This window comes from Lepidochelys kempii, chromosome 13 (genome assembly GCF_965140265.1).
Source record: "Lepidochelys kempii isolate rLepKem1 chromosome 13, rLepKem1.hap2, whole genome shotgun sequence".
NCBI lineage: Eukaryota > Metazoa > Chordata > Testudines > Cheloniidae > Lepidochelys > Lepidochelys kempii.
This window is the reverse complement of record NC_133268.1, coordinates 37,054,777-37,126,671: the sequence shown is the minus strand read 5'-3', so window position 1 is coordinate 37,126,671 and position 71,895 is coordinate 37,054,777. Positions and strand designations below refer to the sequence as shown.

At 49.2% G+C, this 71,895-nt stretch overlaps 1 protein-coding gene and 1 pseudogene across 1 annotated transcript; both read right to left on the bottom strand.

Annotated features, from left to right (window-relative positions):
• Positions 1 to 20,509: 20,509 nt before the first annotated feature.
• On the bottom strand, positions 20,510 to 33,590 carry LOC140896777 (mast cell protease 3-like; annotated as a pseudogene).
• A 9,740-nt stretch (positions 33,591 to 43,330) lies between these two features.
• On the bottom strand, positions 43,331 to 49,635 carry LOC140897128 (duodenase-1-like). The gene is made up of 5 exons (XM_073309470.1): positions 49,470 to 49,635; positions 48,154 to 48,298; positions 46,268 to 46,403; positions 45,729 to 45,983; positions 43,331 to 43,477 (listed from the first exon to the last, which is right to left on the bottom strand). Exons 1-5 carry the CDS (start codon positions 49,633 to 49,635, stop codon positions 43,331 to 43,333), a joined length of 849 nt encoding a protein of 282 aa, XP_073165571.1.
• Positions 49,636 to 71,895: the final 22,260 nt, after the last annotated feature.

Sequence of the window (71,895 nt, the reverse complement as noted above, 5' to 3'; positions counted from 1 at the left end):
CATGGATCACTGGTCCCTCGGAAGGACTCCCTAGGCACAGACATCTTCTGCAACGACAATGGAGACTACATCGTCCACTCTGACCTGGGCTGCTACCTGCAGACGGAGCTCCTTGAGAACATCAAGATCCAGAGATTGCATCCCTTGTGCCAGGGAGGGGACCACTACCTGGGCTGTGTAGAGGACCCCAATGTCTACATCATCAAGGGCAGCTCCTACCGGGTGGTGAAGGACCTGAGCATGGATGAGGAAGCCAAGGTCTATGAGCTGCATCCCAGCTGCTGTGGTGGAGACACTACTTGAAGTGTGGTGGGAAGTTCATCATCATCTTCCAGGATTGGGGCATAGTCCGCAGTGTGGAGGATTTGAGCACAGATGAAGGTGGGTTTGACTCCTGCTTGGCCCCCGAATGCTGCGAGGGGCTCTACTACTTCGGGATCCAGGAATTCCTAACCCTGATCAAGGTGGATGAGAAGTGGGGGGGCTCAGTTCTTCCTGGACCAGGACATGAGCTCCGCTGCCAGCCTGATCTCCTTCTATTCCATCTACCCGGATGTGCTCAGCTTCTTCCCCGCGGGGGGCTGACCTTCACCAAAGGAATCGCCTGTGGGGCTGGGAGTGCATCAAGACCCTGCAGAATGACACCGACTCCCCTATCACCTGGTCTGGCATGGTCACCCGCAAGGTGGCTTCGCCCTGCAGTACATGTCCAGCATCGAGCACAATTGGAGTGTTTCTGCTGAGATGTCCTGTGGGCTGGAGAGATCACCAAGCTCACCACCCAGTTCCAGTTCTCTCTCAAGGATAATTATGGCAGGAAAAGCATCTACACATAGCAGGAGGACTGGACTGAAGCCCGAGGAGAAGAGGAGTCAGTCCAGATGAACATGGAGAACAAGCAGAACCTCTACATCTGGCAGTACCACCTTGGCATAGGCCAGGAGACTGTCTTGGTCTGTAGGAACATCCAGTTCACCAAAGAAAACAACCCACCCAACCGCATCCCTCTGTCTCTGGTCGCCTGAGCATCTGTGAGGATGGAGGATGCCAGCACCATGATCATATTCTGGATGTGTGCATGTGAGCTTCTTTGCCCTGGTACTGCCCCTTCAGATCTTTTCCTGAGTTGCCCAAAGTTTCTCCCAAAATCACCAACATTCCTCCTCCTGTTTTTACTCCCGTTCCCAGCTTTACCCAAATCTCGTTTGCAATGTAGACGGTTTCATTAAATGTCCTTTCCTTCCTATTATTATTATTAAAGCTGGCCTGCAAATGAGGTTTGATTTTCCTGTGCAAAATTTGGATTCTCTATTGAAAAACCAAAACAACAACAAAATTGACTAAAAGCTGCTGAAACCTGAAAAATTTGGCAAAAATGTGCCAAGAACTGAAAAAAATATTGGCAAAATGGTTTCAAAACAATATATATATGCATATATTTCATGAAAACTGAAATATGTTTTATTTGCAGCCAAACGTTTTCAGGTTTTCTGACCCAAAAAATGACCCTGTTTTCAAGGGAAGTCAACGCTTGCTGGGAATATTTTTTGTGTGTAAAACAATCCGATTTTCCCTCGTAATCAATATTTCAGCCAGCTTTAATGATGAGGACACACAGCTAGCCCAAACTTCTCCCCACTCCACTTCTGCTTTTTCCATTCTCCTTCATCCACCTCCTTCTCAGTGCCTACCTCCCAGCCTGCACACCCAGCTCATCCACGTCCTAATTCCCAGCTTGTCTCCAAACCACGTTACCAAGGCAGATGACTTCATTGCATTTCCCTGTCTTCTCTCATTATAACCTGCTGCCTGAATTCTGCTTTGGGATCATTTGGGGATCAAATCTGCTGCCAAAATGCAAAATATTTGTCAAGCCTGAATAAAGAATCGATTTTGTAGCATTCACCAAGTTGTTTGCATTGAATTTCTTGGTTTTCTCCTTGGTTTGGGGTCTATAGAAGGGTAAAAAATGGAGGCAAAAGAAGGAAGGCAGGAAGGAGGTGGGATGTGCCTAGGAGTTGGAGTCTCTGTGGAGATGATGGTGGGAAACTAGAAAAGAACCATGAAAACTGGGGGGAAAGTTGATACTGTAAAAAAATGAGAAATGAGCTCTGGGACAGGAACAAATGAAAGAGGCTTTACAAGCCTCTTGGTCTTCAGAGGCCTCCTGGGTCCCATAGGCCTCTCGCTCCTCACAGGCCTTCCAGCGCTGAGGGACCTCAGAGTCTTCCAGTCTCAGCATCCTCTCGGGCCTGCTGGGGTCCACGGGGCCAGCCACACTCAACACCAGGCCTGAGGCCTCACAACCCATGATGAACCATGGCACAAGAGGCGACATCAGGGCAGGGCTCAGAGGCCATATTTCTCCTCCCATGGGCCACACAATCAGCTTACAGCAGTGGGTCCCCCGGAAAGGAGCATTTCTTTGTGGGTGCAGCAGTGAAGGCGGGATCCCAGCCCAGTTCCCTTTGCTCTAGCCCACACTGCCTGCCTTGGCAAGCCAAGGGGGCCCTCCCACCCCCATGAAATCAACTGGCCTCTTTCCCCTGGCTGCACATCAGGCCCGACAGTGACAAGGGCAGTATTATTTTAACCCCCTTCTGGACACGGGGCAGCTGCCTCACCCAAGGGGTGGGTCTGAGCCCACATCCTTCTGCAGCACGTGATGCAACCCACACACCTGGCAGAGGCCGTGGCTGAAGCTTTCTTGCCAGGCTCATATTTGAGTAGTCCACCAATGCTATCCCACAATCCTCTGGGCTTGCATCCCCCAGACCTTCTCTCTCCCATCTTCCCACTCACCTCCCAAGAGCCAGAAATGACCTCCTGGTTCACACACAGCCATTCATTGTTTAGCCCTTTATTTCCATGGGGACTGCTAGACTTCAAACACAGCTCAGCCCAGCGGGCTGGAAAACTAAACCTCTGCCCCTCCCACTCCAGCCACCCGCTGGCCAGGCACATCAGGATTCTGTTCTGCATGTGGGGTAAAATCAGCAAGGTCCATGACTTCGGCAGGAGCACAAATAACCAGCATGTCCATGACAGCTCAGCAACTTGTATTGTTGGGTGGAAAGGGCAGAGCTCAGGGGTGAAGCCAGAGAACATATCCACTTCATCTGCGGTGCAAAAGGAGGTGAGAGGCAGATCCATCCCTTGTCGCCCATTCCCAGCTTCTGGCAAGCAGAGACTAGGGACACCATCCCTGCCCATCCTGGCTAATAGCCATTGATGGATCTATCCTCCATGAATTTATCTAGTTTTTTTTGAACCCTGTTATAGTCTTGGCCTTCACAACGTCCTCTGGGAAAGAGTTTCACAGGTTGACTGTGCGTTGTGTGAAGAAATACTTCCTTTTGTTTGTTTTAAATCATCTGCCTATTAATTTCATTTGGTGACCCCTAGTTCTTGTGTTATGAGAAGGAGTAAATAACACTTCTTTATTCACTTTCTCCGCACCAGTTATGATTTTATAGACCTCTATCATATTCCCCCCTTAGTCGTTTCTTTTCCAAGCTGAAGAGTCCCAATCTTGTTACTCTCTCCTCATACAGAAGCTGTTCCTTACCCCTCATCATTTTTGTTGCCCTTCTCTGAACCTTTTCCAATTCCAGTACATCTTTTCCGAGATGGGGCGAACACATCTGCACACAGGATTCAAGATGTGGGCGTACCATGGATTTAGATAGAGGCAATATGGTATTTTCTGTCTTATCATCTGTCCCTTTCCTAATGCTTCCCAACATTCTGTTTGCTTTTTTGGCTGCCACTGCATATTGAGTGGCTGTTTTCACAATATTCAATATGTTCTTGGAATGTACTGGGGCAACTTTTGGTTTGAGAAAGTGGAGGAAGCACTGAGGAGACAGCCATTTTAGACTTGATTCTGACTTACAGGGAGGAACTGGTTGCGAATCTGAAAGTGGAAAGCAATTTGGGTGAAAGTGACCATGAAATGTTGAGGTTTTGTGAGTCTAAGGAATGGAAGGAGTGAGAGCAACAGAATAAGGAAAGTGGACTTCCACAGAGCAGAGATGAACAAACTCAGAGAACTGGTAGGTGAAGTCTGATGGTAAGAAAGCATACAGTCAAATGTAGCGCAGGAGAGCTGGCAGATTCTCAAGGAGACAATATTAAAGGCATAAAATCATAGAATCATAGAAGATTGGGGTTGGAAGAGGCCTCAGCAGACTCAAAGCAGGACCAACCCCAAATCTTCCCAGCCAGGACTTTGTCATGCTGGGCCTTAAAAACCTCTAAGGATGGTGATTCCACCACCTCCCTTGGTAACCCATCCCAGTGCTTCACCACACTTCTAGTGAAATAGTTTTGCATAACTGCAAAGTAATCCATTGTGAAGGAAAGATAGGAAGAACAGTATAAGGCCAATGTGGCTCCATCTGGAGCTCTTTAATAACCTGAAAGTTAAAAAGGAATCCTGCAAAAGTTATAAATGGGGCCAAATTGCCAAGCAGGAGTAGAAAAGAAGCAGAAACACATGGGGACAAAATCAGAAAGGGTATTGCACAAAACGACACACCTAGCATGGGACAGAAAAGGTAATCAAAAAAGGTTCTTGACATTCATTAGGAGGAAGAGAAAGAAGAAGAAAAGTGTAGGTCCTCTGCTTAGCAAGGAAGGAGAGCTAATAACTAGTCACATCAAGAAAGCTGAGATGTTTAATGATTATTTTGCTTCAATCTTCACTAAAATGGCCAATGGTGACCAACTGCTGAACACAGTTAATATTAACAACCAGGGGGAAGGAACTCAGGCAAAACTAGAGAAAGAAGAGATTAAAGAACATTTAGTTAAGTTAGATGTACTGAAGTCAGCAGGGCCTGATGAAATTTACATAGTACATTTAAAGGGGGGAGGGATAGCTCTGTGGTTTGAGCATTGGCCTGCTAAACCCAGGGTTGTGAGTTCAATCCTCAAGGGGGCCGTGTGGGATCTGGGGCAAAAAAACATTTTATTTGTAGCCAAGTTTTTGAGGAAAGCCGACTCTTGTTATGAATATTTTCCTTTTGCAAAACTATGCAGTTTTCCCTCAAAATCAATATCTCAACCAGGTTTAATGATGAGAAAACATGGCCGGCCCAAGCTTCTCCCTGCACCACTTCTGCTTTTTTCCATTCTCCTTCATTCACCTCCTTCACAGCCTTTCCCAAACCTCCCTCCAAATCTCACCTCTAATGTCAGTGATTGAATGGCTTGTTCTTTCTCCAATTGTTATTGTTAGTTACAGCCTAGAATTTGCTTTGGGCTCCCTCACAGTCAAGAGTTCAGTAGAAACCAGAGGAATCCCTGAAACGTTGTAAGTGAGAACGGGGGTCAATACTATGGATTTGCCAAGGTGCCAGAGTAGATTTGAAAGCTGAAATCTAGCAAACTGGATTTGCAGTCCACGTTTGAATGAAATTTAATGAGGATAACCCCATATTATTGAGTCCAAGGAGCATTAGTGTTCTCATTTTAATGCTAAACTCTTCTCTGGTCTAATTCTACTCTGGACAGTACTTCTACAATTAACAAGGTATATAATCATCAGCTTTACAGATCAAAGATTAGATAAACCAACTATCCTAGGGATGTACCAAACTCAGAAAAATCACAGTCTTGCATTCAATGGCCATAGAGAGGCCAGTGTTAGGGACCAGCATTTATGCCATGGACCAAACAACCAGTCACATTTCTTACTTCGTTTATTTATAGTCATCAGTTCTTCCGTATCTTGGATATATATCCCACCATTGAAGTAGTTCTCTACTGCACTTTGTCTGTAGGCACTCTAGTAATGTGGTCCTTACTGTTTCTAGTGTTTGGTTTATACGGGACTAGTTTAACTAACAAAAGCAATTGCTTAAAGTTCTTGTCGGAGATTCTCTTAGGCCATTGACATGGATGGACAAAGCAGAAACATGCAAATGGCCTTGCTTGGTTAAAATCCAAGATGTGGTTCCTTGGGGTCATGCTAGAAAGTGCAGATGCAGCAGGGGATCTTTCAGACACTGCAATTAAAGAAACACCAAGAGATGCAATCTCTGAAAGGAAGTTTCACCACTTCTTCTCAGCCTGGGAATCCTGAGACAGGAGAGAGCAGGACACGTGGCTTATCTGGTGTCTGGTAGAACTTCTTGGTTCCCTAGCTTCACTGGTGGCTTCAAGAAAACTCTGAAGTTCATCATGCTGATGCTGTTTTTGGAGTCATTGGAGGATGGCAATCCTCTTATTTTCTATTGGACACTTATCAAGACTCACAGATTTCTGGTCTTACTTTCTCTGCTGCTTCCACCACTAGCCAGTAGATGGCAATGGAGCATCATTCTCTGTCATTCTTCATTTATCAGAGGCTCAAATAAATTGGTTAGTCTCTAAGGTGCCACAAGTCCTCCTTTTCTTTTTGCGGATACAGACTAACACGGCCGCTACTCTGAAACCTGTCTTTATAGTTTAGTCATTTCTAACATTGCATTTCTATATTAAACCAGCCTATTAATTGGGTCCCCCCACCCTTTTTAAGCAATTTCTTTTAATGTTTCAAAGTCACACGCACATTTGGTGCCTCTGCCTTTCAATATTCGCTTTTCTTCTTGGGGCAGACAATTCCGATCACTTCCAAGGGGGCAACAATCAGTTTGAGAGAAAACAAACACAACCTTGTATCGTTCCTCTAAATGTAGTGGATGCGAGGCCAGATTGTAAAGGCGTTTAGGTGCCTGAAGGAGTGTGATTCCTAGCTTGGTGCTGCTGTGGTGGGAGCCATGGTTTGACTAAGACTCAGATCAGCTTATGGTGGGACCTCGGCCCCTTGATCCTTCTCAACTGCCCCCTCCCCTGCTGTGTGGCCTGGGGAGAGGGACGTGGGTCATGGTGACCAGATTTCCCCTCCCCCCATCTGTGACAGCACCGCTTCCCACAGACATCCGAATTGAGAGCAGGGGCATAAAGACATATTAGGAAAATATACCAAATGATCATTATAAATAGCTGACAATGCTGGGTTAGATAGACGAGAGCTTTGAAATGCAAACCTGTATCGTTAGAGAATTAGTGGTAAATACTCATTGTGTTTATGTGTTTACCTATATCTTGTTAGAGGTTAACAATATTACCAGAAGGTTCCTGTCCGTTGGTATATTCTATTGAGTCAGAGATCAAAAGGGAATATTAACATTTAGATGAAACTTGGGTGTCAGAATATCATTGTCGATATTTCTCTTTGAAGTTTGTAGTAAACTGTCTATGAACTGCTTAAAGGAGAATTACCTTATGCTGATGTATGCAACTAATTGCGTGTACACTTAGGAAATAGGAGGTTTTACTTCAAAGCCACAATGATCACCTAGTATCACCCAGCTGTCAAGAGGCTGTCTTCATAGCCTTCCAGAGATCTATGAAAAGAACTCTAGGACCTGATTCTCTTATCTCAGACCTTCTCAAGCTTTGTCAGGGGACATTTGAGTTGCAAGACTGAGGTCTCCAGCTCCTGCCTGGATCATCCTGATATTGGACATGAACTGCCTACGTGGACTATAACCTATAACCTATATAATTCTGTTTGCAACTCTAAAGCTCAACATCTCTACTCAGGAACCCAGGAACTTATCCTTGCAACAAAGCCCGTTGCCAATTGTGCCCACATATCTATTCAGGGGACACCATCACAGGGCCTAATAACATCAGCCACACTATCAGAGGCTCGTTCACCTGCACATCCACCAATGTGATATATGCCATCATGTGCCAGCAATGCCCCTCTGCCATGTACATTGGTCAAACTGGACAGTCTCTACGTAAAAGAATAAATGGACACAAATCAGATGTCAAGAATTATAACATTCATAAACCAGTCGGAGAACACTTCAATCTCTCTGGTCACGCGATCACAGACATGAAGGTCGCTATCTTAAAACAAAAAAACTTCAAATCCAGACTCCAGCGAGAAACTGCTGAATTGGAATTCATTTGCAAATTGGATACTATTAATTTAGGCTTAAATAGAGACTTGGAGTGGCTAAGTCATTATGCAAGGTAGCCTGTTTCCTCTTGTTTTTTCCTACCCGCCCCCCCCCCCCAGATGTTCTGGTTTAACTTGGATTTAAACGTGAAGAGTGGTCAGTCTGGATGAGCTATTACCAGCAGGAGAGTGAATTTGTGTGTGTATGGGGGTGGGGGGGATGTGAGAAAACCTGGATTTGTGCAGGAAATAGCCCAACTTGATTGTCATGCACATTGTGTAAAGAGTTGTCACTTTGGATGGGCTATCACCAGCAGGAGAGTGAATTTGTGTGGGGGGGTGGAGGGTGAGAAAACCTGGATTTGTGCTGGAAATGGCCCACCTGATGATCACTTTAGATAAGCTATTACCAGCAGGACAGTGGGGTGGGAGGAGGTATTGGTTCATATTCTCTGTGTATATATAAAGTCTGCAGCAGTTTCCACGATATGCATCTGATGAAGTGAGCCTTAGCTCACGAAAGCTTATGCTCTAATAAATTGGTTAGTCTCTAAGGTGCCACAAGTACTCCTTTTCTTTTTGCGAATACAGACTAACACGGCTGTTACTCTGAAACATCTCTACTATGATATTGACCTAAGGACTCTATTCATATCTATATGAGTAACGATCTTTTAACCAATGCACTCTCTCTTTTCTTTTTTAATAAATGTTAGTGTAGTTAATATGGTAGTGTAAGTGTAGTTAATACGAACTGGATGTAAGCGTGTATATGGGTAAGATCTGAAATATTCATTGATGTGGTGGGATGATGTGTCCAATCCTTTGGGATTGGTAGACCTTTATATCAATCTTTAATGAGGCTATTGAGGATCTTGAGGGATAATGGTAGCATGACAAATGGGAATGAGGATATGGAGGTAGATATTACCATATCTGAGGTAGAAGTGAAACTCGAACAGCTTAATGGGACTAAATCGGGGGGCCCAGATAATCTTCATCCAAGAATATAAAAGGAACTGGCACATGAAATTGCAAGCCCATTAGCAAGGATTTTTAATGAATCTGTAAACTCAGGGGTTGTACCGTATGACTGGAGAATTGCTAACATAGTTCCTATTTTTAAGAAAGGAAAAAAAAGTGATCCGGGTAACTATAGGCCTGTTAGTTTGACATCTGTAGTATGCAAGGTCTTGGAAAAACTTTTGAAGGAGAAAGTAGTTAAGGACATTAAGGTCAATGGTAACTGGGACAAAATGCAACAAGGTTTTACAAAAGGTAGATCGTGCCAAACCAGCCTGATCTCCTTCTTTGAGAAAGTAACAGATTTTTTAGACAAAGGAAACGCAGTGGATCTAATTTACTTCGATTTCAGTAAGGCGTTTGATACCGTGCCACATGGGGAATTATTAGTTAAATTGGAAAAGATGGGGATCAACAGGAAAATTGAAAGGTGGATAAGGAATTGGTTAAAGGGGAGACTACAGCAGGTCCTACTGAAAGGTGAACTGTCAGGCTGGAGGGAGGTTACCAGTGGAGTTCCTCAGGGATCGGTTTTGCGACCAATCTTATTTAATCTTTTTATTACTGATCTTGGCACAAAAAGTGGGAGTGTGCTAATAAAGTTTGCGGATGACAGAAAGCTGGGAGGTATTGCCAATTTAGAGAAGGACAGGGATATCCTACAGGAGGATCTGGATGACCTTGTAAACTGGAGTAATAGTAATAGGATGAAATTTAATAATGAGAAGTGTAAGGTCATGCATTTAGGGATTAATAACAAGAATTTTAGTTGTAAGCTGGGTATGCATCAATTAGAAGTAACAGAGGAGGAGAAGGATCTTGGAGTATTGGTTGATCACAGGATGACTATGAGCCGCCAATGTGATATGGCTGTGAAATGCGGTCTTGGGATGCATCAGGCGAGGTATTTCCGGTGGAGATAAGGAGGTGTTAGTACCGTTATATAAGGCACTGGTGAGACCTCACCTGGAATACTGTGTGCAGTTCTGGTCTCCCATGTTCAAGAAGGATGAATTCAAACTGGAACAGGTACAGAGAAGGGCTACTAGGATGATCCGAGGAATGGAAAACCTGTCTTATGAAAGGAGACTCAAGGAGCTTGGCTTGTTTAGCCTAACCAAAAGAAGGCTGAGGGGAGATATGATTGCTCTCTATAAATATATCAGCGGGATAAATACCAGGGAGGGAGAGGAATTATACCTGACAGGTTACGTGCAGTTCGAGTCTAGGCTGAGGTACATGAACAAAGTCCACAACTGCAGAGTTCCCAAAGATATTAAATTTATTACGCTAGAGCGTGGTGCCCCCCTGCTAGTCAGAAGGGGACCCCGAATGCAGGCTATCCAAAGGTTATATACCTTTTAGCAAAGCATGTTGCCCTCGTGCATTGGAAACCTTAGCCAATAGATAAACACTTCCCTTATCTACCACCTATCCTTGCTAGGTACATTCCCCGTGCTAAACTATTACTTCAACTACACAGCATGGCCCTAAAGCAATGCATCAATAGCCTTTCTTATCAGGATGGAAGGCTCACATCAAGGCCAGGAAGAAAGGAGTTAGGAACAGACAAAGAACAGAAACCGGGAGTCGAGGCAGGCTGGAGACAAGGGTGGGGTGGTTTCACAGGAATGCAGTATCTAAGGAACACTCCTCCTGGTGCATGATGTGCTTGCTCTTAGACAATGGTGGGCCCCAAACCAAAATGGAGTCACATATGCTAACTTTTCCTTAACAGTCCCCCCTTTTCTTTCCTACGTCAGTCAGCTATATCGGGGCTGAGTAACGCGATGCAGGGTTAGCAGTTGCCGACAGCATAGACTATAACATTGTAGGCATACAAACAATAACACAAAAGCAATAACAGCCAAAAGGATGAAATACAAAATACGCCGTCCCCAAGCCCCCACATCCGGTAGCCATGAGGTGAGCCAGTTACAGGCCTCCTGGAACCCAGCGCTGGTATTGTCGAGGCTGGCGTGGTGGAATAGGGCTGCCTGCTGCATGAGGATGTGGATGTCAGTTTCCACCCTGTGGTGCTGATTTACAAATACACACCAGCTTGAGTTAACCAGAGCACAAACCCCGCCCTGGTTTGCAAGGAGATAGTCCAGGGCTAGGTGGTTTTGCAGTGTAGTTTGGGATAGCTGGGTGACTTCAATTTGAAGGGCAGCTAAGGTGTCTGCAGTGGCATTTGCCATTAATTCCAAAGCAGCTGGAATGTTAACGATGGCTTTTTCTAGCTCGCTTACTCCTAACCATGGCAGAAACCATCGCACAAAGGAGTGAAAGCCTGTGGGCCGTTGAGAAAGAGGGTTTAAAGGAATACTTCGTCTGTCCCTCCATACTAGATTGCGGATCTCTCCCCGGGTCAGGGTCTGGTGTACTGTCACGGCGGGTACTATAGCCCCGAAGGTACATGGACCACACCATCCTGCTGGGAGAACCTTATAGGCTGTGTGATTGCATAACCAATACCAGCCAGACCCCTCGGGGACCGGCCACGGGGCCCCAGAGTAGGTGGAGGGGCCTGCCACACCAGAGCTCATCTGGATGGTGTTCTTGCACCCCACAAAATTCCCCACAAAAACTGTATTTTCCCTGCCCTTACGTCGTGACACACATAAAGCATAATTACCTTGGGCCACCATATCAATCGACCATCTTTGGATTGTAACATTCCAGTTAAATGTAGTGTTTGCCCATAGCTTAGCTTGGAGTGTTCGATTAAGAGGGATAGGTACCCCTACCAACGGGACCCCCTGACCCAAATCTGTGGGGGTATGAATACAAATCCAACACTGCGTTCGATTTACACCCTGTTTTATGGCCCGGGTTAAATTCAAAAAGCTATTGCCCTCTTATTCTTGTCCTGGACTTGGGAATAGGGAGAGGACCCCCCAGGCAAGCCATACCAATGTCGGCATCTTCCTCTATGCCATACAAAAAACAACACCGCGAAAGTAAGTCCAATAAACAGGAACAGAAGAAGTCTTGGTGGGTTGTAAAGGTCTCAATAGCTGGAAAGCTCAGTCCCTGGGTTGGTCGTGGCGTTCATTTGTGAAGTGGCTCGTCCGATGGCTTGTCAGGGTCAGGTGGGGGTCCCAGCGCCAACTTAACGTAGCTATGATGGATCCAGGAACCTTTACCTGCAAAGGAGTGGTGGCAGATGGTGGGAGTAATGTTCTTGGCTGTAAGGTGTTTTTGGTATTTATCATCCGGAAGACAATTAGGGAGGACAGTGCATTCTGATGGTACTTGCCCACAAGCACAGATTCCAGCCCTTGGAATAAACTCACCCCACTACTTTACTCCACATTTTTAAGAATACATCTCGCAGCTCCCTCCCTGCCAATGTACAATGCTCCGTCTTCGCCACTAAGGCCAAGTCTCAGTGTCTTTTGCAGTCAGGAATCCTTGGATCTTGGTGGTTTCAGCAGAGCAGGCGTTCCTTCTTCTCTCTTGGAACAGGCATGGTTTTGCATTATAAAGGGGAGAGGTTACTAGCACATCACCCTGTAGTGCTTTGGTTTCTTTAGCAAATACTGAATGCAGGTTAGCTCTGTCAGTGGACAAGGGAGAGGTTACTAGCACTTCACCTTGTCCTTTCCCCTGCTGACCAAAAGGAGGAAAAAAAAACCTAGAAGGGGGGACAGGCTGATCAGTAGTCGAAATGAAGTCATCTCGAGGCGGAGGGGTCTTTTTGCAGTAAGAAGCATGGGTCCAGGCTGTCAGTCCTTGGCACTTCACAGCAGTGTTGGTAGTTAGCAGGACTTAATAAGGGCTTTTCCAGCGTGGGGCCAGAGCAGTCTTTCGCTGATGGACCTTTATGTAGACTGGGTTTTACCGAGTGGCAGGGTTGTTCAGGATCTTTGGGTAGTGCTTTTTTTACCAGTGTGTAAACAGACTTAACATATTTTATTAGCGCCTGACAGTGTTTTGCAGCTTTTACGGCTGCTTGGGCACATTCAAGCCCCCTCTCTTTCTTGGCTGTTAGCCAAGTCTTAGCTGGGAGCAGTGTCCTTGGGCGGGCAAGTGTCTTGTCTTTGGACCAAGCCTGCCAGCTACAGCATTGAGTTAACTCGTCCTCTATTTTTTCCCCCCCTTTTTGGCTTCTGTTAACTTACAAAGGAACCTTTTACTTTTTACTCACACATTTTTGTTTAAAAACGAACACATATACATTGCCCATTATACAGCACTTTAGTCTTATTGTTCAATGTATGCCACATACACCCTTCTAGGAAAATGACTTTATTACAGAGCTTTGGAGCAACAAGCTGGGACAAGCACACCCCCTTTTGAGGAGTCCACTTGGTACAACCTCTGGTGTCCAATAGCTTTCCTCCCTCCCCAGCCCTCTGGTGAGAAATCTGAGGTAGCCAGAAGGATCCCATGTGTAATATGGGGAGTGGGTTAACCTTTCATGTCCTTGCTTCCCAAGACTGTTGGTGTGCGAATTTTAACAACAATTTTTTTTAATTAAAAGATCTGGCCAATGAAATTTCTTCTTCTTACTTAAGCAAATGTATTCAACTTTAGTTTATCACATTTTCCTGATATTATCCAAACACTTTGTATTCTGAGTTGAATAAAACAAGTATCTGCATTTTGATTTAACTTTTCTATTTAGTTTTAAACTAAACTGTCTTATGAAAAATTAAACACAGCAATTTTGGCCACAAGACAAACGCTACAAGACAGGACATAGAACACAGAACAGAATTTCTATTGTGCCAGTAAATTCATGATATGTTGAATTGCTTTTCAGCTGGCATCAGTTTTCTCTGATTTTTTGAAAGACAAAAAGAACATAGATCTACCCCTTCTGGGCAGTCAGTCATTGCTTAAAATATTTTCTTTTTATACAAATACCCTTGTTAATTTGCAGGCAAAACAGAGGAATTACACAATTTTTTCTGTATTTGTTTCATAGGCAGCCCAGGTTTCAGTGGCTTCTACTTTATCAGTTAGGTAATTTACATTAAAACAGATGCTTTCCGGCTTGCTTTTGGATCCAAAGCTATCCACAGCTTAAAGATTTTTACTTTAAAAAGGGCACAATAAACGTTACCAGACTTTTGATTGCCTTTTACTTTTAACTTTTGCTGTCAAACACACAGTGACCTGAAAAGGAAGACACCACCTATTGTAGCCCCTTGGAGCCTAATAAGATATTAATTAAGTAGCACTGTATAATTGCATTCCTTTGGAAAAGGGCCCATTTTTCTTCAAAATGGCTGCAAAGAAACCAAGAATTCTTTTTCTTTCTAGTATTTCACAAAGTTCAACTGCTTAATTCCCTTCAGCAACTACAGAGTTAACTTCTCACTTTCCTTTCTTAAATCACTTGCTTATTTCCCAAAACGACACCCAATCAACTCAGATTTTATCATTCCAAGTATTATTCCGGGATTTACATTTCCCCATTCCTGTAATTATTTACTCCTCTTTTTTCACTACGCCCTCCAAGTTTCCAACCTGTTTTCCAATCTCTCTATCTGTTGCCTGCCCGCTTGGGCCCGATCCTGTTTTTCTCTCTGAACTGTCCCTTCCATGAGCACCAGCTTTGTCCCACTACCAATTTAACAAGGAGGGTGGCCTTCTTAACTAGCCCCCAGCCCTCCTGGTCTCTTCTTTTAAATATCCTCACTCACAAGGGCTACCCGAGTCCTCCCCCGTGAGGCTTGTCACCTTTAATTATGCAATTCTTAACATGTAATACCAACTGTGCCAAACAAAGCAAATGTAAAATATTAAGGGCAAAAGAGATAGATTGTGTGCATCCTGCAGGGTTCTCCCCATCTTCACTTTTCTATTAATACTGTGACAGATTTTCATTACCAATTGGCCTGTGCCTCAGTTGATCAGGCTAAGACCACAGGATCGTAGCGCGGAGATGAAGAGAACACACCATGTGACTGAATTTAAAGCATTAATTAATAAAATAATAAAATAACAGCACTCAAGGGGAAAAAAACGTTAATGCTGTTGCCAAGTGACTAAATCATTTGGGCCAAAGGGACGGTGGACACGGGGGAAAACAATTTGTTCATTGCCAGCCGCATCATGACTGACAAGAGCTTGCTGGACGAGGGGAGCTTGCAAAGCAACCGGCGGGTCAATAGTGGGCCTGTACGGGTCGGGGGGTGGCAAGCAAGGAGGTGACGGGCATTAGTCAGAAAGCCGAGGATAAGCCGGAGGAGGGGCAGAAGCAGGCATAGCACAGAGTGGGGCTGGAGACCTCTGAGATGAATAAGAAAAGGAGGAGGAAAGAGGACGTCCTTTCGCACGCGCCGAAGCCCAGTTGTCCCATACATACCAATAATTCATCTGGGCTGGAGCTTTGTCCTCCAGCCTTTTCCTAAGTGCTGTTAATTTTTCCCCAGTAAAGGACCCATCCGGTGGCCATTCGAAAGGTGTTTGAGTTGTTAGTGCTGGCCACTCAACCTTGCACAAGATTACAGCTTTCTTTTTACCTTACCCATGGGTACCAGAAATATTCCTCCAGTTCTCGAGAATTTCAGCCAAAGGGGTCCCCTTACTTACACTCTGCCCAGAACCCATAATGGGCTACCAAAAAGGACACCAAATGTGCCACCTTATCGCCTAAGCGACGGCTCACACTCCAGCTCCTCGGAGTTCTCAAAGGTGAACTCACTCTGTGCCGGCTGGCGCTGTCCGAGAGGAGGAGTGCGGTCTCGCTCGTCGGGGCGAGCCTAGAGTCCCATCTGGGTCACCAAGAACTGTTGCGAATTATACCTGATAGGTCACGCGCAGTTGGAGTCTAGGCTGAGGCACACAAACAAAGTCCACAACTGCAGAGTTCCCAAAGACATTAAATTTATTACGCTTGAGCATGGTGCTCCCCTGCTAATCAGAAGGGGACCCCGAATGCAGGTTATATAAAGATTATATATCTTTTAGCAAAGCATGTTGCCCTCGTGCATCGGAAACCTTAGCCAATAGACAAACCCTCTCCTTATCTACCACCTATCCTTGCTAGGTACTTTCCTCATGCTAAACCATTACTTCAGCTACACAACGTGGCCCTAAAGCAATGCATCAGTAACTTTGCTTATCAGGATGGGAGGCCCACATCAAGGCCAGGAGGCAGGGAGTTAGGAACAGACAAAGAACAGAAACCAGGAGTCGAGACAGGCTGGAAAAAGGGGGGTAGGTTTCACAGTATCTAAGGAACACTCCTCCTGGTGCATGATGTGCTTGCTCTTAGACAATGGTGGGCCCCAAACCAAAATGGAGTCATATATGCTAACTTTTCCTTAACAGGAGGGAGAGGAATTATTTAAACTCAGTATTTAAGTTCAGGGGGAGGGATAGCTCAGTGGTTTGAGCATTGGCCTGCTAAACCCAGGGTTGTGAGTTCAATCCTTGAGGGGGCCATTTAGGGATCTGGGGCAAAAATTGGGCTGCTTTGAGCAGGGGGTTGGACTAGATGATCTCCTGAGGTCCCTTCCAACCCTGACATTCTATGACTTTACCAATGTGGACACAAGAACAAATGGATATAAACTGGCCATCGGGAAGTTTAGACTTGAAACTAGATGAAGGTTTCTAACCATCAGAGGAGTGAAGTTCTGGAACAGCCTTCCAAGGGAAGCAGTGGGGGCAAAAGACCTATCTGGCTTCAAGATTAAACTCGATAAGTTTATGGAGGAGATGGTATGATGGGATAACATGATTTTGGCAATTAATTGATCTTTAACTCTTCATGGTAAATAGGCCCAATGGCCTGTGATGGGATGTTGGATGGGGTGGGATCTGAGTTTCTACAGAGAATTCTTTCCTGGGTATCTGGCTGGTGAGTCTTGCGCACATGCTCAGGGTTCAGCTGATCGCCATATTTGGGGTCAGGAAGGAATTTTCCTCCAGGGCAGATTGGAAGAGGCCCTGGGTTTTTTTCGCCTTCCTCTGCAGTATGGGGCACGGGTCACTTGCTGGAGGATTCTCTGCACCTTCAAGTCTTTAAACCATGGTTTGAGGACTTCGATAGCTCAGACATAGGTGAGAGGTTTATCACAGGAGTGGGTGGGTGAGATTGTGTAGCCTGCATTGTGCAGGAGGTTCAGTCTAGATGATCATAATGGTCCCTTCTGACCTTAATATCTACGATTAACAAGATTTTTAATAATCTTCATCATATCTGACGTGGCTGGTTGGCTGGGAGCCCAGGGATGGGGTGCTTTAAGGGAGCTGTGTTTGGCTTCTGGGTAACCTTAGCTCAGTGGTTTGAGCATTGGCCTGCTAAACCCAGGGTTGTGAGTTCAATCCTTGAGGGGGCCATTTAGGGATCTGGGGCAAAAATTGGGGATTGGTCCTGCTTCAAGCAGGGGGTTGGACTAGATGACCTCCTGAGGTTCCTTCCAACCCTAACCTTCTATGATTCTAAGCTGTTTTGTTGCAGGCTGGATGAATCTAAGTATTAGAATAACCACCAGTTTTGGGGATCGTCTGCCCCATTCTTTGCAGTTTGTTCCAATGGAGAAATCTCAGTATGCCCTACCCCCTAGGCACTACCATCAGAGTATAAAAGAGGGGTCACAGAGGGGGTGTCTTTGGCTGAGGGGGGAGTCCCCCCCACTGAGCTGAGCCCATTGTCACGGGCATACATGCGTTCATGTACCGGTAGCATGTATAGGGCACTAATACTGTGCTTTGTGGGCAATAAACCTGGCCGAGTGCCTTCACCACTGAACCGGGTCTGGGGTCTTCTTGGGTAGTTCGATTGAAGTCTGCTGTATTGGATACCTGGCCAGAACGAGTGCAGCAGACAAAGAGAACACACATGCAGCCAACAACAGACAACACTGGTGACCCCGACTGCTGATCTGGTAAGTAGGTGAATTGTCCCCTGCAGGAATCATGATCTAATATGGTAGAAAGCTTTATCGCCTCCCTGAAAATCCCCATGGAGTTTGATGAGATATGGATGCAATGGGTTGCCAGCAAAGGACATCCATATGAATTTAAGAAAGATAGTGGGGAAGAAACATAGAATTGAATCTGTATAGCTAGGGCAGAGATAGTAGCCTTGGAAAATAAGAGTAAATTCTGATTGGAGGAAATGTCATGGCAGACTCGACTCGTCATTTGTTCATTTCTCTCGCACGTCAGTAGCTTTCTGTCCGTCTTTCCTCTGCTATATCCAGCTGTCTCTCTTCTAAACTTCCACATCCATCCATCAATCCCTCCATCCATCCTGTATCAACATCTATCCATCATCAATCCTGTGATGTTGCACTCTATATAATTTTAGGAAAATATGCTAATGAGTGTGAATATAATGTAACTGGAACATGCTTCATGCAGAAGGTCTCCTGTAAGGTATCATTACAAAGCTTATAATCTGCTGAGTGTGGTCATCCTATTTGTATGTATGTATCATTCTTGTATCTGAAACTAGAAATATGAAATATAATTCTGATGGCCTATTGTAGTTATGCAAAGTGTGGGCCATTAATGGTGGTTTGGAATCTTGCTGGATCCCATCAACCAGGACAATTGACTGTGGATGGCTCTGTTTGCAGGCAGGCCTTCTTGTGAGTCTGGCTGGGAGGAAGGAAGGCTGGGGGGTCTCACAGGACATGTGACCATGTCACCTGGTACTGAAATCCATCTTAAACATGCTGCTTTTCCATTTCCGGGCGGTGGGAGGGACCCAGAGAGGCAAAAGATTTCCGCCTTGTGCCAAACCCATATAAGGGGGTGGAACAGAACGAAATGGGCTGCAATCATGAGAAATCCCCTAGCTACCACCTGAGCTGGAACAAGGGCTGTGCTGGGGAAAGGATTGGGCCCAGACTAGGAAGGTGTCCAGTCTGCGATAGAAGCTTATTGAAACATCTGAGGGTGAGGTTTTATCTGTATTCAGTTTTCTCACTGTACTAGGCTTAGACTTGCGGGTTTTGTTTTATTTTGCTGGGTAATTCACTTTTTTCTGTCTGTTACTACTTGGAACCACTTCAATCCTACTTTTTGTATTTAATAAAATTGCTTTTTACTTATTAATTCACCCAGAGTATGTATTAATACCTGGGGGGCAAACAGCTGTGCATACCTCTCTATCAGTGTTATAGAGGGCGAACAATTTATGAGTTTACCCTGTATAAGTTTATACAGGGTAAAACGAATTTATTTGGGGTTTAGACCTCATTGGGAGTTGAGCATCTGAGTGTTAGAGATAAGAACACTTCTTAAGCCGTTTTCAGTTAAGCCTGCAGCTTTTGGGGGATGGTTCAGACCTGGGTCTGAGTTTGCAGCAGGCAAGCGTGTCTGGCTCAAACCAGGTGAGGCACTGAAGTCCCAAGCTGCCAGGGGAAACAGACTTAGAAGTAGTCTCAGCACATCAGTTGGCAGTTCCCAAGGGGGTTTCTGTGAGCCAACCTGTCACAAATCCATCCATCCTTCTGCAATATCAGTCCCTCCATACATCCTTCTTCAATATCCATCTAACTGTCTTCTCATCTAGTATGTCCATCCATTCATTGTTCTCCAGTATCTATTCATGATCATCCATCATTCTTCAATATCAGTCTGTCTATCCTCTTGCAATATACATCCATCTGTCTATCCATTCTTCTGCATTATCCATCCATCTATCCATCCTGCTATCTTCTTATCTGCCATGTCCATCCGTTCATTGTTCCGTAGTATCTATCCATCATCTCTCCGTCCATCCTTCTGCAATATCTGTAAGTCTTCTCATCTACCTTTTCTATCCATCCATTCACAATATCCATCCATCCAGCTCTCCATCCACCGTTCGGAAATAGCCATCCATCTGTTGCCTTTCATTTGATTTAAAGTGAATTTTGTAGTGGGGTATTACAACACTGTGGGTTTGGCTCTAGTGGCTACAGTTTCAAGCTCACAGAGTGAAAGTCACCTCTGCTACTTGCATCAGATTTAGAGTCTCTATGAACACCTAAGGACCAAGGGTCATGACCACACATTGACAAGGACAAGATTCAGTCTATTTTAAACGTTTGATTAAAGTTGCAGTTAAAATTATCATTACCCAAGCATACAGAGATCCTATAAAACCTATGCAGAAGCTTCAAATATAGATATACTCACATCCTTAAGGATATTCTCACCCATGGGTACATCTTTCCCCATAATCTTGTGGGATAGGGTCATTCTTTGGTCGCTTACTCATGCCAAGCATTTCTTAAGGTTATGGCCTAGTATGGCTAAGCTAAAATTTTACAGGCTATAGACCTTGCTTTTGAGCCCTCTTTACTTAGACACCTAATACCTAATTATACCCCCTATCTACTGATCAATCTTATACTTCTATAAACCTACACCTTCACTCTATTCATCATACAGAGATTATATATGACATAACGTTAATTAATAATAACACCACACAATAAATGAGTAATAAACTAAAATCATTGGCTACACATCCATCCATCCACCCATATGCAATAGCCAGCCAGCCATGCCTCTGCAATACCCATCTATATCTCCAGTCAGGCTGGAGGAGATGGATGCTCCTCTCTAAGGCTTCATCTTTTGCAGAGTTTTCTTGATCCAGCACATGTATTTGGAGAGCCTGGTAAAGACACTAGGAGTTAACCAGTCACCACTGCCATGGGATATTATGCCATGGGCCTTCCCATCACAGCCCAGGGGACCCCCAGAGTCACCCTGAGAAGCAAACATCAGGTGCAGGGTTACTGATGTCCAAGCAAAGGCAGGCTGCATTCTGTATTCACTGTCCTGAAATCCAGCTCTGTACCCCACTTCCTTGGGACTCACGGTCAAGTCACTCCCAGGACGTGCCCAGGGCTCCCACTCCACGGTCCAGGGATGCAGCAGACCCCTGTCCCTGATTTCTCGGACTTTCCAAGTTCCAGTTTCTGATTTCTAGCATCCATTCCCAATTTCTTTAAGCTGCTCGGTTCCCATCCCTGATTCTGAATCCTGATTTCTAGCATCTGGTTGACTCCTGCCCTCAGTTACTAGAAACTCCTGTTGATTTCTCAGATCCACCCCTGGGTTCTTCATTCACTAATTCACATAATCTCTCTCCTAGGATCCAGCTGATTCCCAAACCTGATTTCTAGGATCTGTCCCTCACTATTAAGATCCTTCCCTGATTTAAGGGATGTGGCTGACTTTTGTCCTTGATTTCTAGAACATTTCAAGCATCCAGCCGATTTCTGTCCCTGATTTCTATGATCTAGCCAGTTCCTGTCCCAAATTATTCAGATCCATTCCTCGTTTGAAAGATCTGACTGGTTCCTGTCCCTGATTTCCAGATTCCATTCCTGATTCCTAGGATCTGGCCAGTTCCTGTTCCTGATTGCCAGGATCTGCCTGGCTCACCATGGAGCCTGACTCTCCCCATTCTGCCCAGCCCTGTCAGTCTCCTGTTCTAGCAGCACCTTGCCCCAGGTGCCGCGTGCCCCTGTCCCAAACTTACCAGGAATGGCGACTTCCTCTCCTGGGGGTCCCCCATGCACAGCATCCTGGACGGTTCATAGTGCAGATAGGGCCGAGAAAGACACATTTTTTGCCCACGACCATCAGTGCTACCTCCTGCAGGGCCAGGGAGGGCTTGTCGTTTGTTTTGACACTAGTCTGGCCCCAGCCAGCTACGCTGCACACTTCCCCCTTCTTCACCTTCTTCTGGGACAGGGAGATGGTGCCCACAGTCTGGGTCAGCTCGGCCTTGTCCCTCAGCTGTGATGGGAGAGAGAGAGAAGCAAAATCAAACTCCTCTTGGGGGCTGCATCCTGTAATAGCAGTGGTCAGTTCTAAAGGCCCTGGAAGGAATTAAACACTGAAGAAGGCTGAATGTCACAACACTCCACTGATGCTGGCAGCTAGAGGACAGGGAGTGAAAGTAACAAGCAAACATGGCAGAGGTGACATACTACAGCAATGGGTAACACTGTCAGTTGTTGCAGGGGGTGGTGGGGAGGGAGGGAGGGATGGAGACTTGCATATGCACAGGGAGAGAGGGAGCGATGGATGGCAGGATGGAGAGATCGAACGGTGTGGATGGACATGGAGGATGTAGGAGAAAGAGATCCTGAGACATGAGGCCTGCTATAAGGGGCCTGGTGTAAAATCTAAGGCCTGAACTAAAGTCAGGCCCTGCTGAGATAAAGTAAAATTTGCAAGATTCAGGCAACAAGCAAAAGTGAAGCCCTGTAACTAAGCAGATGCCTGCTTGCAGGTTCACTATCCGATACATGAACTTGCCAAGGACAGGGCTGGGGTGGCAAAATCACAAGCACTCCTAGGCACTAAGTATTCATGTAAACACATTTCAGAAAGATCGTGCCAGAACACCCCTCGTAAAAGTTAAACACACTGCCTGCGAGCTAGGGAGACACTGACCCCTGCTAAAGATAAGGTCAAGATGACAGCATGCTGGATAGAGGTGTTTTGATCGAACCAACAGGTACATGGTAAAGCCACGTCAGAGGGGCAATACATACCTTGTTTGTGTCAGTGTATAAAAGTGGGGGGTCACAGAGGGAGTGTCCTTGTCTGGCTGAGGGAGGAGCGACCCTCACTGAGCTGAGTCCATTGTCACGGGAGTACATGTATTCGTGTACCTGTTGCCTGTATACGGCACTAATACCATGCTTTGTCGGCAATAAACCTGGCTGAGTATGTGAAGTGTGGGGCAAATCTGCTCATGTTTGTTATCCACTTTCCCATGATGAAGTGGTGAACCAATTCATAAATCTGCATTGCTCGTCTTGAGCTGTGCAAGACAGTATGTTCCTGGGGTACAGTGCTGGGAGCTGGGGGGATCTGGCTCTGGTGCCTTTCTCTGTGTGATTCATGAATGGCTCTGGGAGCGCTCATGCCGTCTAGCTGGGGGTGGGGCTCCACATGCGGTTGTGCTGAGTGATCACAGTGCCTGGAGGGGATTGCTGCTGGTCACTAGCAAAGCACTGTGAGAGACAGCCCAGGCTGGAGAGAGTTAAGGGGGCACAGCGGTCCCAGAGTCCCAGGCTGCACCTTGGGGATTGCGTCACACCCACCACAGGGGCTGGGTGGGGCGGGGAGATCAAGGTTGGCTGGGTCACACCCCCCTGTAGCCTTCATACAAGGTTCAGGCACTCGGCAACATTCAGGGCACACCCGGAGTGTTGTGTAGGAGCTGTGCACACACTGCTCCTCTCAAGGGCATGAACCTTGGAATCTCGCCCAGATGACATGAACCGTGGGAAGCCTCCCAGGACTGGGCTCAAGGCCCGAGAGCAAGGAATGCAGTAGCTAGAAATTGGTAAATAAGAATGTTAAACAAAGCCAGTGTATTCCTTTTATCTGTTGGAGAATGTAATGCGCGGGGGGAGAGAAAGAATAAAGGAGAGGGTGGGAAGCTGACAGGAGCAGTCCGTTGGCAGACCAGCCTGTTTGCTTGCTTAAAGCTTTGTGCTGTCTTGTATTTGAACTGCAACACCCCCCCCCACTGCCGAGCCCCTGGAGCCCTGTCCAGCTGGAGGCTGCCTGTTCTGGTCCCAGGCTAAGCTGGGACCACACCTATCTGGGACCCACCTTGTGCCCCTGGCAGCCATGCACTGCTGGACACCATGCACATCTGCAGCACAGCTGCGGGAGGTTGCTCAGCAGCTAACAGAGTCTGAGCTCTCACCCTGGCTTGGTGTTACTGTGGTGGGAGCCATGGTTTGACCAAGATTCAGCTCAGCTTTTGGTGGGAATCTGGCCCCTTGATCCTTCTCAATGCTTCCGCCACCCCCGCAGCGTGGGTGTGAGATGGGGTAAGGGACTTGGGTCAGGGAGACTAGACCCCCCCCCCTTTCTGTGACAGCAGTGCTTCCCACAGACACCCAGACTGGGGACAGGGGCAGAAACAGTGAATCTGATTCTCAAACCCTCTGAGCCAGCCAGCCTTGGATGGGTGTTGGCGCCCCTTAGAGGGGAAAGCCCCCCTGACCCATTTCCCACCACCCTGGAGCCAGCCATTCCTCGTCCTGGGGCTTTATTGGAGCTGATGCCCCCTAGAGGGGAAAGGCCCCATATCCATTTCCCACCCATCCTCACATGAAGTGTAGCTGTGTAGCAAGAGGCTGGATCCCATGGGGAACTGTTCCCATTGCACTGGGTTGGGGGCTGAGTGGACTTCAGTATGTACGTGCTCCTGGCCATATGTTTTTTGGGAGGCCATTGCATGTTTGACTCTTATGAAAATCTCCCCATATTCCCCAGTTGGGAGGTGCTGGGTGCTGAGCTTCCATGGGACTGAGCCCAGCACTTGACAGGATGGGCTGCAGTTGTAAAGGGATGTCAGGGTGTTAGGATCCTACTGAATATCAATGGGATTTTGATAACTCACTCCTGCAGGAGGCTTTGAACATCCCAGCCGGGCTGTCTGCGATAGCGGCGACCAGTTCTAAAGGCCCTGAAAGGAATTATATACCCATGGAGACTGAACATCACTAGGCTCCAGCAGCTGGAGGACTGGGAGTGAAATTAACAAGAAAAGCCAGTGAAGGTGAAGGTGCCAGAAGAGCTGAGCAATGATTAACCCATTCAGGGAGTGGGTGGGTGGTGCGCGTGTGGGGGAGGGAGGGAGAGCTAGATAGAAAGGGTGGGTGGATATGGAGGGTGCAGTTAAAAGACAGATCCTGAGATATGAGGCCTGCTAGAAGGGCTGATGTTGCAGCAACACAAGAACTCCTAGGCACTAAGCATTCATGTAAACACATTCCAGAAGGACAGTGCCAGAACATCCTAATACAAGTGAAACACACTCCCTGAAGGTGACACAAAGACACACCGACCCCATCTAAAGATGCGGTCAGGATGACAGGGTGACGGATAGAGATGTTTTGAGTGAACCAACATGTACAAGGTAAAGGGTGGTAACTGACCACGTCAGAGGGGCAATTTGTTTTTATCAGTGTATAAAAGGCGGGATCACAGAAGGGGTGTCCCCCCCTCAGTGAGCTGAGCCCATTGTCAGCAATAAATCTGGCCGAGCGTCTTCGCCACTGAACCGAGTCTGTGGCCTTCTTGGGGACTTGGATTGAAGTCTGCTGTACGGGCTATCTGGCCAGAGCCAGCAAAGCACACACAGAAAACACACATGCAGCCAACAACTGACAACACTGGTGACCCCGACTGCTGATCTGGTAAGTAGGTGATCTGTCCTCTGTAGGAATCACGTTATAATATAACAGAAAGCTACAAACTAGAAACCACCTTATCCCCTCCCTGCGAATCCGCACAGAGTTTGATGAGATATGGATGCACTGGGTTGCCAGCAAAGAAAGTCCATATTAATTTTAAAAAGATAGTAGGGAAGAAACATAGAATGGAATCTGTACGGCTAGGGCAGAGACTGTAGCGCTGGAAAATAATAAGAGTAAGTTCTGCCTGGAGGGAGATCTCACAGCAGGCTCGACTGGTTGTTCATTTCTCTGTCCATCTTTCCTTTGCAATATCCAGCTGTTCGTCTTCTTATCTCCCACATCCATCCCTCCCTCCATCCTGCTTCAACATCTATCCATCATTCATTCATCCCTCCTCTTACAATATCTATCCATCATCCATCCTTCTGCAATATCCATCTGTCTGCCTTCTCGTCTGCCATCCATCCATGCTTCCGCAGTATCTATCCATCATCTGTTCACCCATCCTTCCGCAATATCCAGCAGTCTTCTCATCTACTACCATTTTTATCCATCCATCCCCAATATCCATCCATCCAGCTCTCCATCTACCCTTTGGAAATAGTCATCCATCTGTAGCCTTTTTATTTTATTTCAAGTGAATTTTGTACTGTAGTGTAACATCACCGTTAGTTTGGCTCTAGTGGCTACAGTTTCAAGCTCACAGAGTGAAAGTCACCTCTGCTACTTGCTTCAGATTTAGAGTCTCTAGGATCACATAAAGACCAATGGTAGTGACCACACACATTTCACAAGGGCAAGGTCTAGTCTGTTTTACAAGTTTGATAAAGTTACAGTTAAAGTTATGATTACCCAAGCATGTAGAAATTCTATAGAGACCTAGGCACACATTACATATATAGTTACACTCCGATTCTTAATGATATTCTTAAGGTCTGATGGCTGGCCGGCCAAACGGTCATCAGTAGAGGGATGGCTCATGCTGGGGTTTCCCACAGGGAACTCAATTTTCCTAATCTGAGCTCCCTCTTCTTATAATGTGATTCTGACTTCCTCATTAGCATTTAGGCACGTACTGCAGCCTGTGGTTAGGGCGTGTGTTAGAAAAATATCACTACCAGGAATCTTGCAAGTAAAAAAATACTTTTAATGTTAATTTTTCGCAATATCACCCCTGGGTACATCCTTTCCTTTAATCTTGTGGCATAAGGTCATTCTTTCGTCAGTTACTTATGTCAAGCATTTCTTAAGCCTATGGCCTAGTGTGACTAAGCTACTATCTTACAGGCCTCAGCCTGTAGGCCTTGCATTTCAGCCCCACTTATTTAGATACCTAATACCAAATTATCACTTCTAACTACTGATCAATCTTATATTTCTATAATCCTACAGTTTAATTCTATTCAGCATAGAAAGATTATGTACGGCATAACGTGTTAGTTAATCATAACATCACAGAATAAATGAGCAATCAACTAAAATCATTGGCTACACATCCATCCATCTGTCCATCCATCCATCCATCTGCAATAGCCAGCTATCTCTCCAGTCACACTAGAGATGGATGCTCCCCTCTAAGGATTCAGATTGCACACAGTTTTCTTGACCCAGCACATGTATTTGTAGAGCCTGTTATGGAAGTAGTTCAATGACGCAGAAACTTCTGACAACGATGGTGCTAAATATCACTGAGGCTGGAAAGGTATTGCAGTGGGATCTGGCTTGTTCAGAAATTCAGGATTTCCTGAATGACCAGCTCACGGCCATTTGGAGCGATCTGGAGCATCAGGCTTGGCCCACTGCCCTTAGAGATACTTCAGGAGTATCATCTAATCTGTGGCCATGGAGACGTACTTGGAGATTTTCTGGGTGGAAGTGCAGACATTCGCAGTGCTCCTTCCACGTATACGGATCAATTGAAGAGATGTGGGGCCCCCACATACCAAATCCTGCCGGGTCCGTGGGAAGGATGCATGTGGGATTGAATAATTCACTGAGACATTTGGGAAATTAAACTACCTGGTATGACCAACCGATTTATAGTCCGTGCTCCTGAAATAATACTCAATATTTGGGTAGGGAGTCAATGGGCACTCTGGCCTTTAGAACCCCCACAGCTTCAGTGTGTACAAAAGCTGAAGCCAGGGGAAGTTGTCATTGTTCATGACAACGTCTGCTGGGAAGATATGGGACAAGGAACTACCCTGACAGGACACCTGCTCTTCCAAGCTAATAACAGTTGTGTGTATGGTAAGGCCACCACTTTGCAAGACATACATTTTAATCTCACCACGGCTGCAGGCAATCATATCATGGATTGGCCTGTGGATAGAACCCTACAATCAGCCCTTAGGTTTCAGATTCCCTTTAATTGGACTGCCTTAGTACCTGACCGGTTCCAAAATTTGCTTTCATTCCTACCAGAGGCCTGGGAAATCTCTGAATTACAAGGTCAAATTCATATGCTTCAAAATATATATCAGATTGAAAAATATGCCTTTCATACAGCCTATAAAGTTTCTACGTTATGTACTAATTATGAGGCATTGTGCTATGTAACTAAGGCTGTAAAAGAACCCCATCATATTATTACAATGGAAATGTTAATGCTTTTATTGCTGTTGTTTATCTTAGGATTATGTTATTGTTGTAAAGGACGTAATAATAATCACACCTTCCATGTTCATACTAACCAGGCGTTGTCATTGCATCCAACCGAAGCCCCTGGGGCTGAGTCATTTGATCTAGAACCAGAAATACAAGTTTTGATAAAAAGGGAGGTTTGAGACTGAGAGTCGTGCTAGAAGCACAAACGAGGGGCGCGTGGAAGTAAAAAAGGGATAAAGGAGATTTGGAGGCAGACATCTTAGTTTTCTTAGGAATAGAGCAAGAGTCAGGCTAGCTCTAACTCTAATAACACGAGACTTTAAGGCAGGGCCTGGGCGAGTGGGAAGCGAGTGGGAAACCTGTAAGAGGTGCTGTTTTGACCTTGTGTTAGATAAGAATGGAACTTAGACCGTCGCAGGAACTGCTGAGAAAAAGTAAGATCTCAGGAAGGAACATGTATAAACAAGACGCAGCAGTTGATCATTATTGTATGTAACAAAAGGTATAAATGCTTGCCCTAATTGTTTATCAGGCGGAGACCTGCCTAGAAAGGGGGAATCCCTGTCCGTGCGCTCTCTCCCCCTTGCAATTGCTTGAGAATAAATTGTCTCTGACTTGTTGCAAACAACCTAAGAGTGAAGATTGCGTTTTTCTTCCACACTGGTAAACACACTAGAAGTTGTCCAGTCACTACTGCCATGGGAGACGATGTCTGTGGCCTTCCCATCACAGACCAGGGGCCCTCCGGAATCACCCTGAGACTCAAAAAGGAGGCGCGGGGTTACTGATGTCCAAGCAAAGGGCAGGCTGCATTCTGTATTCACGGTCCTAAATCCGGCTCTGTACCTCGCTTTCTGAGGACTCACAATCAAGTCACTCCCAGGATGTGCCCAGGACTCCCACCCCATGATCCAGGGACCCAGATGATCCCCATTCCTGATTCCTAGGATCTGCCCAGTTCCGGTGTCTGATTTCTAGTATCCTTCCCCAATTTCTTTAACCTGCTCAGTTCCCATCCCTGATTCCAAATCCTGATTTCCAGCATTTGGCTGACTCGTGCCCTTGATTTCTAGGATCTCATGCTGATTTCTCCTGGGTTTCTACTGATCCACCCTGGGTTTTTGATTCTGCAATACCCCTCTCTGACTCCTAGGATCCGTCTGATTCCCAACCATGATTTCTAGGATCTCTCCCTGACTGTTAAATTCCATCCCTGATTTCCAGGATGTGGCTAATTCTTCTCTCTGATTTCTAGAGATTGTTGAATATCCAGCCAATTTCTGTCCTTGATTTCTGTGATCTAGCCAGTTCCTGTCCCAAATTATTAGGATCCATTCCTCATTTGAAAGAACTGCCTGGTTCTTGTCCCCGATTCCTAGCCTCTAATCCTTATTCCTAGGATCTGGCCAATTCTTATTCCTGGTTCCCAGGATCTGCCTGGCTCACCATGGATCCTGACTCTCCCCATTCTGCCCAGCCCTGTCGGTCTCCTGTTCTAGCAACACATTGTCTGGGGCACTGCGTGCCCCTGTCTCACGCTTACCAGGAATGGTGCCTTCCTCTCCTGGGGATCCCCCACGCACAGCATCCTGGATGGGATATAATGGAGGTAGGGCTGAGACAGATACATGCGCCTGGCCGTGATCATCAGTTCCACCTCCTGCAGGGTTGGGGAGGGCTGGGTTTTTGTCTTGATACTGATCTGGCCCCAGCCAGCCACACTGCATACATCCCCCTTCTTCACCTTCTTCTGGGACAGAAGGATGGTGCCCACAGTCTGGGTCAGCTCGGCCTTGTCCCTGCACGGTGATGGGAGAGAGAGAGAAGGGAAAGCAAACTCCTTTTGGGGGATTGATCAGTCATGGAGGGATGGGGCTAGATGGCACCAGGTGGGGCATCCCCATGAAAACTGTGCAAATCTGTGATGTCATATGCCCACTGGGGGCTTGGTGATGGGATGGAGTGATACCTGCAGTATGTGTGAGGTCACTGAGGGTGGGGTGAGGGGATGGGTGTGGTACCTGCCACAGTGTGAGGTCACTGTGGGTGGGGTGATGGGATGGGGTGGTACCTGCCACAGTGTGTGGTAACTTGGGGTGGGCGGATGGAATGAAAGTGGTACCTGAAGGAGTTTGAGGTCGCTGGAGTCAGAGTGATGGGATGGCGACAGTATCTGCCACAGTGTGAGGTCAAGGGGGTGGGATGATGAGATGAGGGCCATACCTGAAGCAGTGTGAATTCACTGGGGCGGGGATGGCATTACGCCACATATTCTTCATAGTAATATTATGATACGAGTATGGCATAATTATGATATCTTTTGTGCAAGATAAGGCATGTGAGATAACATTGGAAAGATTATGATTTACGAAACATGATTATCATATTTGGATAGTGAGAGGTGTTAGCAGGAAGGATGAGTATGCATGTATCAGTTTTGGATCTGAAGTTAGGATTATTATCTATGCACCTATTACAAATGTGTTTACACCTGGGGAACACCCACTAGACAGAATGCAGTCAGTCTAGATTGCTGGCAGGCAAGGGGAATTAGGAAGAATACTATATCTTAGAAGATGCTAATCTCTTCCTAGGCAAGCCTTCCTGGGGATGCTGCAAACAGCCTTTATGTTATGCCTGCAAGGTCATGTGATCAAGCCACCTGGTCATGGATTCCATGATAATATTAGTATTTTTCCACTGACCAGGGGTGGGAATCACACTGGAAGACAAAGGATTCCCACCATATGTAAAACCTATTTAAGGCAGGTGAAATAGACATGGTTCGTTCTTCACTGAATCCCCCCCCTCAAGATGACTGCTGTAAACATCTAAGAAACAAAGACTGAATGTGGGGGAGGGGAGGGGAGCAGGGGGGAGCAGGATTGAGTCCAGGCAAGAAGTTGGCTAGCCTGTGAATGAAATATCTGAAGGTTTAAGCTGTAGGCAAGTGCAACTGGCCTTCAAGAATCTCATCAATCTGCCTAAAACAACATTTAGGATGGGAATTTGCTACTTGTAACCAGTTTCTTTAGTATATTAAGCTTAGATTGCATATTTGTCTTATTTGCTAGGTAATCTGCTTTGATCTGTTTGCTATCCCTTATAATCACTTCAAATCTATATTTTGTAGTTAATAAACTTGTTTTGTCTAAAACCAGTGTGTGTGTGTGGAAATTACAATTTATAAATTATAAAGCTGTGCAATCTGTCTCCACATTGAGGGAGGGGGCGAATTTCATGAGCTTATGCTGGGCAGCGCAAGACGGTACAGTCTTGGGTTTAGCGTCTAGAGGAGGGTGTGCACTTGAGTACTGGGTAATTCCTTAGCTGAGCCGTCCCATGCAGGGCTGCAGCTGGGTGTGTCCCTTCCTGTATGTATGCTGGAGGGGGCTTGGGAGCCTATCACAGCAGTACAGTATAAAGGGGGCCCAGACTGGTGGGTCAGGCTGGTTCAGTGGTACCCCAGTTCGAAGCGGCACCCCAGGGGGAAGCCGTCACAGTGGGGTAATGGAATGAGGGTGGTCCCTGCAGCAAGATGAGGTCACTGGGGGCAGGATGATGCAAATGGGGCTGTACCTGCAGCAGCATGAGGTCATTGTATTCTGGATGGGGGATCTGGCGACATACCCAATCTTCTGCCTCCCTGGTTCATCTGTTGCAATGAGTTGGGCCCCCAGCAGCATGGAGGAAACCAGGGGAGACAAGTAGTGGAGACAGGCCAATACTGTAGATACGGTCTTCAGTCAGTAACCTCGCTAAAGTGGGTGTGTGTAGATGCTGCCTTGTACTCAGGCTCAATGTTCAGAAGTCAGCACTCCAGGGGTGCCGGCTTTGACCTGGTCCCTGGGAAGGGGGCTGGCTGGCTCAGGGGCAGGGGCTCTTGCATTCCTTACCCAAAGTTTCAGTTGCAATGAGCCGCCGTCACCACCACGTCCTCCCCGATGAGGAACCCTCCACACGTTTCCTCCCTTTGCTTCTCTCTCTATTTTCACAAAGGCCATGTAGGGTCTGGCGTGAGGCCGGGCTTCCCATCCCCGATGATCTCCCCTGGCAGAGACGCCAAGAGAAGGAGTTAGTTCAGGCCCCCAATCCAGCCAGCTGGTGAACCCCTCCCCTGATCGAGATCAGGGCCTCATTGTCCTCGGCGCGACACAGACCCTGACGAGACCAGGGCCCCTGTTGTGCCGAGTGCTGTGCGGACACCACCTAGGATCAGGCCCCCATCGTGCCAGACACAGGATGGATCCTCATCCCCATTTCACACACTGGGAAATCCAGGCACAGTGGGAAAGTGACTCACTCCAGATCACGGGTGCAGAGTGGGGTAGAATTAGAAAATGAACCCAGGAGTCCTGATGCTCGACTCCCGCACAGCCACCCACTCTAACCACTAGAACCCACTCCCCTTCCAGATCCGGACACTGAACCCAGGAGTCCTGGCTCCCAGCCCCCTGCTCTAACCACACAGGCTGCACCGCTCTGCATTTCCTGTCTAGGAGTTGGCCGTTCACATCAGCCCTTACTGAGTTTCTCTTTGTCACCTCCCTCTTAGGCAATTTATTATGGTAGCATCAAGCCCCGCCTCTCCCCCTCCCCCTTTAGCTCCCTGCCCACCTGCCCCCAGACTCCACAGCTCCCCAGCTGGATCCTGGGCACACACCAATGCCCCCAGACCCCATGGCTCTGGGGCACCTCAGCTTTGTCCTGGGCACACACACACTGACAACTGCCCCGGGCCCTGAGGCTCGCCAGTTCTGCAAACGCTGTTAGCCCTGGGCCCAATGGCACTCCAGCTGGGTGCTGGGGACAGACCACTGGCCCTGGTGGAAGCGTCTGACTCTGGGGAGGAGCCCAGGTTTGCAGACAGGTCCGATAGTGCCAGGCTCCGTTCCCTGTGAGGCCGGCGTTGCCTAGCCTCTCCTGTACTCGCCAGCCTGAGCCCCAGGGGGGCAGGGGAAAGATCATGGGGAGCAGAAGCAGCATCCTCAGAGGGAGTTGGGGGAAGTTGACGATGCATCTGCCTCTGGGGTCAGTTATAGGACTGGCCGGGGAAAAAGAAAGGGAGGGGCTGGGCCCCCCCCAGGCGACTCTTGGCTCAGGGTAAACCACAGTATCTGGATCCTGCCGGGAAGGAGTTCACACATAGGATAAGGCACTCACCAGCCACCCTGCAGAGCTAGCAGAAAGCAAACTCTTGGGATATGCATATCTGGGCCCCTGCTCCCCTGGGACAGTGCACATCTGGGGCCCTAGAGCCTCTGGGGATGTGCACATATGAAGCCCTGTACCCCTGGAGGCTCTGGGGTCCTGAAAACCCTGGAGACTGAGCAGATATGGGGCCCTGAACCCCTGCGGGGCTGTGCACATGTGGGTCCTCTTACCCTCAGGGCTATGCATATCTGGGACCCTACACCCCAGGAGGCTGTGCACTTTGGGTGGCCCTGCACACCCTGGGGTTATGTACTTCTTGGGCTCTGCATCCCTGGGCCTGTGCACATTGGGTGCTGTTGTCAGGGGCCATGCATATCTGGGGTCCTGAACTCCCAGGGGGCTGTGCACAATGGGGCCACTATGCCCCTCCCCCCCAATCACCAGCCTGAGCCCTGGGGAGCAGGTGTATGAGAGGCATTGTCATGGCCCAGCTGGGGAGGGGGCATCTGCCTGGGTGGCGAGTTACAGGCCTGGCTGGGCACCGGGGATGCAAGGAAGGAAACCTCAGGTCATATGCTATGGGGTGTGGGTGGGGGACCTGCTGTCTCAGCACTTGGACCCTCCTCTCACCACATCAGCTGGTTGGGAGGGTGGTAAAGGGGAGCTGCCATCTGGGGCCCCTCAGCCCCTGAGTCCATTCTGGTGGGGCCATGGGCATCGCAGGGCTGCGCTCACCTAGGCAGTGCCCTGCTGTGTGCGGGGAAGTGGCTCAGCTGCTAAGAGGAAGGGTCCAGTCTGAGACCTTTGCTGGGGTTAACTCAGCCTCATCTCAACGTCTCTCTGCACGGGGAGGGCTCCTGTGTCTGGCTGGGGCCTTCACCAGTCACAGGCTCACAGACTTGCTTGCCCGCTCTCCTGCAAAGCAACGCAACCCCCCTCCCTCCTTGCTTACCAGTGAAGGAGCTGGAGGAAGGTTCCTCTGAGGTCTGGAGGCTTCCTAAGCTGAGGATGTGACACACCCTAGCACTGGCCCAGCCTGGAGCGGTTGCACATCTGAGGCAGAGCTGAGCCCTGAAGCAGCTTGCATTGATACACCCCACCCCCTGGTCTGTTCACATGCCTGTTGGGGCATGTGGCTACGATGAGACATCCGCTGAACCGGCTTTGTTGGCCTCTTCCTCCAGGCACCTGGGCTGGAGCAGAGATGGGGGTGTGGGGGACACCTCAGTGTGATGTTTCCACCCACCAAATGGTCTTCGGCCATCTCTGTTCCCGGAAATGCCTGGTGCAAGATAAAAGATCTGGCCCAACTGGGTGACACCCCCCACAGCTGAGCCACCGGAGCCCTGCCCAGCTGGGGGTTGCCCATTCTGGGGCCAGGCACAGCTGGGGACACACCTAGATGGGACCCCCATTGTGCCCCTGGCACCTGTGTACTGCTGGGTACCGTGCACATCTGGAATGAAGCTGGGGGAAGTGGTTCAGAAGCTAACAACAGAGTCTGAGCTCTCGCCCCGCTTTGGTGGGAGCTGTGGTTTGACCAACAGTCAGCTCAGCTTCTGGTGGGAACCTGGCCCCTTGATCCTTACCAATTGCCCCTCCCCTGCAGTGCGGATGTGAGCTGGATGGAGGGACGTGGGTCAGGGACACCAGATACCCCCTTCTGTGACACCACTGCTTCCCACAGATACCTGGACTGGGGACCGGGGCAAAAACAATTAATCTGATTCTCAGCCTCCCTGAGCCAGCCAGTCTTGGATGGGAGAGTCAGCGCTCCGAGAGGGGAAAGGCCCCATGTCCCATTCCCTATGCTGCTGAGCCAGCCAGTCCCCATCCTAGGGCTTTATTGGAACTAAGGAGGAGAAAGGCCCCATGTCCATTTCCCACCCACCCTCACATGAAGGCTGGCTGTGTAGGGTGAGGCTGGATCTCATGAGGAGCTGTTCCCATTGCACTGGGTGAGGGGCTGAGTGGACTCCACTGTGTACCTGCACCTGGCCATATGTCCTCGTGGGGGGAGATTGCTTGTTCAGTGCTTCTGAATATGTCCCCATAACCCCCCATTGAGAGATGCTGGGCGCTGAGCTTATGTGGGATTGGGCCCCAGGAATTGACAGGATGGGTGGGGAATTGTAAAGGCGGGGGGTCAAGGTGCTAGGGGCCCAACTCTCACTGAAAGTCAATGGGATTTAGACATCTCACTCCTGCAGGTGGCTTTGCACATGCCGGCCTGGCTGTCTATGATACCGCTGGCTGGTTCTAAAGGCCCTGGAAGGAATTAAACACCGACAAAGGCTGAATGTCACTAGACTCCATTGATGCCGGCAGACAGAAGACAGAATGAAATTAACAAGCAAACATGGCGGAGGTGAAGGAACCAACAAAGCTGAGATATTACAGCCGTGGGTAACACAGTCAGGGGATGGATGGAGAGGGTGTGTGGGGAGGGAGGGATGGAGACTTCCATATGTGTAGGGAGAAGGAGGGATGGATGGCAGGATGGATTGATAGATGGGGTGGATGGACATGAAGGGTGTAGTCAAAAAAGAGATCCTGAGACATGAGGCCTGCAATAAGGAGCCTGGTGTTAGACCTCAGGCCTGAATTTAAGTCAGGCCTTGCTGAGATAAAGTAAAGTTAGTAAGAGCCAGGCAATGAGGAAAACTCAGGCCCTGTAACTAAGCAGATGCCTGCTTGCAGGTTCCCCATCCGACACATGAACTTGCCAAGACCAGGGCTGTCATTGCAAAAACACAAGCACTCTTAGGCACTAAGTGTTCACACAAACACATTTCAGAAGGATCGTGCCAGAACATCCTAATACAAGGTAAACACCCCCCATACAAGTTAAACACACTCCCTGAAGATGATACAGGGACACACCGACCCCTCCTAAAGATAAGGTCATAAAGATAAGGTCATAAATGATCTGGACCTAAAGATAAGGTCATAAATGATCTGGAGGATGGTGTGGATTGCACTCTCAGCAAATTTGCGGATGATACTAAACTGGGAGGAGTGGTAGATACGCTGGAGGGGAGGGATAGGATACAGAAGGACCTAGACAAATTGGAGGATTGGGCCAAAAGAAATCTGATGAGGTTCAATAAGGATAAGTGCAGGGTCCTGCACTTAGGACGGAAGAACCCAATGCACAGCTACAGACTAGGGACCGAATGGCTAGGCAGCAGTTCTGCGGAAAAGGACCTAGGGGTGATAGTGGACGAGAAGCTGGATATGAGCCAGCAGTGTGCCCTTGTTGCCAAGAAGGCCAATGGCATTTTGGGATGTATAAGTAGGGGCATAGCGAGCAGATCGAGGGACGTGATCGTTCCCCTCTATTCGACATTGGTGAGGCCTCATCTGGAGTACTGTGTCCAGTTTTGGGCCCCACACTTCAAGAAGGATGTGGATAAATTGGAGAGAGTCCAGTGAAGGGCAACAAAAATGATTAGGGGACTGGAACACATGACTTATGAGGAGAGGCTGAGGGAGCTGGGATTGTTTAGCCTGCAGAAGAGAAGAATGAGGAGGGATTTGATAGCTGCTTTCAACTACCTGAAAGGGGGTTCCAAAGAGGATGGCTCTAGACTGTTCTCAATGGTAGCAGATGACAGAACGAGGAGTAATGGTCTCAAGTTGCAGTGGGGGAGGTTTAGATTGGATATTAGGAAAAACTTTTTCACTAAGAGGGTGGTGAAACACTGGAATGCGTTACCTAGGGAGGTGGTAGAATCTCCTTCCTTAGAGGTTTTTAAGGTCAGGCTTGACAAAGCCCTGGCTGGGATGATTTAACTGGGAATTGGTCCTGCTTCGAGCAGGGGGTTGGACTAGATGACCTTCTGGGGTCCCTTCCAACCCTGATATTCTATGATTCTATGATTCTATGGATAGAGATGTTTTGAGCAAACCACCAAGTACAAGGTAAAGGGTGGTAACTAACCACGTCAGAGGGGCAATACATAATTTGTTTGTGTCGGTGTATAAAAGAGGGGTCACAGAGCGGGTGTCCCTGTTCAGCTGAGTGGGGAGTAGAAAGTCCCTCATGGAGTCGAGTCCATAGTCTTGGGCATACAGGTACTGAGTGTACCTCTAGTACGTATATGGCACTAATACTGTGCATTGTTGGCAATAAACCTGGCTGAGCGCCTTTGCCACTGAACCGAGTCTGAGGTCTTCTTGGACAGTTTGATAGAAATCTGCTGTACGGGCTACCTGGCTAGAGCTGGTGCAGCACACACAGAAAACACACACACAGCCAACGGATGACAACACTGGTGACCCCCGACCACTCATCTGGTAAGTAGGTGAGCTGCCCTCTGTAGGAATCATGATCTAACATGGCAGAAAGCTACGAGCTAGGGAACCCCCTTCTCTGCTCCGTGCAAATCCTTACAGAGTTTGATGGGATATGGAAGCACTGGGATATCAGCAAAGGGAGTCCATATGAATTTTTAAAAGATAGTGGGGAAGAAACATAGAATGGAATCTGTAAGGCAAGGGCAGAGACTGCAGACTTGGAAAATAATAAGAGTAAGTTCTGACTGGAGGGAGATCTCACAGCAGGCTCAACTGGTTGTTTGTTCATTTCTCTGGAACACCAGGAGCTCTCTGCCCATCTTTCCTCTCAATATTCAGCTGTCTGTCTTCTTATCTGCCACATCCATCCACCCGATCTTCTTCAACATCTATTCATAATCAATCCAGTCATCCTTTTGCAAATCACCCCTCCATCCATCCTTCTGCAATGTCCATCTGTCCATGTTCTTGCAATATCCATCCATCCATCCATCCATTCATCCTTCTGCAACATGCATCTGTCTTCTCATTTGCCATGTCCATCTGTCCAATATTCTGCAGTATCCATCTATCATCTATCACCCACGGGTACATCTTTTCCCATAACCTTGTGGCATAGGGTCATTCTTTGTTCACTTACTTATGTCAAGCATTTCTTAAGCCTGTGGCGTAGTATGGCTCAGCTAAAATGTTACAGGCCTCAGCCTGTAGGCCTTGTATTTAAGCCCTCCTTACCTAGTCTTTTAGATACGTAATACATAACTATTCCCTCTAACTACTGATCCATCTTATCCTTCTATTTACCATAACGTAACTCTATTTACCATACAGAGGTTATATATGACATCACATGTTAATTGATCATAACATGACACAATAAATGAACAATCAACTAAAATCATTGGCTACACATCCATCTATCCATGCCTCTGCAATACCCAGCAAGCCAACCATGCCTCTGCAATACCCAGCTCTCTCTCCACTCACGCTGGAGGAGATGGATGCTCCCCTCTAAGGCTTCAGCTTGTGCAGAGTTTTCTTGATCTGCGGGACGTATTTGGAGACCTCGGTGAACATCAGGGGTGCTGAACCATGAAGTTTGCCCTAGGAGACAATGCCATAGGCCTTCCCATCACAGACCAGGGGCCCCTGGAGTCGCCCTGAGAAACAAACACAAGGTGTGGGGTTACTGATGTCCAAGCAAAGGGTGGGCTGCTTTCTCTATTCACTGTCCTGAAATCCACCTCCATACCCCGCTTCCTGGGGATTCACGGTCAAGTCACTCCCAGGTCTTCTCCCACCCCCAGGGTTCCCACCCCATGGGCCAGGGATCCAGCTGGCCCCTATCCCTGATTCATAGGATCTGGTCAGTTCCTGTGTCTGATTTCTAGCATCCATCCCCAATTTCTTTAACTTGCTCAATTTCCATCCCTGATTTCTGACTCTGATTTCCAGCGTCTGGTTGACTCCTGCCTCTTATTTCTAGGATCTCCTGCTGATTTCTCGGAACCACTCCTGGTTCTTGATTCAGGAATCCCCCTCTCTGTCTTCTAGGATCCAGTTGATTCCCAACTGTGATTTCTAGAATCTGTCTCTCACTATTAAGATCCATCCCGGATTTCCAGAATGTGGCTGGTTTTTGTCCCTGATTTACAGAACATGTTGAACATCCAGCTGATTTCTGTCCCTGATTTCTATGATCTTGCCAGTTCCTGTCCCAAATTATAGGGATCCAGTCCTCATTTAAAAGACCTGCCAACTTCTTGTCCCTGCTTTCTAGCCTCCATGCCTGATTCCTAGGATCTGGCCTGTTTTGGTCCCTAATTTCTACCCTCCATCCTTGAGTCCTAGGATCTAGGAACCCCTTTTCCACACTCACCTGGAATGACGCCTTCCTCTTCTGGGGGTCCCCCACGCACAGCATCCTGGATGGGGCATAGTGCAGAAAAGCCTGAGACAGACACAGGCCCTTTCTCATGACCTTCAGTTCCACCTCCTGCATGGTTGGGGAGGCTGGCGTTTTCCTCAGTACTAGCCAGGCCCCAGCCGGCCACGCTGCACACAGCCCCCTCCTTCGCCTCCCTCCGGGACAGGGGGATGGTGCCCGCAGTCTCAGTCAGATTGGCCTTGTGCCTCAGCCATGATGGGGGAGAGAGAGAGAAGGGAAATCAAACTCCTCTTGGGGGATGGATCTTGTCCTAGGGGGATGGGGCCAGATGGGAGCAAGTGGGGCAACCCCTTAACAACTGTGCAACACTGTGATGCCATGTGCTCTGTGGGGTGGGGGGGATGGGATGGGGCAGTAATTGCAGCAGTGTGAGGTCATGGGGGTGGGGTGATGGGATGGGGGAGGTACCTGCAGCACTGTGAGGTCAGTGGGGGCGGGGTGATGGGATGGGGATGGTACCTGCAGCACTGTGAGGTCATGGGGGGCGGGGTGATGGGATGGGGATGGTACCTGCAGCACTGTGAGGTCATGGGGGGCGGGGTGATGGGAGGGGGATGGTACCTGCAGCATGGTGAGGTCATGGGGGCGGGGTGATGGGAGGGGGATGGTACCTGCAGCACTGTGAGGTCATGGGGGCGGGGTGATGGGATGGGGGTGGTACCTGCAGCACTGTGAGGTCAGTGGGGGGCGGGGTGATGGGAGGGGGGAGGTACCTGCAGCACTGTGAGGTCATGGGGGGCGGGGTGATGGGAGGGGGGTGGTACCTGCAGCAGTGTGAGGTCACAGGGGGCGGGGTGATGGGAGGGGGGAGGTACCTGCAGCACTGTGAGGTCATGGGGGGCAGGGGGATGGGATGGGGGTGGTACCTGCAGCAGTGTGAGGTCACTGGGGGCGGGGTGATGGGATGGGGATGGTACCTGCAGCACTGTGAGGTCAGTGGGGGCAGGGGGATGGGATGGGGGAGGTACCTGCCGCACTGTGAGGTCATGGGGGGCGGGGTGATGGGATGGGGGTGGTACCTGCTGCACTGTGAGGTCATGGGGGGTGGTGTGATGGGATGGTACCTTTAGCAGTCTGACATCACTCGGAGCAGGGAGATGCAAAGGCATGGTACCTGCAGAAGCATTATGTCATTTTCATCTGTCTCGTCATTGTGTTCTGGGTGGGGGATTTAGGGAGAATGGGGCCAGATCCCAGCTGGGGCAATGGGACATAGCTCCATTGAGGTCAATGGGGCCAGGTCCCAGCTGGGGTCAGTGGGGCGTAGCAGTGCAATAACCCGCAGGGTAACTCTCAGCAGTTAGGGGTCTCCCCTCCCAAGCGGTGGGAGAACCCCCGGTGTTTGTTACACGGCTGGAGACAGACTCTGTTTAACAAGAATTGCCCTGAATACAGAGAAGGAAACACCGTGGGAAGGTTTCTATCATGTCGATGCTGAGCTGTTTGTACAGCGGCAGAGGTGATGGCCAGCGGGGACCATCAGACCATCTCCTCTGCCCGCACCCCCAGGCCAGAGTGCCCAGCCCAGGGGATCTGAATGACGTTGCCTAGGAATTGGCCATTCGAATCCCTTCGGTGGCTGAGCCAGTGTCAGGCTCGGAGACGCTGCTGCCAAGGCCTGGGCTGGATTCTCCATCCCTGGTGACGTGTAAGTCAAGCCGGGACATTTCTCTAATAGCTCTCCTGTAATTCGAGCTGGGATTAGCTCAGGGCTGTCCCAAGGCCAGGGCTACGCAGAGGTCAGACAGGACGAGCACCGTGGGCCCTTCTGGCCTTGGAATGGATGAATCTATCAAAGGAATGTGGCTTTCCTATTGCAGCAGGTCGGGGTGGAGGGACCCAGAGCATCTGCGGGAAGCTCTGGGAATCTCTGTCATGCCTCTGGCTCAGATGAATCTGGTATTTGTCCAGACAGTGACAAACAGAGCACTGCCCCTGTTACCAGACAGAGAGAGCCAGATGGAGGGACAAGAAGCAATGGTCTCAAGTTGCACGGGGCGGAGGTCTAGATTGGATATTAGAAAACACTATTTCACTAGGAGGGTGGTGAAGCACTGGGATGGGTTACCTAGGGAGGTGGTGGAATCGCCATCCTTAGAGGTTTTTAAGGCCCGGTTTGACAAAGCCCTGGCTGGGATGGTTTAGTTGGTGTTGGTCCTGCTTTGAGCAGGGGGTTGGACTAGATGACCTCCTGAGGTCCCTTTCAGCCCTGATATTCTACAATTCTTCGATTCTATGAGGGGAGTGTGGAGACAGACAGATCAATACTGTCTGTATTTGCTCCACAGCCACTGGATTTGGGGGTGGGTGTAATTCCAGCCCTGCAGATGTTACATCCTCACATCCTGTAACCTGAGACCTCCCCTGCCCTGGTGGACCTAGCCCCTGCCCCAGACGACATGGGTCAGGCGGGAATTCAGTGCTGGAGAAGTTTGTATCAGATCTGTCCTGATTCCAGAAAACACAGGATGGGAATTGAAATTAACAAGCGGTGTGGTTGAGGGGCTGTGGGGCCATGGTGTGTGGGACGGCCTGACTGGGCTGTTGTGAGCTGGGAAGCTGTGTGGCCAAGTAGCCAGAGCAAAGGCCTGCACCTCAGGACATCTGTGTTCTGTTCCCGGCTTAGCTGCTGCATGACCTTCGGCGAGTCCTGGCCCCTTTCTGTGCCTCAGTTTACCCATCTGGGGCTAATGATCCTGACCACCCTTTGTAAAGAGCTTTGAGATCTCCTGGAGGGATGAGCTAGGAGCCCAGATTCTCAAAAGTATTCAGGCTCCCGGTGATTTCAATGGGAGTTAGGCACCCAAACACCTCTGAGGATCTGGGCCTAGATGTTTTTATTTAGCACCAGTTTTGTGTATGGCTCAACCCAGCACCTGCATCCTGCCCACTGCCCCATTATCCTCCCCCAACCCTGTATCATCCACACACACAACATCCAGTCTACAGGCCAGCAATGGAAAAGGCCTTGCAAATTGTTCAGAGAAAACATTTTTTATTTAGAAAAATGGCTTTTTTTCTCTTCAAATGCCATTTGTTTTTCAAACAAGCGTCCGTTTTCAATATTTTCCAAATATTTGGAAATAGACAATTCTTTCTTTTGCCCCAGTGTATCTCAGCGATGCTTTCTGGGTTCCCTTCCTTTGGGTTTTTTCAACCTCCTGTCAGTATCACAATAATAAATAATAAATAATTAAATACTTGTGGGGTGGGGAGAGGAAAAAAGAAAAAAAAAATGCTGAAAACAAACAGAAGTTGGGTCCAGCTCAAAATGTGTGAAACAAAATCACAGAAATTTCACACAACCATTTCAATGTGCTATTGTCATGGGCTGTTTAATTCGACTAGCCACTCTTCATGGTCATAGGTTGGCCATCAAAGTCACATGGCCCCATTCCTGCTCTCTGCTTGGGTGAAAGAATGTTTTTAAGCCAGCCAAGGACATGCTGCAGCTCGGAATTTTGATGGTGGAAAACCCTTGAGGAATGGATTAGGTGTACAAATGATCAGCATTTGTAGAGGTCCTATACAATTCAGCTGAGAAAATACAACCCTTGCTCCAGAATCCCCTTAGCTGATGTAAAACCCTGTGCACACGTGGGAATTCGAATGACTCAGGAGGAAAGGTTGTCACCAAATTTTGTTCTGGGGTAATGGGGCATGTGGATCGGACAGACACAACATAAACACAGAGATCCGGGGACAGGAGCGAGTCAGACGCAAAGTAAAAAGCCAGGCAGACATAGCCTGGAAGCACAGGAATGTGGCCCTGAGAAAAAGCTAAGAGAAGAACCATTTGGGCACAGAGTCTTGGCTTCAGAGGCAGGCTCTGTACAGTGAATAGAGGAGCTGTCTGCTGCTGTTTGATTCCAGCTGTGTTCAGGGACTTTGGATATTCCTTGTAAATAAACTAGATCGCATCAGAGGAAATACCAGACTCCATTGTCAATTTCTGCTCCCAACCGGAACACACATAGGGTCCCAAACATTGACTCGACACTTGGGGAGACAATATAACAAAATTTAAACATTGATGGGGTATTTCTAGCTACAAAAGGATTTCAGGACTGAGCCACTCGCAGCATTTCTCTAACACTAGAAACAAATACTCTGATCTAAAGCACCTCAGGGTTCCACTCAGGCACATTGCCCATTATGGTGAAATTGGCCCTTTAAAGGGGAGCATCTCCTTTAACTCAGTTTCTGCAGAGTTTTGTTGATCCAGGGGATGAATTTGGAGATTCTTGTGTATATGCTGGGGGGTCGCCCATCCGGATCTCCATTGGAAATGATGCCCTGGACCACCCCGTCGCACACCAACGGCCCACCGGAATCACCCTGCCAATAAGAAGAAGAACATCAGTGACTGATATTACCCAGCCCAGCCTGTCCAGCGGAGATCTCAGATTGCATGTGGAACAAGTGCTCTCTGCAGCTGAAGGCCCAGCCCTTCCTGCCAAACAGAACCAGCCTGGAAATGGGTTGGCAGAGAGGGAAATCTAGAGCTGCACAGAATGTGGAAAAGGCAGTTTCTACAAAATTGAAATTTTCCACAGAAAACAATCAATTTTAAATTTTTGCTTTAGGAAAATTGAAAGGAAATATTTCATTTCGGGTCAGTTCCACCTGAATCAGAATATTTTACCTTTTAAAAAATGGCCTGAAACATTTAGTTTGGAATGAGTTCAACAAGGTGTAAAACTGCTTTCTCCTAACCATGCATTGGCTTGTGGGAGTTGTCCTTCAGGTCTTCATTCTCTCCTAAGAACTTGGCTCCCTGGAGCAGTACATCTCCCATAATGCAACTCAGATTTGCTTCTGACTGAGCTGTTTGAGGCATCATGGGAATCACATGACTCAGTGCATTGTGGGAGACATAGTCCAGGCAGGGGCTACCTAAGGGAAAATAGAGGCCTGAACTACAGCTCCCAGAAGGCAATGCGCTGCTAAGGAACTGCAGCCCCTTCAGCCTCATCTTCTCTAGCCTAAACATGCCCAATTCTTTTAGCTTTTCCTCCTACATAAGGTTTTCTAAACCTCTGATCATATTTTTTTGTTCTTGTTTCTCTCCTCTGGACTCTCTCCAGTTTGTTCACATGGAAGGAAACGTTTCAATCTATTCACGTCTGAGCATGTTTCATTTCCATTTAAAATGTTGCAATGAAACATTTTGACATTTCTGAGTCAAACCAGCTTTTGGAATTTCTGTTCTGCCAAAAATGTTGAAATCTCAACTTTTCCTCAAAAACAACTTTTCTTCGAAAACAAAGATTGAAATGTTGCCATTTCCTGAGAGATGGGAACACTGATTCTCCCTCAGCTCCAGTGCCAACCTGGCCCTACGGACATCATCAGCAAAGCTCCCATCCACATGTATGGGGCCAGGATTTCACCCAGGGTCCTATCTGTTGGGTGGCCTCAGGGTTGAGTTCACCAGTAGAGCCATGAGTGAAGGTGAAGAGTAGAGATGGTCAGAACATGTGGTAGGGAAGGGGGGTTTCCCCGTTTTCATCAACACTTTTCCTGGAACATTTTGCTAAAAACGCAAAGCCTAACCATGTCTAATCATGGGAGGTGTATTTCAGGTGTCTCGTGCCCTTATGGGAACACAGGACTGGAAGGGCCCTACTGGGTCATGAAGTGCAGTTTCTGCTATTACAGGCAGTCCTGTCATATCATCCCATCCATGAACTTATCAAGCTCTGTCTGCATCCTTGTTAGGTTGTACCCCTCGCCCAAAGGCTCCTGTTGGAGCTTTTTCCAGAACTTCCCCCCTCTGGTGGTTAGAAACTTTCTCCTCATCTCCAGCTTCCATTGATCCCTGCCACATTTGTCCCCATTTGATTCACCCTTTAGCTTCAACAGCTCGTCTCCCTGCCTGGTGTAGTCATCCCCGCCCCAGACCGATGTATTTATAGAGCAATCAGACCCCTCTCAGCCTATCTTCTATCTGAGCTAGCCCAGGTATTTTATTCCTTTCTCCTCAGACCGGTTCTCCATTCCCCTGATCGTCCCACCAGCCCTTCTCAACACCTGCTCCAGCTGAGATTCCTCTTTCCGGAACAGGGCTGCCCAGAACTCTGCACCGGATTCCAGCTGAGCTCTCCCCAGAGCCTTCTCCGCTGGCATTAAACCCTCCCTCTCTACTGGAGACACGTGACCTGCTCAATCCCAGGATCACATGGGCCTTTCTTCTGGCCTCATCCTGATGGTGGCCCATGGTCACCCTGTGGTTGACTCACACACCCATTTCTCCCTCCCTCCCTGTCACTTCCAGCTGAGAAGTCCCCAGCTCAGAGCAGCAATTCTTGTTTCTTGACACTACGTGCATGAGCCCATGTTAAATTTCAGCCCATTTCCACCAGCACCTTGCACAAGGGCACTAACGCTGGAGATACCTCTCCACAGTCACCCTTTGTGCTGGGCTCCCCAGCTGGACTGCATCTCCCATGATGCACGATGGGCTCCCCTCTTGGCGCAGTGGAGCATGGGAGGGGCACGTCCATGGTGGTGGACCAGCTCCTTCCCAGCTCCTTCCCCTGGAGCAGCTTGCTGCACCCCCAGTGGCTCTGGGCTGGGGGGTATTTACCTGGAAGGCTGATTTCTTGGCGTGGGGGCTGCCGGCACACAGCATGGTGGTGGGGTCGTAATGCCGATACCGCTCTCCGCACAGCCCGTCCGACACCACCTCTTGCTCCGCCTCCTGCAGCCTGTCGGAGGTGGTGTTCACTCCGGTCCGACCCCACCCGGCCACGCTGCACTCGGAGCCTGGGCTGACGTGGTGATCGGCCTCCGGCAGGGGGATGGGCATCACCCACTCGGTCAGCTCCGCACTGCGCCACAGCTGCCATGGGGAGGAGAGAGAGAGAATGGACCCGGATCAGCGCCGGGACTGGGGCTGGGAAGGGGCAGCACCACCCGGCCAGAGCATGGATGTGAGTCCAGGGAGTGAGTGTGAGGTCACTGGGGGAGGGATGATGGGACGGGAGTGCTACCTTCAGCAGTGTGAGGTCACTGGGGGAAGGATGATGGGATGGGGGTGGTACCTGCAGCAGTGCGAGGTCACTGGGGGCTGGCTGATGGGATGGGGGTGGTACCCTAGCAGAATGAGGTCACTGGTGTTGGTACCTTCAGCAGCATGATGTCATTATCAAAGTTCTCATTGCTGAAGTCAGGGTGCTGGATCCAGCGACGGGCCCGGATCCGTTGCCAGTTCTGTCCTGGCTTCTTGAAGTCTTGGACTCCCAGGTAGACATAGATGTTGCTGGAAAAACCAAGGGGAAAATATGGGGGCGTTAGTGCCCATTGGATATTGGGGTGGGGCCATCACAGACCCTCTGGAAGGGACACCAGCCCAGCTCCTGGCCTGTGCAGATTTCTACCCACAGTTTTGCAGCTGAGTAACATAGAGACCATCTTATGCACCTACATGTGGATGGACTTCCTCCTTCTCCATTCTGGTTGGCTAAAGAGACCCAAAAGACTGACCAATGGACTATTCTCCTATGCAGGGTGACCCATTGTCCAGTTCTTGTGTCCATGGTTCAAGAAAGATGTTGATAAATTGGAGAGGGGTCAGAGAAGAGCCGCAAGAATGATCAGAAGATTGGAAAACACACCTTATACTGAGAAACTCAAGATCAATTGATTTCAAATTCAGAGGGACTATAGAGGATTCTGTTTGATTTCTTTCTCAATGATTATTTTGTGGTGTGAGTTTTTAATAGGGACTGTAACTAACGTTGTAACCACTTACCAAAGTTCATCGTGGATTCTCCATCACTGGCAATTTTTAGTCACGGTTAGATTTTTTTAAAAGATCTTCTGTAGATCAAGAGGAATTATTTGGGAGATGTTCTGTGGTCTGTGTTATACAGGAGGTCAATCAAAATGATCATAAAGATCTTGAAATCTATGAATCATTGAACTCCATATGGCAGAAGAAGGAAAATATCTATGGGAAGGTGTAAGGCCCTAATCTGGGTGCCACTTTGAAATATTAAAAGAAATTGTTTAAAGGGGGGGAATCCCAGATGCCTTGGCTGGGCTGACACAGAAATAAAGTGGCTGGAAGGAATGAAACATACAAATAAGAAAAGGATCAAAGAGTTTTTATGCACTGTCGCCATCTACTGGCCATGGACAGCAGTAACAGGAAGCCAAACTCTCTCTGTGCAAATGACCCTGGGGACAGAGGTCACAGTGTGGGGCATGAGTGGCTGCTGAGTGCATCAGCGAAGATGTTGAAGTCCAGAAGGGAACCAGGATGCTTGGCCCAGCCCCTCTGGACAGCCCCTTCCCTCCTCCAGGGTTAGCAGGACAGGAGAAGTAGTGGTGAGACTTGATGGCAGAGATTGAGTCTCCTCCATCTTTCCTTAATCTCTGTCTGGGTGTTCCCCTTTTGACCCCAAGAAACACGATACAGACAGAAAAGAATTAATGTCTGACGATTGTAAGCGAAAATAGCAGGAAATAGTGGGGACTGGATCAGTCTCTGGTGCAACAGCTGGGCCCCAGCGCTGATCTATGTCCATTGCCTACAGTGTTGTTCTGTTCAGTAGGGCTCAGATCCGCAAAGGCAATCGGGGGATTTCTTGATTGCTTACGAACAACCAAGTGTCTGGGTTTGAGAAGTGATGGCCAAGGGAAAAGACTTGAGAAGAGGCTAGGTTTCAACTGAGTGAAGTAACTCAATGACAGGGGTTGTCCTTATGGGACTGACTAAAAACATCATCTGGGATGTTTGCCCTGTGGGGCAGGTCTAGTTTGGTTGGTTTGGGCTTTAAAATTTAACAGGCACCCAGTGAAATTCGTATTTTTCACATCCCATAAATGCTTCTAGTCTTTGGGACAACATATTGCCAGCTCCTGTCCCATCCCAGAGTTGGGGACTGGCTGGCTCGGGGGGTGGGAAATTGGACACGGGGCCTTTCTCCTCCAGGGGCACCAGCCCTGATCCAGCCCCAGGGCAGGGGACTGGCTGGCTCAGGAGTGGGGGATGGTGCGTTTCTTACCCCAGGTTGCAGTTACAATGAGCCGCCGTCACCACCACGTCCTCCTGGATCAGGAACCCTCCGCAGCTTCCCTTTGACCCTATTTGTACATAGGCCATGTAGGGTCTGGAGCCAAGCGGGGCTTCCTGGCCCCTGATGACCTGAGCTGGAGAGACAGGAAGGGGTTCAAAAGGGAGCTGGAGAGTGGGACCAAGAGCCCAGTGCAACCCGCACCCTCATCCCTTAGCTCAGCCCCCTGCTGGCTTGGATCAGCCCCTTCGGGCCCCTAGCCCAGCCTGCCACTCGGTCAGCCCCTCACCCCAACCAGCCCGGTATATCCCATAATACATGTACCCACTTCAAATCTACCTTTTCCCACATGGACCTATTCATCCATCCATCCATTCCTTATCCCATACATGCCCATCCATCTTCGGTCTGTGGGGCTGCCCCCAGCCATCTCCCCTCTCAGAGAACTAGGTCAGGAATTCCCTATCAACCCTCAGCTTCATTGTCCCATCGCCTGACACCTGCCTGAGCCCGATGGCTAATTCTTTCCCCCTGCCCTTGGTGTGGGCTGCGCTGCCCACAGCCCCAATTGCCCAATTCTTACCACTAGAGCTGGGCAAAAATTGATAAGCAATTGGCAAATTTGCTTTTTAAAAAAAAGCAATTTTGGGGCATCAAAAGTACCTGTGAATTCAGGTGGAATTCGGTGCATTGTTTTGGCTGGAAAAAAAGATTAATTTTTTCCAGGAAAAAGTAGAAAAGTTTTGGTGTGAGCACTGGGAAACGAAACATCTCGAGTTTCTGTTTGAAATGGTGCTTCCTTTAGAAATGGAGCAATTGGGTTTTTTTAAACTATTTTTTTTAACAGTGACTAAAACCCCTTCTAAAGTGACCTGAAGTCAAATAAAAAAGTACCCCCAAAGTTTGGAGTTGAAAGCAAATGAAAAAGAAAAAAAAAGTTTCTGGATCAATTTTTGTTTCAAAATTGCATTTCAGTTCAAAACTCAGCTAATGAACAATAAGGGTGAAAAACCCCTGCACAGGCCCCAAAATGGAAGCAAAAAGCAAAAAAAAAAAACAAACCCAACTGTTTCAGGGTGAAGGAGACACCCCAAAGCAAACAACCCCCCATTTTGTTTTGAAACGCTGTCTTTTTAGGGTTTCTGCTTCTGCGAGAAAAAATGAAAAAAATAATTTTGGGAGGAACCCAGCTTTTCCCAGATTTTACGGTTCGGCCCCTAAACCAAAAACTCTGTGATTCACTCAGCCCCACTCCCAGTGTGAGCCCCCCGGGGCCGGGAAATACCCGGTCGCTCAGCTCAACTCACCGGTATGAAGTGGGACAAAGGCCATGGGGAACAGGAGCAGGAGCAGCCTCATTGGTGCACATCCAGGAGCTGGGGCTGGTGGCTCTGTCTCAGCCCCGGGGTTTATATAGAGCAGACAGTGGGGAGGGGAGGCTGGGAAGAGGTGGCCCAGGAAGTGCAGGGTCATGTACCTGGCTACCAAGAAATTTCCCATCAGCAATGTGTCAGGGGTGGGGATTCCCGGAGAGGAAACCTTGAGCCACGTCCCCGCCCGCATCGCAGAGGGGGGCGGGGTTCCTTCCTGCACTGGTGCCCTCCCTGCCCTCAGGTGGGGACGTGGCCAGTGCTGAGGCCTCCCAGCTGCAGATGGCAGAATCCCCCCTGGTCTGTTCTGCCCCTGGATCCCTGGATCCACAGATGTTCAGGCCAGCAGGGTCCATTCGACCGACCCGTCTGCCCTCCCGAGTGACCCTGGCCGGAGACCTTGCCCAGTTCCCGGTCACTGGTGTTCTGTGAACGCCTCTCCCAGCAAGGTAGCCAGGCGGGGTCTGAGGCCACCCGGAGATGGAGAAACCCCCTGCTCTGGGGAGCTGGTTCCCCTGTCCCACACTGGGCCCTCCATTGCTTCTGGATTTGGTCAGGCTTTAGTTTCCCCAGTTGGATCTTGCTCTGCCTTTCCCTGCTGGATTGAAGAGCCCCCAGCACCCGGCTTTGTCTCTCCACGACGGTTCTTGGACGCCGACCTTCAGGCACCTCCCACGCGACTTGTGGAGAGGCCACACAGAGCGAGCGCTTTCAGTCTCTCCCTGCCAGGCATTTTCTCTAGCACTCCAATCATTTGCCTGGCCCCATCCTGCCCCATCTCCAGTTTGCCGCCCGCCCTTTTAAAGTGCTCACCCCAGACCTGGGCACAGGATCCCAGGATCCCCCCGGAAACACTCCTCCCTGCCCCTGCTCAGCATGGCTCTGTTCACATGGCCAAGGGGGGCACTACTCCTGGTGCTGCAGTTTCACATGGGGAGGTCGGAGTGCGGGGGGGAGGAGGGGGTGTTGTTGGGTCAAAATAACATTTGTCTGGACAATTCCCCACCAGTTGGGATGGGAGAGAAGCTGCTTTAGGAAGGATCCTGGTTCTCCTGGGTTTGTGTCTGTGGGGCGCCGAGGACACCAAAGGCAGGATAAAAACCCGACAGCAACTTCTGCCTCCAAGAGAAACTGTAGGGCCAGGATTTAAATAAAGCTCAGTCCCCAAAGGTCGTCTAGGGTCTCAGCAGCAGTCCAAGTCCATAATCTATTTGTCCATCTATAAACCCTCCGCCCCCGCTTTCTCTCTCATATTTTATTCAGTTAATTTGTTTGTTGATGTTGATTTAATTCTGGGTAATTGTTTCAGGTTAGGTTGGGCTTACTACGGCAGGAGGGTGAGTGTCATTTTTATGATGGAAAAGCCTATTCATGCATCCACCCATCCCCACCTGTCCATCCATCCATCCATCCATCCATCCATCCACCCATCCCTGCCTATCCATCCATCCATCCATCCATCCATCCATCCATCCATCCATCCCAGCCATCTGTACATCTATCCATCCCCATCCCTGCCTATCTATCCCTTCATCCATCCCCACACCTAAATTCACAGATTCCAAGGCCAGAAGGGACCATTGTGATAATCTAGTCTGACCCCCTGCAAAGCAAAGTCCAGAGAACTGCTTCACAGTTATTCCTAGAGGAGATAATTTAGAAAAAACATCCAGTCTTGATTTAAAAATTGTCAGTGACTTTGGTCACTTGTTCCGATGGTTAATTATCCTCACTGTTAGAAATGTATGCCTTATTTCTAGTCTGACTTCATCTAGCTTCAGCTTCCACCCATTGGATTGTGTTAGACCTTTGTCTTCTAGACTTAGGAGCCTGTTATTAAATATTTCCCCCTCTGTATGTACTTATAGACTTTGATCACGTCACCCCTTCTCTTTGTTAAACTAAACAGATTGAATCTTTGAGTCTACCACTAGGTGGCAGGTTTTCTAATCCTTTGATCATTCTTGTGGATGTTCTCTGAACCCTCCTCAATTCAGCAACATCCTTTCTGAATTTTGTGGGCACCAGAACTGGACACAGGATTCCAGCAGTGGGCTGCACCAGTGCCAAATGCGAAGGTAAAATAACCACCCTGCTCCTACTCGAGATTCCCAGGATCGCATTTGCCCTTTTGGCCACAGGGTGGAACTGGGAGCTCGTGTTCAGTTGCTTCTGCACTGTGACCCCCAAATCTTTTGCAGAGTCTGTTTCCCAGGACAGAATCTGCCAGCCTGTAAGTATGTTGGAGAGGTGCAATTGCTGGAAAGAGCCCTGAAACCCCTGGCGTAGACAGGTAAAGGGGGCTCTGGAATTTCTTCCTGTTCTCTTTGTGTGTTTCTAATGGGGTCAGACTGGAGGGCCCAGGAGGGCTTTCCCAGCTCTGTATTTGGCTTTCCATTGGCATTCCAGACTGGCAGTCGGGAGCTGCCCACGATAATGGTGATAGCACCCAGCTCTTCGAGACTGTCTGTCATGCAGAGGCCTCACAGTACAAGTGAATGTCCTTATCCCAATAGGGCTGTGAGTAAACTGAGGCACAGGGAGCGATGGGAGATGCCCCCAGCCCCCCAGCAGTCCAGGGTGAGAGCTTTTCCACTGGGCTTTTTGGATCCACCCTATGGCCTTTAGCAGGGAAAAGGCAGCCCCTGCTTCTGGATCCTGTTGGGTGGGGCCTAAGCCCTACAAAGAGTTTGCAGGTTTGGAGACATCACTTCATGCAGGGGAGGAATGTGGAGATCCTTATGTGTAGGTGCTGGGCAGGGCCCACTGGAGTGCAAGCTCCGATCCAGGACCAGGGCAGGCGACTGACTGGCTCAGGGGGGTGGGGAATGGGATATGGGGCTTTCCCTTCTATGGAAATTCAGTGCTTCCATCTCCTTTCCAAGTGCCAATTTCTGTCCTTCCGTAGCTTACCCTTACATGGTCTGTGGGTAACGCTGATTGGTATCGATGCTGGGTGAGAGAACACACCCTGATCCCACCCCCGTCTGAGTGGGATAAAAGAGGTTGTGACTCTGATCTCCCTAATACCAGCCCCCCCCCCCCCCGATGCCCAGGGTGTCTCTGAACCCCCACAACCACATTGTCAGAGCCAGATGCCTCCCCTCCTCCTGCTGCCCACACTGGGTTTATCAGCCCCTGCCCAGGGGGCTTCAGCCCTACCCCCTATCATGGATCCCTGGCCTATCAGTGGAGACACTCTCTTGCTGTGGGGATTCACATAGACAGAGCCAGGAGCATCACTGGTCTAGACATTCCTGCTTCCAGCTTCTCCCAGGGGCCAGTCCTGGATGCTCCCAGCCAACTCTCCATGCTGGCCTTGGAGCCCAGTTGGTGACCCTTTCTGTAGCTATCAGCAGAACTCAGTGGGTCCAGCAGGCCATGGCTGGTGAATGGGTCTAGATACTAATGGTGTGGGTCTAGGTGGATCTAGAATCGATTTGCATAGATGTGAGTTGATCAAGACTGATAGCTCTAGACTGGAATTGCATTGATCCATTATTGACCTAAATGGATCCAGTAGCACATTTGTGCATTTGCATTGCTCAGGCATGGATCTTAAATGGTTTGGGCATGACTCTAGATGAGCAATCATGGGTCTACGTCAGGGGTGGGCAAACTACGGCCCTTGGGCTGTGTCCGGCCCGTTAGAACTTTTAATCTGGCCTTCAAGTTTCCACCAGGAGCGGTGTCAGGGGCTTTCCGCATGGCTCCTGGAAGCAGCGGCATGTCCCCCCTCTGGCTGCCATGCGTAGGGGCAGCCAGGGTGCTCCACACGCTGCCCCTGCCCCAAGGGCCACCCCACAGCTGCCATTGGCTGGGAAATGCAGCCAATGGGAGCTTCAGGGGCTGTGCCCGCAGATGGGCAAGCATGCAGAGCCACCTGGCCGATGCCGCGCCTCCATGTAGGAGCTGGAGGGGGGCATGCTGCTGCTTCCGGGGGCATTACCTGTTGACAGGGCAGCGTGCAGAGCTGCCTGGCTATGCCTCCATGTGGGAGCCAGACAGGGGACATGCCGCTGCTTCCAGGAGCTGCTTGAGGTAAGCCCTGCCAGAAACTGCAATCCTGAGCCTGCCCCCCTCCAGCGCCCCAACCCCCTGCCCCAGACCTGATCCCCCTCCCACCCACCGAACCCCTCAGTCGCAGTCCAGAGCACCTTCCTACACCCCAAACTCCTCATCCCTAGCCCCACCCCAGAGCCTGCACCCCCAGCCGGAGCCCTCACCCCCCTGCATCCTAACCCCCAAGTTCATGAGCATTCATGGCCCGTCATACAATTTCTATACCCAGAAGTGGTCCTCAGGCCAAAGAGTTTGCCCACCCCGGTCTACATGGAGCTAGATAGGATGGGTGTGATGGGACCCCATCAACAGAAGAGACAGAGCTATAACTGAGACCAATCAACATGGTTCCGTGGACAGCAGGCCTTGTTAAATGAAGATAATGTCATTTTTTGACAACATTGTAAGGCTGGTTGATAGAGGCAACGATGCTGCGGGAAGAGAGAGATTTGGACTCCTGGATGGCATTTGAGAAAGTGTAACATCAACATGGCCCATGTGAAATGGGTTAAGAAAACCTGACTCACCAACTGAGCACAAAATGCAATCCTGAATAGGGAACCAAGGGACTTTCTAGGGAGGGTCCCACAGGGACCTGTTCTGGGCAAGAGGCTCTAGAGGGGCTCATGCTTTTAGCTCTGGAGGCCCCTAGTTCGATCCCTGGTGTATCAGCTAAGATGACAGACATAATACTCCAGCTCCCATAGCCACATTGCCAGCACTCCTGTTACTGTCTGCTCGGTTATCTCATGACTTCTATCTCTCTCTGCCCCTCCTCTCTCTTGCACATGGTCAACAGCTGTTCCACTGAGCAAAGCCCTGGCCCCTGCCTTTCCTAGGCATGCCCATGGAAACCCCTGGAACCACATGGTTCAGCGTCTACTCCAGCTTTCCCATGATCCTGTGTCAGGCACTTTGATTGTGGGTTCCCCACATGGCTACAACGGCTTCTTTCCATTCATCTATGAGAGGGGAGGCCTTACCCAGAACAAGGTTTAACCCAACCCCCAGCAATAGCATTGGCCCATCTCCTCCTTAGGTACTGGACACCCTGGTTTCACATGATGACTAGGAGGCTGTTAGAGAGCTTATTCCTTCACTCTCCTACTTCCCTGGTCCTTCTCGCATGAACAGAGAGCAACAATACCCAAAGTCCGAAGGTGCAAACAATTCAATGTTTCTTGGGGTGAACTTCCAGCAAGCTTAAATCCAAGTTCCTTTTTCCTTATTTTCGAATCCCAACTTACTTCCTGTTTGCCCCTAATTTATATAGTAATATTCTTAGCTATACCTTAACCAATCATTCTACTGAAATTTAACTAACCAATCCTAACATATTGTACCATGATTAGCTAACAAATTATATCCCACCACGTTAATTAGTTTACACCCAACAACATTAATTATACAGCAGACAGAAACAATCACAGAACCAGACAGAGACCATGCAAATAATAGCAAAGTGGGGACTATAATGACAAAACAATACAGAAGTGAGGATTTCACAACTACATCTATAAAGACATAAGGGTTTCCCAGCTGTGTCTATTGATAAGTGAGTTCTTACCAGACAGAAAACCATCAAACTAAATTTCCTTTTACATCTTCTAGGCTCTTCCCTTTCTCTGGAGGTGGTAGATCGGATCACCTTCCGAACAGCCCCATATTGACTAGTTTGGAATGTGAGGCTGTGACCGGTCGCTTCCTAGCTTATGGCTGCCTCAGCTGCTTAGCCGAAGGCCTTGGCCTAAGAACAGGGCCTCAGACTGTCAGTGAGAGAAGGCCCTTACACAGATTATTTCTTGTATACCTCTATTACTAGCTAAATGATAAACATATACCTAAATTCTTAAAGTAGAGGCCTTTACAGGCAGGCCTGAATATCTATATCCTAACAGAAGCCACATCTCCCAGGCATCTGTGACAATCTTGACCTTAAGACAAATGACCCCATCCCATAGTTAGCTAGCTAGCATGAATCCCTGAGGAGAGCACTGGGAGATCAAGGGAAGGGGAGTCCCTTGGTGAATCCATGGTGACTATTCCTGATCACCTTCCTCTCCGCAAAGTGCTTCAAAATGGATTCCTTGAGGACCTGCTCCATGATTTTTCCAGGGAGTGAGGTGAGGCTGAGCAGTCTGTAGTTCCCTGGATTCTCCTTCTTCCCTTTTTTAAAACATAGGCACTATATTTTCCTTTTTCCGGTCATCCAGGATCTCCCCTGATCTCCACGAATTTTGAAAGATAATGGCGAATGGCTCTGCAATCACATCAGCCAACTTTCTCAGCACCCCTGGATGCATTAGATCTGGACCCATAAATGTCTGCATGTCCAGCTTTTCTAAATAGTCCTTAACCTGTTCTTTCACCAGTGTGGGCTGCTCACCTCCTCCCCACGCTGTGTTGCCCAGTGCAGCACTCTGGGAGTTGACCTTGTCCCACACTTTCCCTGACCTATTTCTTGTTGTTAACATACCTGTAGAAACCCTTCTTGTCACCCTTCACATCCCTTGCTAGCTGCAACTCCAATTGTTCTTTGGCCTTCCTAATTACGTTCCTGCATGCTTGAGCGATATTTTTATACTCATCCCGAGTCATCTGTCCAAGTTTCTACTTCTTGTAAGCTTCCTTTTTGTGTTTAAGCTCACTCAGGTTTTCTCTGCTAAGCCAAGTATGGTCACCTGCCATATTTGCTATTCTTTCTGCACATTGGGGTGGTTTGTTCCTGTGCCCTCAATAAGGCTTCTTTAAAATACAGCCAGCTCTCCTGGACTCCTTTCCCCCTCATATTAGCCTTTCATGGGATCCTGCCCATCAGTTCCCTGAGGGAGTCAAAGTCTCCTTTTCTGAAGTCCAGGGTCTGTATTCCACTGCTCTCCTTTCTTTCTTTTGTCAGGATACTGAACTTGACCATCTCATGGTCACTGCTGCCCAGTTTGCCACCCACTTCTACTTCCCCTACCAATGTGAAGAGCAGCACAACTGCTAGTTGGTTCCTCCAGCTCTTTCACTTTCAATCCAGGAAGTTGTCCCCAACACTCTCCGAAGACTTCCTGTATTGTCCGTGCACTGCTGTATTGCTCTCCCAGCAGATGTCAGGGTGATTGAAATCCCCCATGAGAACCAAGGGCCTGTGATCTGGAAACTTCTGTTATTTGTCCGAAGAAAGCCTCGTCTACCACCTCCTCCTGGTCTGGTGGTCTATAGCAGACATCCACCATGACATTGCTCTTGTTGCTCTCGTCTCTAAACTTAATCCAAAGACTCTCAATAGACTTTTCTCCAGTTTCATACTGGAGTTCTGAGCAGTCATACTGCTCCCTTACATTCAGTGCAACTCCCCCACCTTTTCTCCCCTGCTTGTCCTTCCTGAACAGTTTGTACCCCTCTATGACAGTTCTCCAGTCATGTGAGTTACCCCACCAAGTCTCCATTATTCCAATCACATCATAGTTCCTTGACTGTGCCAGGACTTCCAATTCTTCCTGTTTGTTTCCCAGGCTTCTTGAGTTCATGTGCAGGCTCCTAAGATAACTAGCCGATTGCCCTACTTTCTCAGTATGAATCAAGAGGCTTCCCCTGTTGCACCCTCCTCCTTGTGTTTCCTCCCAGTATCCCTCTTCCCCACTTACCTCCAGGCTTAGGTCACCATCCCCAAGTGAATCTAGTTTTAAGCCCTCTTCACTAGCTTAGCAAGCGTGTCTGCGAAGATGCTCTTTCCTCTCTTCGTTAGGTGGGTCCCATCTCTTCCTAGCACTCCTCCTTCCTGGACCAACATCCCATGGTCGAAGAATCCAAAGCCAACACCACCTGTGCAACCACACATTTCCCTCCAGAACTTGATGGTCCCTACCCGGGCCTTTTCCTTCCACGGGGAGGAGGGACGAGAACACCACCTGCACCTCAAACTCCTTTATCCTTCTTCCCAGAGCCACGTAGTCTGCAGTGATCCGCTCAAGGTCATTCTTAGCAGTATCATTGGTGCCCACGTGGAGAAGCAGAAAGGGGTAGCGGTCCGAGGGCTTGATCAGTCTCAGCAGACACTCCGTCACATCCTGGATTGTCGCTCCAGGCAAGCAGCAGACTTCTCGCGTTTCCCAGTCTGGACGGCAGATGGATGACTCCGTCCCCCTTAGGAGCGAGTCCCCGACCACCACCACCCATCTCCTCCTCTTGGGAGTGGTGACCATGGAACCCCCATCCCTAGGACAATGCATCCCCTGCCTTCCGGTCAATGGGGGTCCCCTTTTGATCCCTTCCCTCAGATACCTCTTCCAAACCATTCTCTGCCATAGTGCCTGTTTGGACATCCTGAAAACAGTTTCTTACCTCTGTCTCTATTGGGGTACATGAGTTCTCCTCCTCCTTCTTCTGGAGGTCACATGCTGCCAATTTTCTTCCCCGTTCTGCCCTGTCCTCTCTGATTCTTCAGCATGCTGTGCCTGCAGTGCCAAACGCCGACTTCCATCCAGAAACTCTTCATTCTCTCTGACGCATCGCAGGGTTGATACTTGGGTCTCTAGTCCCTTAACCGTCTCTTCCAATATGGAGACCAGCTTGCACTTCATACAGACAAAGTCACTTCTATCCTCTGGGAGAAAGACAAGCCTGGAACATCCTTTGCAGGTCGCAACCAGCTGATCTCTCCCTATCCATATTGTCTTCCTTCTAAGAGCCTCTTCCAATGTTGCGTTTACTGCTCACAGGAGCCTGAAAGGCAAACAACTCCATGGGAATTCCCACCAGGTGAAATCCCAGGCAAACTCCCTCTATTTACCTGTCCTGCCATTCACTGTCCTGGGCCATGGCTGGGGCACACAGGTACTACCCTAGTACACATAATAAATAATGTACAGCACCTGGCACAAGGAGATCCTTTGCCATGACCCAGTCTTCTACATGCTGCCATAATAAACATAATAAACATGGTACAGCACCCAGCACAATGGGTCCCTGCTACTCTGACAGTCCTGGCCATGCTGAATGTCTCAGGTTGGACACCCAAAATTGGCATCACCCCAGTGTCCCAGCTCAAGCTGCAATCAGATCTGAGGGTGTCACGGCACCAGGCAGAGTGGTAAATGCTGACAAAGCAGGGGCAGGTACAGGGATCGAGCTGGGGCGCTTGGTGAGCTGAGCCCAGTCACACACAAGGGGTGTGAATCCAGCCAATGCAGTGTTCTCCATCTTGGCCCAAGAGACCTGGCCACCTCCCCAGAGCTGGGACTATGTCCTGGAGAACTGGGGCTCTGCAAAGGACCTAGGAGGGCTTACAGTGAACAAGCAGTGCCATGAGCGCCGCACGCACTACCAGGGCAAAACTGGTGGCTCTAGAATGGATGTGCATCAATCTAGAAGGGATCTACAGGTAGCTATGTGGGTATGGATCAGTCTAGAATGGAACAGCATCCACTGAAATGAATCTAGCTTGAATGGACTAGGTTGGGTATTCATGCATCTGTATTGATCTTGAATGGATATAGAGTGGTTCTGGAATGGTTCTATATGGTGACACACAGATCTAGTTATATCTGGATGGATAGATCCCACCACTCATTCATGAGACATGCTGTCACGGTTCCTCCCCCACTCTGAACTCTAGGGTACAGATGTGGGGACCTGCATGAAAAACCTCCTAAGCTTATCTTTACCAGCTTAGGTCAAAACTTCCCCAAGGTACAAAATATTACACCTTGGACTGGCCGCTACCACCACCAAACTAATACTGGTTACTGGGGAAGAGCTGTTTGGACGCGTCCTTCCCCCCAAAATACTTCCCAAAACCTTGCACCCCACTTCCTGGACAAGGTTTGGTAAAAAGCCTCACCAATTTGCCTAGGTGACTACAGATCCAGACCCTTGGATCTTAAGAACAATGAACAATCCTCCCAACACTTGCACCCCCCCTTTCCTAGGAAATGTTGGATAAAAAGCCTCACCAATTTGCATAGGTGACCACAGACCCAAACCCTTGGATCTGAGAACAATGAAAAAGCATTCAGTGTTTTACAAGAAGACTTTTAATAAAAAATAGAAGTAAATAGAAATAAAGAAATCCCCCCTGTAAAATCAGGATGGTAGATATCTTACAGGGTAATTAGATTCAAAAACATAGAGAAACCCTCTAGGCAAAACCTTAAGTTACAAAAAAGATACACAGACAGAAATAGTTATTCTATTCAGCACAATTCTTTTCTCAGCCATTTAAAGAAATCATAATCTAACACATACCTAGCTAGATTACTTACTAAAAGTTCTAAGACTCCATTCCTGTTCTGTCCCTGGCCAAGACGACTACAGACAGACACAGACCCTTTGTTTCTCTCCCTCCTCCCAGCTTTTGAAAGTATCTTGTCTCCTCATTGGTCATTTTGGTCAGGTGCCAGCGAGGTTACCTTTAGCTTCTTAACCCTTTACAGGTGAGAGGAGCTTTCCCCTGGCCAGGAGGGATTTCAAAGGGGTTTACCCTTCCCTTTATATTTATGACACATGCCAATTCTAAGAGGGGGATCCAGAGCCAAATAATGGATGGCTGAGATTGGATTCAAGTTGCAGTGGGGGAGGTTTAGGTTGGATATTAGGAAAAACTTTTTCACTAGGAGGGCGGTGAAACACTGGAATGCGTTACCTAGGGAGGTGGTAGAATCTTCTTCCTTAGAAGTTTTTAAGGTCAGGCTTGACAAAGCCCTGGCTGGGATGATTTAATTGGGGATTGGTCCTGCTTTGAGCAGGGGGTTGGACTAGATGACCTGCTGAGGTCCCTTTCAACCCTGATATTCTATGATTCTATGATTTACCAATAGGCAGATACTAAAGGATGGAAACAGAGTTAATGCCAGTCAATATGGGTTCATGGAGAGCAGACCATGTTCAATAACCACTCTAAAAAACCCCCGAGGAGTCCTTGTGGCACTTTAGAGACTAACAAATTTATTTGGGCATAAGCTTTCATGGGCTAGAACCCATTTCATCAGAAGCATGGAGTGGAAAAAACAGTAGGCAGGTATAAATACACAGCACATGAAGAGATGTGAGTTGCCTTACGAAGTGGGGGGGTCAGTGCTAACGAGCCAATTCAATTAAGGTGACTCCAGCGAGAAACTGCAGAACAGGAATTAATTTGCAAACTGGACACCATCAAATTAGGCCGGAATAAAGACTGGGAGTGGATGGGTCACTACAAAAATTAATTTCCCTCTGCTGATACTCACACCTTCTTGTCAACTGTTTGAAACGGGCCACCTTGTTTGCCTTGGCCTCATTAGCACTACAAAAGTGATTTCTCCCTCCCTTGGTATTCACCCCTTCTTGTCAACAGTTGAGAATAGGCCACATCTACCTTAATTGAATTGGCTTGTTAGCACTGACCCCCCACTTGGTAAGGCAACTCCGATTTTTTCAATTTCTGTGTATTTAAACCTGCCTACTGTATTTTCCACTCCATGCATCTGATGAAGTGGGTTCTAGCCCACAAAAGTTTATGCCCAAATAAATGTGTTAGACTCTAAGTTGCCACAAGGACTCCTAATTCTCTTTGCTGATACAAACTAATAAGGCTGCTACTCTGAAACCAGTAACCACTCTGTCATTTCTGAGCAATGTTAAAAGTATGGTTCATGAAGGTGACTGTGCTGATGTGATATATATGTGGATTTCCTTAGGGAGTTTGCCAAGTACCACACAACATTTGAATTGAGAAATTAGCTCTCAAAAAACTCAACATGGCTCCAAAATGGGCTAATTGATCCTCCTCAAAGTGTGATCTTCAAAGGGAATCAGCATCCACATGTGTGTTTCTGGTGGGCCCCACAAAGCTCTGTTCTGGACCTGAGGTTATTCAGTATCTGTATCAATGATCTGGAAGTTCATGTAAAATTGTTGCTGGTAAATTCTGCAGAGAACACAAGGATAGGTGGGATGGGGGACGCCTCCAAGCTACAGAGCTACTTGGGTCACCTGGTGAGTTTGGCTCAATTAGACCTTCACATGAATCCAGGCAAATGCAAGGTCAAACATTGAGGGACAAGGGATGTTGTTCACGCTGGCAGGACGGGAGCTGTGACCTGGAGAGCAGGGGCTCTGAAAGGGAGCATGGCGGAACCCATCCAAACAAGAGGTTTCAGAGCAACGCTGGAGCTAAGCAGGCAGATACCGTCCTAGTGTCACGGAGTCCCCAGGCGATGCTCTGGAACTGCTCCCTACGAAGCCAGGGAGGACTCTGGGGAAGTCTCCTCTCGGGGAGCAGCCTGTCCGCAGGGCAAAAAGCTGACACGGCTTCCACCTTCCTGGGTCTGACCTCGGAGCATTCAGCATCCTCTGTCCCTCCATGCACTTCCCACCATGAGTCCACCCAGGCGGGGTCCTGAGGAAGCCAGGGGGTCCTGCACCCCAACTCCGCTGTCAGACATGACTCTCAGCCAGCCAGTAAAACAGAGGTTTATTAGACGACAGGAACACTGTCTAAAACAGAGCTTGTAGGTGCAGAGAACAGGACGCCTTAGCTGGGTCCATTTTGGGGGGCAGTGAGCCAGACAACCACGTCTGCACTTCACTCCATGTCCCAGCCAGCCCCAAACTGAAACTCCCTCCAGCCCCTCCTCCTCTGGGCTTTGTCCCTTTCCCAGGCCAGAAGGTCACCTGATTCCTTTGTTCTCCAACCCTTTAGCTCTCACCTTGCAGGGGAGAAGGGCCCAGGCCATCAGTTGCCAGGAGACAAAGTGTCGGCCATTTATGTACACTGGCCCTTTGCTCTGCAACAATTACACCCCTTTATCCCACCACCTAGAGACTTAAGAACTGCATAGGGGAAACTTAGGCACCCCTACAGTATTCAGAGGAAACATTAAGAACAGTCCTTGGGTGTATAAACCAGGGGATATTGAGTAGCAGCAAGGAGGTGGGGTCAGCAAGGAGAAGGTCTGGGGTGCAGGCCCTAGGCTGGGGATTGGGGTGCAGAGTGCAGGCTCTGGGAGGGAATTTGGGGATGGGAGGGGGTGTGGAGGGAGGGGGTGCAGGGATGAGGGGTGTGGGGTGAGGACTGTGGGGTATGGCTGCAGATGAGGGGTTTGGGGTGTGGGAGGGGCTCAGGGCAAGAGTAGAAGTGCGGGGGATGAGGGCTCTGTCTGGGGCTGGGGGTTTGTGGTGTTGGAGAGGCTCAGGGCTGGGGCAGCGGGTTGGAGTGTGGGACGAGGGCTGTGGTTGGGGCTGGGGATGCGGAGTTTGGGGTGTTGGAGGGACTCAGGGCTGGGGCAGAGAGTTGAGGGTGTGGTTGGGGGGTGAAAGCTCTGCCTGGGGGTGTGGGCTCTGGGGTGGGGCGGGGCTGAGGATGAGTTTGGGGTGCAGGGGCTAGAGAGGAGGACTCCTCCCAGCCCTTTCCCTGCCGGCAGCAGCGAGCTCTGGGGGAGGAGCCCCCCTTCCCGCCCCCCAGCAGCACACGCACCCCCACCACTGTCACTGCATGTGATCCTAGGGCCCCTCTCAGGTCCAGGAATCTCCCTGGCCTCCCCCGTGGTGGGTGCTGGGGGTGCTCCGTGCACCTCCTCCCCTGCTGTTGCCCCTGACTGTATCCTCACTGAGGGCGAGGGATGGGGCTGCCCCTTTGCCCAGCATGGGGCAGGAGCGGTGACTGCGGGCGGGGGGGCCCTGTGAAAAGGGAAGGGTCTGAAGGGGAAGGGCAGGCTCAGAGTCAGTCTGCCCTGGCAAAGGGCTTGGGGGGCACGAGGACCCTGTGGCATGGAGGCAGGGACGCTCTACTCCGGTGCCTGGGGGCAGCAAGCAGAGGCCGGGGGACACTCGGGGAAGGCACGGGGGGGCAGCAGGTGGGGCCGGGGGGACACACCCAGCCCCAAATATTGGTGGAGCTGGGCCCATGGACTCTGAATATTGCTGGTGCGAAGGCACCAGGGGCCCGTGTAACTCGCCCCTGTGCCTTCAGGGCTGGATTTCCCGGTGTGTGAAATGGAGACGAGGATCCGTCCTGTGTCCATGTAAACGCCCCAGAGCAGGATTCTCACTCTGCGTCTCTGCAGCGCCCCTCGTGATGGGGGCCCTGCTCTCGGTCTGGGTCCGTGCAGCAGCTGGCACGATGGGGGCCCTGCTGTTGGTCAGGGGAAGGGTTCAGCAGCTGGCTGGACTGGGGGCCTGAACTAACTCCTTCTCTTGGGGGCTTTGCCCGGGGAGATCCTCAGAGGACGGGAAGCCCGGCCTCACACCAGACCCTACATGGCCTTTGTAAAGACAAAGATGGGAGGAAATCAAAGAAGCAGGTGTGGAGGGTTCCTGAGCAGGGGGGACGTGGTGGTGAGGGCAGTTCATTGTAACTGCAACCTGCGGTAAGAAATGCAGGATCCCCTGTTCCTGAGCCAGCCAGTCCTCTGCTGTCAGGCCAGATCAAAGCTGGCCGCTGCTCCTGCAGGGGAAAGGCCCTGGAGTGCTGGCTTCTCTACATTCATCCTGAGTGCAAGGCAGCTGCTAAACCCACCCACTTTAACTCGGTTAACGGCCCATGACTGGATCCCTAGTAGGGGCCTGTCTGCAGCACTTGCATCCCCTTGTATTTCACAGCATCATCACCGTGCTCCTGGGGGGCCACAACATTTCTGTACATGAACCTGGGAGGCAGGAGATCTGGGTACGTCATCTGTGTTGAAGTGGGACTGTTCTTAATGTTTTCTCTGAATCGTGTGGGGGTGCCTCAGTTTCCCCTATGCAGTTCTTAAGTACCTAGGTGGTGGGATAAGGGTGTGTGATCCTTGCAGAGCCCTAGAGGGCAGGTGTGTGCAGGGATCTGGACACAGAGAATGGCCAACACTCTGTTTCCTGGCAACTGATGGCCTGGCCCTTCCCTCCTGCAAAGGGAGAGCTAAAGGGTTGAACACAAAGAGATCAGGTGACCTCCTGGCCTGGGAAAGGGACAAAACCCAGAGGAGGAGGAGCTGGAGAGAGTTTCAGTTTGGGGCTGGCTGGAGACATGGAGTGAAGTGCAGACATGGTTGTCTGGCTCACTGTCCCCCAAAATGGACCCAGCTAAGGCGTCCTGTTCTCTGCACCTACAAGCTCTGTTTTAGACCATGTTCCTGTCGTCTAATAAACCTCTGTTTTACTGGCTGGCTGAGAGTCACGTCTGACTGCGAAGTTGGGGTGCATGACCCTCTGGCTTCCCCAGGAGCCCGCCTGGGCGGACTCGCTGTGGGAAGCGCACGGAGGGACAAAGGATGCTGAATGCTCTGAGGTCAGACCCAGGAAGGTGGAAGCCATGTGAGCTTTTTGCCCTGTGGACAGTCTGCTCCCAGAGAGGAGACTTCCCCAGAGTCCTGCCTGGCTTCATAGGGAGCAGTTCCAGAGCATCGCCCGGGGACTCCGTGACATCATCAAATCCCCCACCCAGAATACAGTGATGAGACGGATGAAAATGACATCATGGTGCTGCAGGTACCACCCCCCATCCCATCCCCCCGCCTCCAGTGACCTCACACTGCTTCAGGTACCACCCCCATCCCATCACCCCACCCCCAGTGACATCACACTGCTGCAGGTACCTCCCCATCCCATCACCCCAGCCCCAGAGACCTCACACTGCTTCAGGTACCACCCCCATCCCATCACCCCAGCCCAGTGACATCACACTGCTTCAGGTACCACCCCCATCCCATCACCCCGCGCCCAGTGACCTCACACTGCTTCAGGTACCACCCCCATCCCATCACCCCACCCCCAGTGACTTCACACTGCTTCAGGTACCACCCCCATCCCATCACCCCACCCCCAGTGACATCACACTGCTTCAGGTACCACCCCCATCCCATCCCCCCACCCCCAGTGACCTCACACTGCTGCAGGTACCGCCCCTATCCCATCACCCCACCACAAAAGACCTCACAAGGCTGGAGGTATGGCTCCCATCTCATAACCCAATTCCCTGTGACTTCATACTGCTGCAAGTACCACGCCTATCCCATTACCAATCCCCCAATGACTCACACTGGTGCAAGTACCACACCTATCCCATTACCCAGCCTCCAGTGACTCACACTGCTAAACATTCCGACCCATCCCATCTCCGAGACTTCTGCGACCTTACAATGCTGCAGATATAGCGTATCCCCCTGCCTGCAGCGATCTCACACTGCTGCAGATATCGTAATCAAAGTGTGACGCATGGCCAGAGAAGGGTAAAGCAGCTTGCAGGCTAAATGACCCAGATTCAACCTTTAGAGACATAATAGAAAAATATGTAAATGGTAATCAGGGCCATTCATTGCGAGATAGGCTAGAACTTTGAAATGTAAACCTATGTTGTTAGAAGTTAGAAGTAACACAAATCCTGTGTGTTTACTTATAGATGCTAACCATGTAAACAGACAGTTCCTGTCTGTTACTATAGCTATTGATTCAGAGATAAAAAGGGAATATTAACACTTGGATGAATCTTGGGTGGAATAATGTCAGTGTCTATATGTCTCTTTGAAGTTTATGATAGACTGGCTTATGGATAAATTGCCCTGTGTTAATTTGTGTAACTAATTACTGGTGGTGTTTAGAAAACATAGGTTACATCAAAAGCCAATTGTTTACCCAGGACTTTAAGATCAAGTGGATGCTAGAACACTGTATAAAAGACCCTTGGGTCCTGATCCTTTTTATCTCCCATCTGCTTAAGCATCATCAGGGGACGTTTGAGTCACAAGATTGAGTTCTCCAAGCCTGCTTGGATTCACCCTGAATATGGATATTGGACTATAACCTATGGACTAATTCTGTAAGAACTCTTTGCAGCCACAAAGCTCACCGTCTGTATTGTGAATCTGATCTCAGGAATGCATTTATGTCTGTATGTATACTGATCTTTTAGAATCAGAGCAGATTACGGTTGGAAGAGACCTCAGGAGGTCCTCTAGTCCATCCCCCAAACTTTTTTTTACCAATATTCTATTTGCTTTTTTTAAATAAAGTTTAGTTTAGTTAATAAGAATTGTTAATAAGTTAATAAGTAAGCATGTATTTGGAGAAGATCTGAAACATTCATTAACCTGTGTTAATGTGTTAATGGGTAATGTGTCCGATCCTTTGGGATTGATAGAACTTTCTTATATGATGAATAAGATCTGCAGTGATCCTCATCAAATTTGACGTGGGGATCTGGGTAGAGGCCTAAGGCTGGGTTGCTGTAAGGGAACTGTGCTATTGGCTTCTGGGTAACCAGTGCGGTATTATAGAAGCCGTTTTGTGCTGGCTTGGTAAAGCTACGTATTGGAACAACCACCACTTTTGGGGGCTTGCCTGCCCCATTTTTTGCAGTTTGTGGCTAATTGAGTAACCTCAGGTGGCTCCCCTGGGACCCCAGTCACACTGGCTGAGGGGCTGAGTGGACTCCAGTGTGTTCCTGCTCCTGGTCATAAGTTCTAGGGGGGCCCATTACTTGCTCAATGCTTCTGAAAACCTCCCCACATCCCTCACTGGGAGGTGCTGGGAGCTGAGCTTCCATGGGATTGAGCCTCAGCACTTGACAGGATGGGCTGGAGATTGCAAAGGGGCATCAGGGTGTTAGGGGCCCAAGGCCCATTGAAAGCCAATGGGATTTCAACACCTCACTCCTGCAGGTGGCTTTGAACATCCCAGCCTGGTCGTGTGAGATAGCAGTGGCCACTTCTAAAGACTGTAGAATGAATTAAACACCCAAGAACGCTGAATGTCATTACACTCCATTGATGCCTACAACTAGAGGACAGGGAGAGAAAGCAACAAGCAAACACAGCAGAGGTGAAAGCATCAACAGAGCTGACATACTACAGCAATGGGTAACACTGTCAGGGGATGGAGGGGGTGGGAGTGGGGGGAATGGAGACTTGCATATGTGTAGGGAGAGAGGGATGGATGGATGGCAGAATGGAGAGATAGAAGGGGTGGGTGGGCATGGAGGATGGAGGAGAAAGAGAGATCCTGCTATAAGGGACCTGGTGTAAAGTCTAAGTCCTGAATTAAAGGCAGGCCCTGCTGAGATAAAGTAAAGTTAGCAAAAGTCAGGCTACAAGCAAATGTGAGGCCCTGTGACAAAGCAGATGCCTGCTTGCCCGTTCACCACCCGATACGTGAACTTGCCAAGAACAGGGCTGGTGTTGCAGAAACAGAAGCACCCCTAGGCGCTAAGTGTTCGTGTAGACAGGTTCCCAAAGGATTGTGCCAGAACATCCTAATACAAAGTAAACACACTCCCTGAAGGTGATAGAGGGAGATACTGACCCCTCCTAAAGATGAGATCAGGATAACAGGGTGATGGATAGAGATGTTTTGAGCGAACCAACAGGGACATGGTAAAGGGGGGTAATTAACCACCTCAGAAAGGCAATACATAAGTTGCTTATATGAGTGTATAAAACGGGAGTCACAGAGGGGGTGTCTTTGGCTGAGGGGGGAGTGGAAAGTCACCCCCCCACGAGCGAAGCCCATTGTCACGGGTGTACACGTGTCAGTGGACCTGTAGCACGTAGAGGACACTAATACCGTGCTTTGTCGGCAATAAACCTGGCTGAGGTGAGCGCCTTTGCCACTGAACCGAGTCTGGGGTCTTCTCGGGTAGTTTGAGCAAAATCTGCTGTACGGGCTACGTGGCCAGAGCCAGTGCAGCACACACACAGAAAACACACACACAGCCAACAACTGACAACACTGGTGACCCCGACCACTCATCTGGTAAGTAGGTGAGCTGTGCTCCGTAGGAATCATGAACTAACATGGCAGAAAGCTACCAGCTAGGGAACCCCCTTATCCCCTCCCTGCAAATCCTCACAGAGTCTGATGAGATATGGACGCACTGGGTTTCCAGGAAAGGACGTCCATATGAATTTTAAAAAGACAGTGTGGAAGAAACATAGAATGGAATCTGTATGGCTAGAGTGGAGACTGTAGCCTTGGAAAATAATAAGAGTAAGTTCTGACTGGAGGGAGGTCTCACAGCAGGCCCAACTGGTTGTTTGTTCATTTCTCTGGAACATCAGGAGCTTTCTGTCCATCTTTCCTCTCAATATTCAGCTGTCTCTCTTCTTATCTGCCACATCCATCCATCCATCCATCCATCCTGTATCGACATCTATCCATCATCAATCCATCCACCTTCTGCAATATCAGTCCCTCCATACATCCTTCTTCAATGTCCATCTATCTGTCTTCTCATCTACTATGTTCATCCATTCATCGTTCTCCAGTATCTATTCATGATCATCCATCCTTCTTCAATATCAATCTGTCTATCCTCTTGCAATATATATCCATCCATCTTTCCAGCCATCCTTCTGCAGTGTCCATCCATCCATCCATCCATCTTCTCATTTGCCATGTCCATCCATCCATCATTCTGCAGTATCTATCCATCATCTGTCCGTCCATCCTTCTGCAATATCAATAAGTCTCCTCATCTACCCTTTTGTATCCATCCATTCACAATCACCATCCATCCAGTTCTCCGTCCACCCTTCCAAAATAGCCATCCATCTGTTGCCTTTTATTTTATTTAAAGTGAACTTTGTAGTGGGGTATTACAACACCGTGGGTTTGGCTTTAGTGGCTACAGTTTCAAGCTCACAGAGTGAAAGTAACCTCTGCTACTTGCTTCAGATTTAGAGTCTCTGGGAACACATAAGGACAAAGGGTCGTAACCACACGTACATTCATAAGGACAAGGTTCAGTCTATTTAAAAAGTTTTATTAAAGTTACAGTTAAAGTTATGATTACCCAAGCATATAGAAATCCTATAAAGACCTATGCACAAGCTTCAAATATAGATATACTCACACCCTTAAGGATATTCTTAAGGTGTGATTGCTGCGTGGCCAATTGATTGCCAGTAAAGGGATGGTTCCTGGTCGGGTTTCCCATAGGGAGCTCAATTTTAATAATTTGGGTACCCTCTTTTTATAATATGATTGTGACCTCAGCCATCCTGTCCATAGGAGGGACGCTTTGTGGGGCCCCGCACTTTGGGACATGGGGTCCAGGGCAACCTGCGGGGCTAGCGGGGGGCCTGGCGCCGGCAGCAGCAAGCAACCCGCCTCCAGCCTGCCTCGCTCCGCTCCGCCCCACTACGCCGGCTCCCCTCATCACTTGGGGGCGGGGGCGGAAGCCAGAAGGAGGCAGGGCAGCAGCTTGGGGGAAGGGGTGGAATAGGTGCTGGGAGTGTGTGGAGCAGGGGCGGGAAGAGGCGGGGTGGGGGCGGGGGTTTGGGGGAAGGGGTGAAGTGGGGGCGGGACAAGGGCTGGAGGGGGTGGAGTTGTCTCGAGCCCCGCACCCTCTTAGGGACATCCCTGATTCTGACTATACCTCATTAGCATTTACACACATTGTGCACCCTGCGGTTAAGGCATATGTTCGAAAAATGTGACAACCGGTACCTTGTAAGCAAAAAGCAACTCTTGCTCTTAATTTTTCACAATATCCCACATGGGTACATCTTTCCTCGTAATCTTGTGGGATAGGGTCATTCTTTAGTCACTTACTCATGCAAGCATTTCTTAAGGCTTTGGCCTAGTATGGCTAAGCTAAAATTTTACAGGCTGTAGGCCTTGCATTTGAGCCCTCCTTACTTAGACACCTAATACCTAATTATATTTCTAACTACTGATCAGTCTTATACTTCTATAATCCTACAATTTCACTCAATTCAGCATACAGAGATTATAGATGACATAACATGTTAGTTAATTATGACGTCACACAATAAAAGAGTAATAAACTAAAACCATTGGCTACACATCCATCCATCCATCCATCTGCAATAGCCAGCCAGCCATGCCTCTGCAATACCCATCTATATCTCCACTTAGGCTGGAGGAGATGGACGCGCCTCTCTAAAGATTCAGCTTTTGCAGAGTTTTCTTGATCCAGCACACATATTTGGAGAGCCTGGTAAACACACTGGGAGTTGACCAGTCACCACTGCCATGGGAGACTATGGCCCGGGCCTTCCCATCACAGACCAGGGGGCCCCCAGAGTTGCCTGAGAAGCAAACACCAGGCGCGGGGTTACTGATGTCCAAGCAAAGGGCAGGCTGCATTCTCTATTCATGGTCCTGAAATCCACCTCCTTACCCCGCTTCCTGGGGACTCACGGCCCCTGCTTCCCTGGGGGACTGTGCACATGTGGCTTCCTGCCCCCATGGGACTGTACATATCTGGGGCCCCTTACCTCCAGGACTATGCATATGTGGGACCTTTCACCCACTGGGGTTATGCTCTTCTGGGGCCCTGCACCCCTGGGCCTGTGCACATCTGGGCCTGCACCCCATGGAGATGCACACATGTGGGGTCCTGTAGTCCAGGGGACATGAATATCTGGGGCCCTGAACCCCTTGGGGGCTGTGCACATTGGGGCCACTATGACCCACCCCCACTAACCAGCCCCGGGGAGAAGGAGTAGGATCAGCATTGTCAGGACCCAGCTGGGGCAGCATCTGCTTGGGAGGTGGGTTACAGGCCTGGCTGAGCAGTGCGGATTCAAGGCAAGAAACCTCAGGGTCATGCGCTTCGGGGTGCGGATGGGGGACCTGCCACCTCAGCGCCTGGACCTCCCACCACACCAGCTAGCTGGGAGGTTCAAAAAGGGGAGTCACTATCTGCAACCCCTTGGCTGCAGAGTGTATTCTGATGGGGCCATGGGCATCGCAGCACTGCGCTCACCCTGGACAGTGCCCTGAAGCCCTGCCAAGCAGTAGCGGGAAGTGTCTCAGCCACAAAGAGGAAGGGTGCTGTTTGAGGCCTGTGCTGTGGTTCACTCGGCCTCATCTCAGCATCTCTGTGCACCAGGGCAGCTCCTGTGTCCGTTTGGGGCCTTCACCAGCCGCAGGCTCACAGCCCTCACTTGCCAGATGTTTTGCAAAGCAACGCCACCCCCTCCGCCATCATCCAGGTGAAGGGACAGGAATAAGGATCCTCTGTGGCCTGGTGCCTTCCACAGCTGGGGCTGCGGCACATCTGGGCACTGGTCCAGCCTGGAGCCATGCACATCTAGGACATATCTGAGCCCTCTTGCAGCTTGCACAGAAACCTCCCCCTCCCCCCGCTCTGTGCACGCGCCTGGTGGGGCATGTGGCTAGGGCTGAGACATAGGGCCCAGGGAATTGTGTCCCATGGCAGAGTTGATGGGTTGTACACAGCGTGTTCACCAAGGTCTCCAAATACGTGTCCTGGATCAAGAAAATTCTGTGCAAGCTGAAGCCTTAAAGGGAAGTGTCCATCTCCTCTAGCGTGAGTGGACAGATAGCTGGGTATTGCAGAGGGATGGCTGGCTGGTTGGCTGGGTATTGCAGAGGG

What these genes read in the sequence shown, in the direction of transcription:
- LOC140897128 (XM_073309470.1), bottom strand. Translation starts at nt 49,635, where the DNA reads ATGACCCTGCACTTCCTGGGCCACCTCTTCCCAGCCTCCCCTCCCCAC. An exon ending in CATTGTAACTGCAACCTGGG is followed by an intron (nt 46,404 to 48,153) that starts GTAAGAAACGCA and finishes TGGTTTTTCCAG; the next exon opens with CAACATCTATGTCTACCTGG. An exon ending in CCAAGAAATCAGCCTTCCAG is followed by an intron (nt 43,478 to 45,728) that starts GTAAATACCCCC and finishes TCTTATTGGCAG; the next exon opens with GGTGATTCCGGTGGGCCGTT.